This window comes from Triturus cristatus, chromosome 6 (assembly GCF_964204655.1).
Source record: "Triturus cristatus chromosome 6, aTriCri1.1, whole genome shotgun sequence".
NCBI lineage: Eukaryota > Metazoa > Chordata > Amphibia > Caudata > Salamandridae > Triturus > Triturus cristatus.
In genome coordinates this window covers 83,714,989-83,787,077 of record NC_140589.1, presented here as the reverse complement: position 1 = coordinate 83,787,077, position 72,089 = coordinate 83,714,989, and positions in this window count along the sequence as shown.

Genomic DNA, 72,089 nt, shown 5'->3' with positions numbered 1-72,089 from the left:
AGCAAAGCGGAGGGGAATATAAGTAGTATTTTCAGAATACAGTTTACTCACAGTAGTTTGCAAGCACATCATATATATATATTATCAAGCGCCTTCCTCCGACTCCGAGGACCACTCCCTACCTATGTTAATGTATTTTCGATTGTGTCAGCCAGCCTGCAAAGGGTGGCCTATCTGTTGATTACACAATCAATGAAAACAAAGTACCTTATGCAGTAGCGGTCGGTGGTGGGAGTGGTGACGTGGGGAGGGGCAGGGTAGGGGGGGTAGTAAACTATGTATTACGGCCAAATACAGGTAAGTAAACAAACATAAATAAAACGAATTTCATTGTGCGCACTGCACCGCCAAATGTGATGCAGTGCGTGCAACAAAATGTGTTTTATTTATTTATATGTATTGTTTACTTATCTGTAATTGTCCGTAATCCATAGTTTACTACCCCCCACCCTCACCCTCCCCACGTCACCGCCCGTCAGCACTCCCACCACCGACCGCTACTGATCTGATGTCGTGTTCCCATCTATAATATAAGCAATGATCATTGGATCAGATAAATAATCTGCCTTTTTGTAGTACCCAGGGCAGGGTGAAAGTGAAATTGAGCAACTGCCCTCATGTAACAGAGAGAGTATGGCCAGTGCCACCCGTAATACAAAAATATGAGCTTCCCCACCCGCAGACAGTAGTAGTAAATAAAACTAACGTGAGTCCGCATCATGTGACTCGTATCTGTTTCTTTTGGGTGCAAGCTTAGCTGACTGAGCTGGCATGCCGGCTACAACAAGGTTATGTAATTTCGCTAAACTAGAGATAAGAACAAGACGACTGGTGTGTACTGGAGTCCATAGTGCTAGTATAATGCCTGAAACTCCCACAAATGTTAGAGTCTGAGGAAGTAGGAGGATAGATACTTACCACAAATGTTATTTACTGTGCTAGCTAGTGATTCTGTGCCACTATGTGTTGAATGAATTTTGTGTTACTGTTTTGCTAAGAGTATTGGTTACAACAATGTTCTTTTTCTTTCTTGATATAGATCCTCCTTCCTAACCAAAACCCACGAGGAAGGAGTTGGCAGCCAGGGCCCGGTGCCGTAAACTGGAGGCCATTTGTGAGGAATACCGGCGGCTGGTGGCTAGGCGGAGGAGGAGGAGGAGGCAGCTGCAGCCTCCTCAAATGCCCCAGGCCCCAGCCAGGCTCCGCCTCTAGTTTTACAGTGTCGTGGTCAGGCAGCTGCCCGCTGCCGTGCTCAAATATCAAGCACTGCTGGCCCCCACCCTGGATGTAACTGCAGGGCATTTCGCGGCCAGATGCTCCTCCGGATGGCACGCTTAGGGGAGCACCTAGAGGAGCGGGTGAAGATCCTGGTAGATAAACATCTGAAAGCCAGCTGAATTTAGGACCTTGTTGAATTACCCCTTTTTTAATTCCTTTTGTTGGTGGGTGGGTTTTGGGCGTTGGGGTTTCTGGACATTTGGGACTTTTGGACATTGGTTGGGGTTAGGGAGAGGGGTGGGTCAGGTCAGAGTGTGATAGTTTATTTTTGTTACGGTAATAAATTATATATTTACTTAAACATACGATGTTAATGTTTTGTGGGTGGGTTACTGTTTTACGAATTTACGTCACATGGTTGGTTTCCTTGCTGCTGCAGGCCCGCAGCCAGTGTTTGATTTAAAAGATCTGCAGATTTTGTAACACACAAACAGATAGATGCGGTACCCCTCACTGAGTTATTTTATTGGTTCAACTAGTACTGTCAGTCTCTCCTCCTAGTCCATTATACCTCCCACCAAACTTATCTTACCTGTGATTGATGATGATTAAGGTCGGCACAGCGATGGCTGCATGGTTTCCCAAGTGAATCGAGAATATGCCATGGTTGTGGTGGTAGTAGTAGACACTGGCACTAGCATTGGAAAAAGAAAAAAAAAGAGACAGTCACTTTCCTGAGAGAGACTGTGGGAGGAGTAGTGGAACGAAGTAAAGTACAACATGGGTGGGCAAGCAGAAGAAGATCCTTGCCCTGCCTTGAAATTGAATTAGTGTTGCTTTCACCACATCTGCCCCAGCAAGCGTGTGATCAATTGTTGGTGTACATTTAATGTAGTCACATCACACCTCAATATAAATCACACAGCCCGGGGGAAGAGGGTTAGGGATTGATGAATGGATGGGAAGGGGGTTTGGAGAAAGGTTTGACAAAGAAAAACAGACAGTATGCATGGACACAACAAAAGTAAAACACAATCTTGGAAGACGACCATGATCCATTATCTAAGAAATCTTTAAAGGGAGAAAAAGGAAATGCATGCATGATGATGAAGAGAACTTGATGGTTAATGAGTTGTACTTACTAACTACTACTACACAATTAGATAATACAGGGCAGAAATTATTAATATGAAATTTGCCTTGCCTGTCTGCCCTCAGAGCGAACCAAATTACATGCTGTATCGGGCTTACTTTTAGTTTTAAAGCTAGCAAAGAAAATGAAAAAATAGTTGTAGGGATCAATTACCAAACAAACCACAACACACAGTCGTAATGATTGAAGAGAAAAAAGGAATCAAATAAATTAAAAGACGAATGATGAATGATACTAAAGTTACTGTATTATCCTGGTCCAATTGTGGAGTTGCATCATTCTTGTCATTCATCTTGGTCCTCTCTTCCATGGACACTCCGCACATCAATCTTGGGTACCACTGCCTGCCTGATGCGGATTGGTAAGGTAAGTGTGAGTTGTTTCTCCCACTATAGCACAGGGTAAAGGCCGGCCTGTAAGTGTAGATAGAAAAACAAAAGGGGTATTGAAAAATAACTGATTTAAAAAAAAATAAACTCAATTACGGTGGAGTGCCAGAAGAGAAGACAAGACTCTTGAGAGAACACTTTCAGACTGAGGTGGCTTGGATATATCGTGTCTACTCTACAGCATTAAGCTACAACAACAACAGGACAGGAGCCAGCACAGAACAGGCCCACCACGGCACCGGGCCGGCCTGGGACCCAACCTCCATTTACCTTAAATTTTGACAGAGCCAGACAAAAGGCATATACAGCAACCTAGCATTTTCCAAATCAAGTGACTAAATCAATGCGCCACTGTCAGTCATACCACTACACTCTAATCCACACCACTACATGGACATGTAGCCTAGGTCTGCTGTGGTTCTTGTTGAATTGTTGTGTTTACCTTTTATGCCAGTCCATGAAACGCAGTTATTCCATCAATTATCTCCGATCCAACTGACTGAATGTGTGCAAAGATAGTATGGTCATCATCATGACCGTGTGGTACGTGTTCTCCAACACCAACTCAGTCTGTAGTGACTCCGATTAAGTTTATATTCCATGTTACAAAATTGCAATGGATATTGGCCTGCACCTGCAGTAGTAGGAGTACAATGTGGTTATTAAACAACAAGGCAACATTGACTGTCACTTGAGTCACTTTTACTTTGTAGATAAACTAGTATATTTCGACTTTATGCACATTCACTCGTAGTCAGCAAGCATCCAATGCAATGCATGCCATCATTCATGAATCATTACCTGTCTTGCTCTTCTCTTTGGCTGTCAGATCAGATGCCTAGCCTTCTGACAGTGATGAATTTTGGCTCGGAAACAAAACGGAAGATAGCTGTAGTCACGTTTCACTTCTTATGGCGGGACTGTTAGAGGCAACATTTATTGTACTATTCTCCATCTCCATACAAAGTCTGGCTTGCTTGAAATGTATTTAGGGAGAGTAAGGAAGATGGAGCAGGACTCTGAGGAGTGGAGTGGACAGTTATGCACAGACGTGCAATAGGGAAATAAAAAGAGGAGACTGTGTGGATGGATATGTTGTGATTAGATTTAAACAAGAAAAACAGATACACACACAAATAAAGGAAGGAAGAACAATTTGAAAGCCTAGTTGTCATGCAAGAGTAGCTCATCCTCAAACCCTGGTGGTTCGGACAGAAGTAGGTCATGTAACCTACTACTTATGTCATTGAAGTCGCTCTCCTCTTCCTGCTGTGATTCACGTATTTTGTACTCCGGTGGTATAAAGTGCTGATTCATTTTGATCATGGTTAACCTCTCCACGCTTTTGGGCGAGAGACTGGTCCTTTTCACAGGAACAATGGCACCAACAGCACTGAAAACACGCTCAGAAGAGACACTTGCAACAGGGCAAGCCAGATACTTTATCGCCAGCCTGCTGAGCACTGGACATTGGCTTCTTTTCCCATACAATACATCAATTGGCTTTGCTCCATGAAGACCTCTGTTGTGTCATCCATATAGGCCTGGACCATCCGCTCAATGTTCAGGGGTGCTCCGATTTGCTTGGCCTCTTTTGCCTTTGTATCAGCAATGGACGTACAAAACCCTTTCCGTAGAAACTAATCACATGCCGTTTTTTTTAATGTGGCTGATGATCCTGTTGGTGCTGTTGTTGATGTTATTGCTGGTAGTGTTGGTGACTGCTGGGAGGCAAACGCACTGCTCTCAGGCTCTGAAGTAGAACTTGACTCTGGGTGCCCTGTAGTACTTGTTCTGGCCTGGGGTGGCGGGCCTCTAATTAAGAGCCGTTCGTTTTTGAAGTCAGTTGCTTCCTCAGCTATCAAAGTTTTGTACTTGGCAACATCCACTTCTGAAAAAGGAATTACTTCATTACTGTTCAGCAACCATTTGTAACGTGGATCCAAAATTGAGGCAGTAATGTAATGTCGATGTGACACAATGTTATTTTGAATCCTTGTATTTTCAGATAAGCGAACGGCTAAGGTGTCCGCCAAATAATATGCGTCTACTTTGTCATCCACACCTGCGTACATTTCAGACACCTCCTTCAACTCTTGCTCTAGCATGTACAACAATGGGATAGCTTGGCTCATAGTACAGTACTCACTGATGACTTCACGTGTGAAGACCTCAAAAGGAAGTAGCATCTCTGTCAGGCTTTTAACGAGGTCCTATTGGGCCATCTCAACGGTCATGCCTTTCACAGTAGGATCTCCTGACCTTTTCATGACATAAGCATTGAGTGGTATGTACTGCTCAAACAGACGCTCAAGCATGTAATAAGTTGAGTTCCAACGTGTTGGCACCTCCTGGATTAGTGCTTTGACTGGCACTTTATGCTCACATTGAATGACCCTCAGCTGCTTCCGGGCTTTAAAAGAATGGTTGAAATGTGTGCATATTCGTCTGCAGGTGGTCAGTAAGTTGCTGACTTTGCTTTCATTTTTCAGAAAGTCTTGAACAAACAATGTTAATGCAGTGTGCCAAACACGGGACCCTGAAATAGCCACCATCTTTCATGGCCCTAACTACATTACTGCCATTGTCTGTGGCAACAAAACCAATGTTAAGCCCTCTTGGTCGCAGCCATTCAAAAACCTTGCTGTTAAACTCATCCAAAATGTTTGCAGCAGTATGAGATTTCTCCATAGCAAACATGGCTACAGTTGCATGTTTGCGAGTGTCATTAAAAATCTCAGCAGTGTCAACACCTGCAGATATCTTATCTTTAACACCCGAAAAAGAGGCCCAGTGTGCAGTGATGCACATGTAATCAGTGGCTTGGCAACTGGTCCACATGTCTGTTGTCAGTTGGATACTCTGAACAGCACTCTGTTTTAAGGCTTTTCCAAGCAATTCCAGCACGTCGTGATGTAGTGCTGGAACAGAAACTCTGGTGAAATAGTAGCAGCTGGGAACCTTCCATTTTGGGCAGACAGTTGTCACAAATTCCAGAAAACCCACCCGTTCAACAAAAGAAAAAGGGAGAAGGTCCAGTGCTAACATTTTAGCCAGCTTCGCATTGTACAAACGTGCTATTGGGTGGTTGCGTTCGTACTGCCTGTGCGGCCTATTAAACATGCTAAGAATTAGGCCTGGGCGGTAAATTCCGTTCCGTTCGCGGAATTTGCGGAATTTGGGTAATTTCGCGTTCCGCGGAGAACGCGAAATTGCCCAAAAATCTGCGTTCCGCGACTTCGCGAAATTTTTTGCTTGTTCGCGTTCTCAATATGCATGTTCGTGAGATATTTCACCCCGAGCACGCAAACAGCGATCGCGAACAGGAAAAAAGTATCGCGAACAAGCAATTCCGCGTGTTCGCGGAATTTTTGCGTGTTCGCGGAGATTTTTTACCGTTTCGCGGAGATTTGCGTAACGCGATTACGCAAATTCCGCCCACCCCTACTAAGAATGGTAGGCTGCGTGGTATTCCTTCCTGTTATGCTCAACGTCGCACTTTTTTTAAATGCAGTACTCCTTGGTGTCTCAGGCTTACTCTTACTCTTGTGCCACTGAGATGTTGCTGAGGATGTGGGCGTTACCACTGCAGTGCTGGGGACAGGGCTACTTTGTGTACCACTACCACAGAGAATGTCTCCCTCTTCTTCTTCTTCCTGTTCCACCGTGAGCGGACCTTCTTCTACTCGTTTATCCCCACCAACAGCAATGGTTCCAGTTTTTATACGAGGAAGGTGCTCCTTCCAGTGGATTGCGTGGTGTTTATTCAGATGGGTCATATGGCCTACGGTACCATAGTTTGTACCAAGCTTACCACGACTAACAGAGGTATGACAAATGGAGCATATAGCAATGTTCTCCTCCTTTTCGCTAACCGTAAAGAAGTCCCACACTGGGGAGCTTAACTTTTGTCTCCTGCTGGAGGTTTCACTTCCAATGCCGGATGAACTGGAGGGTGTGCGTTGAATTTGACTCTGTGCAGTACCACTACCTACTTCTGCTGAGGTGGTGCTTGTGCTGGATGTAGGACACTGCCGGCCCTTTTCTAATGTAAATATGGAAGCTGGAGGTCGTGTTGGTATTACCTGTGTTGGAGGTATGCATGCTACATCCCTCGCAGCCATTTTGGATAGGGTAATAATGTTGGTCTCCATCTCCTCTGGGCCGGGAGTGATGTTCGTGATGACTGGCTCATCATCATCAGCATCCTGCTCTTCTACATCAACCTCCATAAGTGTTAGACTTTCTGGAACCTTCCTTTTCCCATGCCTGATCTTGGGACGTATCTCCCTCTCAGACTCAGTTTGTGGCTTCCAAGTGGCATCTAGATCATCAGAAGGGGGGCTTAGCGAAGAACTTTATAGACTAACCCTCCTTTGCCTTGCTGGGGATTTGGAAGACAATGGAACTTCTGAAGGAGTGGCTTCCTCTTCTTCCTCTTCATGAGGCTCAATTTCCTGAATTGCCCCTACTTGCGGTGGTTGTGGCTGTTGTTGTTGACCACTTATCTGCTGTGTTCCCTCCTGCATGGATTGTGTACTACTTTGAGATAGCGATAAGTTTAGTTCAGGCTCAGCATCACTGCTTTCCACCATTAGGCTGGCTACCTCTTCCACACTCATCTGCTTGGGCCTGGGTTGGTGGGTTGGGCCCACTGATGCGGAGGTGCTGCCCCCAGCTTGGACCCCGGACACCGCTGCTGCAGGCGTAATTTTTTTTGTCCCAAAAAAGGTTTTGGGCGGCACACCAGACTTAAGTGACACTTCCTTCTTCTTCTGTTCTTTCTTCTCAATGGCAACTTTCTTGGTACTGGAGGACCTGCTACCTGCTTTCTTTGGGAGCATCTTCTTCAGATGTCAGCAGCACTCAGTTGCACAAGTTGCAGAGATGGCTGGTCAGGTCACTCACATGTCACGTCGTGCACAGCAGCAGGACGTCAGTCTGGCACCACAACGGGCGATGATGAAACACCTCCTCCTCAGTCTTTTGTGCACCTAAAAGCAAAGAAGCCAGAAGTACATCAGTCAAAAGATAGTACAATCAAACTAATACATATAACTTCTTAGTGTGTGGTGGGTGGTCACAATTATTAAATTTTATTAAGTCAGTGAACAACAACAGTGTAGCCATTTATGAGACTTTGACAACAAGGCCAGGGCTCCTGGTGTACTACTGTACTGTGTACACTCAGGAAGAATAAGAATAGCAAAGAACAAAAACATAAGTGTAGTGTAGCCTGTTTGCCCTAAATAAAAATGTGTGCATCACATGGGATGGATGCAGCATCAGGGAGCAACAACAACGAACACATACACATAAAAAGGCATTTATTTACCACACCCAAAAAGTGAAATATACCCCAGGAAAAAAGTAAAACCCACATTTTGCAATTCAATCCAAATTCATCCATGCCATACATGATGTTGAAATTCAACAGACAACACAAAAACAGTTGTTTAACTTCCATGCACCCGTGATGATTGATGAGTAGTATGCCTGGGCCTACTGGCAGACTAGGCCACAAGCTTGGAGGCTTATGGAAAAAGCCCAATGGCTGGTCCCACATAATGGCCGCCATCACATGGCCAGGCCACTCACAAAAACAAGAAAAGGTCAGGAATACAAGACAGACAATGCAGGCCTATGGCAAAAGCACAATGCCTGGCTTCACAAAATGGCCGCCACCCACATGGTCAGGCCACCCACCACAATAATAACAAGAAAGTGAATACAAAGGACAGGAATAGGAAGTTGGAGTCTCTGTGGAACTTACTTTCTCTTTTAAAAATGCTTTAAAAAAATAAAAGTGACTCCATGCTCCAAACTACAGCCAAATGCCAACCTGAGGAGTTTTTTTTGCAAAATGCACAAAATCATCATTTTCGAGAAGGTTTTATGTTGCTCGCGAGATATTGTTTGCCAGATTGCAAATTCTGCGTGTTTGGCATCGCAAACTGTACAAAAAGTCGTTATCGAGTGCGCGAATACGCATATTGAGAGCGCGAAAAAAACAAAAACTGTAAGTCCGCGTTGTCGCGCTGTGCAGAGTTGCCAAAAGTACGCGAGCTGAATTCCTAGGGTTACCTACTGGCTGAAAGCCCTATTTATTTAATACACATCCAAAAACTGCAATTCCACCCCAAAAACCACCTGTTGAAATTCAATCCAAAGCCATCCATGCCATACATGATGTTGAAATTCAACAGACAACACAAAAACAGTTGTTTAACTTTCATGCACCCGTGATGATTGATGAGTAGTACCCCTGGGCCTACTGACAGACTAGGCCACAAGCTTGGAGGCCTATGGAAAAAGCACAGTGGCTGGTCCCACAAAATGGCCGCCATCACATGGCCAGGCCACTCACAAAAACAAGAAAAGGTCAGGAATACAAGGCAGACAATGCAGGCCTATGGCAAAAGCACAATGCCTGGCTTCACAAAATGTCCGCCACCCACATGGTCAGGCCACCCACCACAATAATAACAAGAAAGTGAATACAAAGGACAGGAACAGGAAGTTGGAGTCTCTGTGGAACTTACTTCCTCTTTTAAAAAAAAAAAAAAAAAAAAAAGTGACTCCATGCTCCTAACTACAGCCAAATGACAACCTGAGGAGTTTTTTTAGCAAAATGTACAAAATCATCATTTTCGAGAAGGTTTTATGTTGCTCGCGAGATATTGTTTGCCAGGTTGCAAATTCTGCGTGTTCGGCATCGCAAATTGTACAAAAGTAGTTATCGTGTGCGCGAACACGCATATTGAGAGCGCGAAGAAAAAAAAACCTGTAAGTCCGCGTTATCGCACTGTGCAGAGGGCAACTGGTCCACATGTCTGTTGTCAGTTGGATACTCTGAACAGCACTCTGTTTTAAGGCTTTTCCAAGCAATTCCAGCACGTCGTGATGTAGTGCTGGAACAGAAACTCTGGTGAAATAGTAGCAGCTGGGAACCTTCCATTTTGGGCAGACAGTTGTCACAAATTCCAGAAAACCCACCCGTTCAACAAAAGAAAAAGGGAGAAGGTCCAGTGCTAACATTTTAGCCAGCTTCGCATTGTACAAACGTGCTATTGGGTGGTTGCGTTCGTACTGCCTGTGCGGCCTATTAAACATGCTAAGAATTAGGCCTGGGCGGTAAATTCCGTTCCGTTCGCGGAATTTGCGGAATTTGGGTAATTTCGCGTTCCGCGGAGAACGCGAAATTGCCCAAAAATCTGCGTTCCGCGACTTCGCGAAATTTTTTGCTTGTTCGCGTTCTCAATATGCATGTTCGCGAGATATTTCACCCCGAGCACGCAAACAGCGATCGCGAACAGGAAAAAAGTATCGCGAACAAGCAATTCCGCGTGTTCGCGGAATTTTTGCGTGTTCGCGGAGATTTTTTACCGTTTCGCGGAGATTTGCGTAACGCGATTACGCAAATTCCGCCCACCCCTACTAAGAATGGTAGGCTGCGTGGTATTCCTTCCTGTTATGCTCAACGTCGCACTTTTTTTAAATGCAGTACTCCTTGGTGTCTCAGGCTTACTCTTACTCTTGTGCCACTGAGATGTTGCTGAGGATGTGGGCGTTACCACTGCAGTGCTGGGGACAGGGCTACTTTGTGTACCACTACCACAGAGAATGTCTCCCTCTTCTTCTTCTTCCTGTTCCACCGTGAGCGGACCTTCTTCTACTCGTTTATCCCCACCAACAGCAATGGTTCCAGTTTTTATACGAGGAAGGTGCTCCTTCCAGTGGATTGCGTGGGTTTTATTCAGATGGGTCATATGGCCTACGGTACCATAGTTTGTACCAAGCTTACCACGACTAACAGAGGTATGACAAATGGAGCATATAGCAATGTTCTCCTCCTTTTCGCTAACCGTAAAGAAGTCCCACACTGGGGAGCTTAACTTTTGTCTCCTGCTGGAGGTTTCACTTCCAATGCCGGATGAACTGGAGGGTGTGCGTTGAATTTGACTCTGTGCAGTACCACTACCTACTTCTGCTGAGGTGGTGCTTGTGCTGGATGTAGGACACTGCCGGCCCTTTTCTAATGTAAATATGGAAGCTGGAGGTCGTGTTGGTATTACCTGTGTTGGAGGTATGCATGCTACATCCCTCGCAGCCATTTTGGATAGGGTAATAATGTTGGTCTCCACCTCCTCTGGGCCGGGAGTGATGTTCGTGATGACTGGCTCATCATCATCAGCATCCTGCTCTTCTACATCAACCTCCATAAGTGTTAGACTTTCTGGAACCTTCCTTTTCCCATGCCTGATCTTGGGACGTATCTCCCTCTCAGACTCAGTTTGTGGCTTCCAAGTGGCATCTAGATCATCAGAAGGGGGGCTTAGCGAAGAACTTTATAGACTAACCCTCCTTTGCCTTGCTGGGGATTTGGAAGACAATGGAACTTCTGAAGGAGTGGCTTCCTCTTCTTCCTCTTCATGAGGCTCAATTTCCTGAATTGCCCCTACTTGCGGTGGTTGTGGCTGTTGTTGTTGACCACTTATCTGCTGTGTTCCCTCCTGCATGGATTGTGTACTACTTTGAGATAGCGATAAGTTTAGTTCAGGCTCAGCATCACTGCTTTCCACCATTAGGCTGGCTACCTCTTCCACACTCATCTGCTTGGGCCTGGGTTGGTGGGTTGGGCCCACTGATGCGGAGGTGCTGCCCCCAGCTTGGACCCCGGACACCGCTGCTGCAGGCGTAATTTTTTTTGTCCCAAAAAAGGTTTTGGGCGGCACACCAGACTTAAGTGACACTTCCTTCTTCTTCTGTTCTTCTTCTCAATGGCAACTTTCTTGGTACTGGAGGACCTGCTACCTGCTTTCTTTGGGAGCATCTTCTTCAGATGTCAGCAGCACTCAGTTGCACAAGTTGCAGAGATGGCTGGTCAGGTCACTCACATGTCACGTCGTGCACAGCAGCAGGACGTCAGTCTGGCACCACAACGGGCGATGATGAAACACCTCCTCCTCAGTCTTTTGTGCACCTAAAAGCAAAGAAGCCAGAAGTACATCAGTCAAAAGATAGTACAATCAAACTAATACATATAACTTCTTAGTGTGTGGTGGGTGGTCACAATTATTAAATTTTATTAAGTCAGTGAACAACAACAGTGTAGCCATTTATGAGACTTTGACAACAAGGCCAGGGCTCCTGGTGTACTACTGTACTGTGTACACTCAGGAAGAATAAGAATAGCAAAGAACAAAAACATAAGTGTAGTGTAGCCTGTTTGCCCTAAATAAAAATGTGTGCATCACATGGGATGGATGCAGCATCAGGGAGCAACAACAACGAACACATACACATAAAAAGGCATTTATTTACCACACCCAAAAAGTGAAATATACCCCAGGAAAAAAGTAAAACCCACATTTTGCAATTCAATCCAAATTCATCCATGCCATACATGATGTTGAAATTCAACAGACAACACAAAAACAGTTGTTTAACTTCCATGCACCCGTGATGATTGATGAGTAGTATGCCTGGGCCTACTGGCAGACTAGGCCACAAGCTTGGAGGCTTATGGAAAAATCCCAATGGCTGGTCCCACATAATGGCCGCCATCACATGGCCAGGCCACTCACAAAAACAAGAAAAGGTCAGGAATACAAGACAGACAATGCAGGCCTATGGCAAAAGCACAATGCCTGGCTTCACAAAATGGCCGCCACCCACATGGTCAGGCCACCCACCACAATAATAACAAGAAAGTGAATACAAAGGACAGGAATAGGAAGTTGGAGTCTCTGTGGAACTTACTTTCTCTTTTAAAAATGCTTTAAAAAAATAAAAGTGACTCCATGCTCCAAACTACAGCCAAATGCCAACCTGAGGAGTTTTTTTTGCAAAATGCACAAAATCATCATTTTCGAGAAGGTTTTATGTTGCTCGCGAGATATTGTTTGCCAGATTGCAAATTCTGCGTGTTTGGCATCGCAAACTGTACAAAAAGTCGTTATCGAGTGCGCGAATACGCATATTGAGAGCGCGAAAAAAACAAAAACTGTAAGTCCGCGTTGTCGCGCTGTGCAGAGTTGCCAAAAGTACGCGAGCTGAATTCCTAGGGTTACCTACTGGCTGAAAGCCCTATTTATTTAATACACATCCAAAAACTGCAATTCCACCCCAAAAACCACCTGTTGAAATTCAATCCAAAGCCATCCATGCCATACATGATGTTGAAATTCAACAGACAACACAAAAACAGTTGTTTAACTTTCATGCACCCGTGATGATTGATGAGTAGTACCCCTGGGCCTACTGACAGACTAGGCCACAAGCTTGGAGGCCTATGGAAAAAGCACAGTGGCTGGTCCCACAAAATGGCCGCCATCACATGGCCAGGCCACTCACAAAAACAAGAAAAGGTCAGGAATACAAGGCAGACAATGCAGGCCTATGGCAAAAGCACAATGCCTGGCTTCACAAAATGTCCGCCACCCACATGGTCAGGCCACCCACCACAATAATAACAAGAAAGTGAATACAAAGGACAGGAACAGGAAGTTGGAGTCTCTGTGGAACTTACTTCCTCTTTTAAAAAAAAAAAAAAAAAAAAAGTGACTCCATGCTCCTAACTACAGCCAAATGACAACCTGAGGAGTTTTTTTAGCAAAATGTACAAAATCATCATTTTCGAGAAGGTTTTATGTTGCTCGCGAGATATTGTTTGCCAGGTTGCAAATTCTGCGTGTTCGGCATCGCAAATTGTACAAAAGTAGTTATCGTGTGCGCGAACACGCATATTGAGAGCGCGAAGAAAGAAAAACCTGTAAGTCCGCGTTGTCGCACTGTGCAGAGGGCAACTGGTCCACATGTCTGTTGTCAGTTGGATACTCTGAACAGCACTCTGTTTTAAGGCTTTTCCAAGCAATTCCAGCACGTCGTGATGTAGTGCTGGAACAGAAACTCTGGTGAAATAGTAGCAGCTGGGAACCTTCCATTTTGGGCAGACAGTTGTCACAAATTCCAGAAAACCCACCCGTTCAACAAAAGAAAAAGGGAGAAGGTCCAGTGCTAACATTTTAGCCAGCTTCGCATTGTACAAACGTGCTATTGGGTGGTTGCGTTCGTACTGCCTGTGCGGCCTATTAAACATGCTAAGAAATTTGGTAGGCTGCGTGGTATTCCTTCCTGTTATGCTCAACGTCGCACTTTTTTTAAATGCAGTACTCCTTGGTGTCTCAGGCTTACTCTTACTCTTGTGCCACTGAGATGTTGCTGAGGATGTGGGCGTTACCACTGCAGTGCTGGGGACAGGGCTACTTTGTGTACCACTACCACAGAGAATGTCTCCCTCTTCTTCTTCTTCCTGTTCCACCGTGAGCGGACCTTCTTCTACTCGTTTATCCCCACCAACAGCAATGGTTCCAGTTTTTATACGAGGAAGGTGCTCCTTCCAGTGGATTGCGTGGGTTTTATTCAGATGGGTCATATGGCCTACGGTACCATAGTTTGTACCAAGCTTACCACGACTAACAGAGGTATGACAAATGGAGCATATAGCAATGTTCTCCTCCTTTTCGCTAACCGTAAAGAAGTCCCACACTGGGGAGCTTAACTTTTGTCTCCTGCTGGAGGTTTCACTTCCAATGCCGGATGAACTGGAGGGTGTGCGTTGAATTTGACTCTGTGCAGTACCACTACCTACTTCTGCTGAGGTGGTGCTTGTGCTGGATGTAGGACACTGCCGGCCCTTTTCTAATGTAAATATGGAAGCTGGAGGTCGTGTTGGTATTACCTGTGTTGGAGGTATGCATGCTACATCCCTCGCAGCCATTTTGGATAGGGTAATAATGTTGGTCTCCATCTCCTCTGGGCCGGGAGTGATGTTCGTGATGACTGGCTCATCATCATCAGCATCCTGCTCTTCTACATCAACCTCCATAAGTGTTAGACTTTCTGGAACCTTCCTTTTCCCATGCCTGATCTTGGGACGTATCTCCCTCTCAGACTCAGTTTGTGGCTTCCAAGTGGCATCTAGATCATCAGAAGGGGGGCTTAGCGAAGAACTTTATAGACTAACCCTCCTTTGCCTTGCTGGGGATTTGGAAGACAATGGAACTTCTGAAGGAGTGGCTTCCTCTTCTTCCTCTTCATGAGGCTCAATTTCCTGAATTGCCCCTACTTGCGGTGGTTGTGGCTGTTGTTGTTGACCACTTATCTGCTGTGTTCCCTCCTGCATGGATTGTGTACTACTTTGAGATAGCGATAAGTTTAGTTCAGGCTCAGCATCACTGCTTTCCACCATTAGGCTGGCTACCTCTTCCACACTCATCTGCTTGGGCGTGGGTTGGTGGGTTGGGCCCACTGATGCGGAGGTGCTGCCCCCAGCTTGGACCCCGGACACCGCTGCTGCAGGCGTAATTTTTTTTGTCCCAAAAAAGGTTTTGGGCGGCACACCAGACTTAAGTGACACTTCCTTCTTCTTCTGTTCTTTCTTCTCAATGGCAACTTTCTTGGTACTGGAGGACCTGCTACCTGCTTTCTTTGGGAGCATCTTCTTCAGATGTCAGCAGCACTCAGTTGCACAAGTTGCAGAGATGGCTGGTCAGGTCACTCACATGTCACGTCGTGCACAGCAGCAGGACGTCAGTCTGGCACCACAACGGGCGATGATGAAACACCTCCTCCTCAGTCTTTTGTGCACCTAAAAGCAAAGAAGCCAGAAGTACATCAGTCAAAAGATAGTACAATCAAACTAATACATATAACTTCTTAGTGTGTGGTGGGTGGTCACAATTATTAAATTTTATTAAGTCAGTGAACAACAACAGTGTAGCCATTTATGAGACTTTGACAACAAGGCCAGGGCTCCTGGTGTACTACTGTACTGTGTACACTCAGGAAGAATAAGAATAGCAAAGAACAAAAACATAAGTGTAGTGTAGCCTGTTTGCCCTAAATAAAAATGTGTGCATCACATGGGATGGATGCAGCATCAGGGAGCAACAACAACGAACACATACACATAAAAAGGCATTTATTTACCACACCCAAAAAGTGAAATATACCCCAGGAAAAAAGTAAAACCCACATTTTGCAATTCAATCCAAATTCATCCATGCCATACATGATGTTGAAATTCAACAGACAACACAAAAACAGTTGTTTAACTTCCATGCACCCGTGATGATTGATGAGTAGTATGCCTGGGCCTACTGGCAGACTAGGCCACAAGCTTGGAGGCTTATGGAAAAAGCCCAATGGCTGGTCCCACATAATGGCCGCCATCACATGGCCAGGCCACTCACAAAAACAAGAAAAGGTCAGGAATACAAGACAGACAATGCAGGCCTATGGCAAAAGCACAATGCCTGGCTTCACAAAATGGCCGCCACCCACATGGTCAGGCCACCCACCACAATAATAACAAGAAAGTGAATACAAAGGACAGGAATAGGAAGTTGGAGTCTCTGTGGAACTTACTTTCTCTTTTAAAAATGCTTTAAAAAAATAAAAGTGACTCCATGCTCCAAACTACAGCCAAATGCCAACCTGAGGAGTTTTTTTTGCAAAATGCACAAAATCATCATTTTCGAGAAGGTTTTATGTTGCTCGCGAGATATTGTTTGCCAGATTGCAAATTCTGCGTGTTTGGCATCGCAAACTGTACAAAAAGTCGTTATCGAGTGCGCGAATACGCATATTGAGAGGGCGAAAAAAACAAAAACTGTAAGTCCGCGTTGTCGCGCTGTGCAGAGTTGCCAAAAGTACGCGAGCTGAATTCCTAGGGTTACCTACTGGCTGAAAGCCCTATTTATTTAATACACATCCAAAAACTGCAATTCCACCCCAAAAACCACCTGTTGAAATTCAATCCAAAGCCATCCATGCCATACATGATGTTGAAATTCAACAGACAACACAAAAACAGTTGTTTAACTTTCATGCACCCGTGATGATTGATGAGTAGTACCCCTGGGCCTACTGACAGACTAGGCCACAAGCTTGGAGGCCTATGGAAAAAGCACAGTGGCTGGTCCCACAAAATGGCCGCCATCACATGGCCAGGCCACTCACAAAAACAAGAAAAGGTCAGGAATACAAGGCAGACAATGCAGGCCTATGGCAAAAGCACAATGCCTGGCTTCACAAAATGTCCGCCACCCACATGGTCAGGCCACCCACCACAATAATAACAAGAAAGTGAATACAAAGGACAGGAACAGGAAGTTGGAGTCTCTGTGGAACTTACTTCCTCTTTTAAAAAAAAAAAAAAAAAAAAAGTGACTCCATGCTCCTAACTACAGCCAAATGACAACCTGAGGAGTTTTTTTAGCAAAATGTACAAAATCATCATTTTCGAGAAGGTTTTATGTTGCTCGCGAGATATTGTTTGCCAGGTTGCAAATTCTGCGTGTTCGGCATCGCAAATTGTACAAAAGTAGTTATCGTGTGCGCGAACACGCATATTGAGAGCGCGAAGAAAAAAAAACCTGTAAGTCCGCGTTGTCGCACTGTGCAGAGGGCAACTGGTCCACATGTCTGTTGTCAGTTGGATACTCTGAACAGCACTCTGTTTTAAGGCTTTTCCAAGCAATTCCAGCACGTCGTGATGTAGTGCTGGAACAGAAACTCTGGTGAAATAGTAGCAGCTGGGAACCTTCCATTTTGGGCAGACAGTTGTCACAAATTCCAGAAAACCCACCCGTTCAACAAAAGAAAAAGGGAGAAGGTCCAGTGCTAACATTTTAGCCAGCTTCGCATTGTACAAACGTGCTATTGGGTGGTTGCGTTCGTACTGCCTGTGCGGCCTATTAAACATGCTAAGAATTAGGCCTGGGCGGTAAATTCCGTTCCGTTCGCGGAATTTGCGGAATTTGGGTAATTTCGCGTTCCGCGGAGAACGCGAAATTGCCCAAAAATCTGCGTTCCGCGACTTTGCGAAATTTTTTGCTTGTTCGCGTTCTCAATATGCATGTTCGCGAGATATTTCACCCCGAGCACGCAAACAGCGATCGCGAACAGGAAAAAAGTATCGCGAACAAGCAATTCCGCGTGTTCGCGGAATTTTTGCGTGTTCGCGGAGATTTTTTACCGTTTCGCGGAGATTTGCGTAACGCGATTACGCAAATTCCGCCCACCCCTACTAAGAATGGTAGGCTGCGTGGTATTCCTTCCTGTTATGCTCAACGTCGCACTTTTTTTAAATGCAGTACTCCTTGGTGTCTCAGGCTTACTCTTACTCTTGTGCCACTGAGATGTTGCTGAGGATGTGGGCGTTACCACTGCAGTGCTGGGGACAGGGCTACTTTGTGTACCACTACCACAGAGAATGTCTCCCTCTTCTTCTTCTTCCTGTTCCACCGTGAGCGGACCTTCTTCTACTCGTTTATCCCCACCAACAGCAATGGTTCCAGTTTTTATACGAGGAAGGTGCTCCTTCCAGTGGATTGCGTGGGTTTTATTCAGATGGGTCATATGGCCTACGGTACCATAGTTTGTACCAAGCTTACCACGACTAACAGAGGTATGACAAATGGAGCATATAGCAATGTTCTCCTCCTTTTCGCTAACCGTAAAGAAGTCCCACACTGGGGAGCTTAACTTTTGTCTCCTGCTGGAGGTTTCACTTCCAATGCCGGATGAACTGGAGGGTGTGCGTTGAATTTGACTCTGTGCAGTACCACTACCTACTTCTGCTGAGGTGGTGCTTGTGCTGGATGTAGGACACTGCCGGCCCTTTTCTAATGTAAATATGGAAGCTGGAGGTCGTGTTGGTGTTACCTGTGTTGGAGGTATGCATGCTACATCCCTCGCAGCCATTTTGGATAGGGTAATAATGTTGGTCTCCATCTCCTCTGGGCCGGGAGTGATGTTCGTGATGACTGGCTCATCATCATCAGCATCCTGCTCTTCTACATCAACCTCCATAAGTGTTAGACTTTCTGGAACCTTCCTTTTCCCATGCCTGATCTTGGGACGTATCTCCCTCTCAGACTCAGTTTGTGGCTTCCAAGTGGCATCTAGATCATCAGAAGGGGGGCTTAGCGAAGAACTTTATAGACTAACCCTCCTTTGCCTTGCTGGGGATTTGGAAGACAATGGAACTTCTGAAGGAGTGGCTTCCTCTTCTTCCTCTTCATGAGGCTCAATTTCCTGAATTGCCCCTACTTGCGGTGGTTGTGGCTGTTGTTGTTGACCACTTATCTGCTGTGTTCCCTCCTGCATGGATTGTGTACTACTTTGAGATAGCGATAAGTTTAGTTCAGGCTCAGCATCACTGCTTTCCACCATTAGGCTGGCTACCTCTTCCACACTCATCTGCTTGGGCCTGGGTTGGTGGGTTGGGCCCACTGATGCGGAGGTGCTGCCCCCAGCTTGGACCCCGGACACCGCTGCTGCAGGCGTAATTTTTTTTGTCCCAAAAAAGGTTTTGGGCGGCACACCAGACTTAAGTGACACTTCCTTCTTCTTCTGTTCTTTCTTCTCAATGGCAACTTTCTTGGTACTGGAGGACCTGCTACCTGCTTTCTTTGGGAGCATCTTCTTCAGATGTCAGCAGCACTCAGTTGCACAAGTTGCAGAGATGGCTGGTCAGGTCACTCACATGTCACGTCGTGCACAGCAGCAGGACGTCAGTCTGGCACCACAACGGGCGATGATGAAACACCTCCTCCTCAGTCTTTTGTGCACCTAAAAGCAAAGAAGCCAGAAGTACATCAGTCAAAAGATAGTACAATCAAACTAATACATATAACTTCTTAGTGTGTGGTGGGTGGTCACAATTATTAAATTTTATTAAGTCAGTGAACAACAACAGTGTAGCCATTTATGAGACTTTGACAACAAGGCCAGGGCTCCTGGTGTACTACTGTACTGTGTACACTCAGGAAGAATAAGAATAGCAAAGAACAAAAACATAAGTGTAGTGTAGCCTGTTTGCCCTAAATAAAAATGTGTGCATCACATGGGATGGATGCAGCATCAGGGAGCAACAACAACGAACACATACACATAAAAAGGCATTTATTTACCACACCCAAAAAGTGAAATATACCCCAGGAAAAAAGTAAAACCCACATTTTGCAATTCAATCCAAATTCATCCATGCCATACATGATGTTGAAATTCAACAGACAACACAAAAACAGTTGTTTAACTTCCATGCACCCGTGATGATTGATGAGTAGTATGCCTGGGCCTACTGGCAGACTAGGCCACAAGCTTGGAGGCTTATGGAAAAAGCCCAATGGCTGGTCCCACATAATGGCCGCCATCACATGGCCAGGCCACTCACAAAAACAAGAAAAGGTCAGGAATACAAGACAGACAATGCAGGCCTATGGCAAAAGCACAATGCCTGGCTTCACAAAATGGCCGCCACCCACATGGTCAGGCCACCCACCACAATAATAACAAGAAAGTGAATACAAAGGACAGGAATAGGAAGTTGGAGTCTCTGTGGAACTTACTTTCTCTTTTAAAAATGCTTTAAAAAAATAAAAGTGACTCCATGCTCCAAACTACAGCCAAATGCCAACCTGAGGAGTTTTTTTTGCAAAATGCACAAAATCATCATTTTCGAGAAGGTTTTATGTTGCTCGCGAGATATTGTTTGCCAGATTGCAAATTCTGCGTGTTTGGCATCGCAAACTGTACAAAAAGTCGTTATCGAGTGCGCGAATACGCATATTGAGAGGGCGAAAAAAACAAAAACTGTAAGTCCGCGTTGTCGCGCTGTGCAGAGTTGCCAAAAGTACGCGAGCTGAATTCCTAGGGTTACCTACTGGCTGAAAGCCCTATTTATTTAATACACATCCAAAAACTGCAATTCCACCCCAAAAACCACCTGTTGAAATTCAATCCAAAGCCATCCATGCCATACATGATGTTGAAATTCAACAGACAACACAAAAACAGTTGTTTAACTTTTATGCACCCGTGATGATTGATGAGTAGTACCCCTGGGCCTACTGACAGACTAGGCCACAAGCTTGGAGGCCTATGGAAAAAGCACAGTGGCTGGTCCCACAAAATGGCCGCCATCACATGGCCAGGCCACTCACAAAAACAAGAAAAGGTCAGGAATACAAGGCAGACAATGCAGGCCTATGGCAAAAGCACAATGCCTGGCTTCACAAAATGTCCGCCACCCACATGGTCAGGCCACCCACCACAATAATAACAAGAAAGTGAATACAAAGGACAGGAACAGGAAGTTGGAGTCTCTGTGGAACTTACTTCCTCTTTAAAAAAAAAAAAAAAAAAAAAAAGTGACTCCATGCTCCTAACTACAGCCAAATGACAACCTGAGGAGTTTTTTTAGCAAAATGTACAAAATCATCATTTTCGAGAAGGTTTTATGTTGCTCGCGAGATATTGTTTGCCAGGTTGCAAATTCTGCGTGTTCGGCATCGCAAATTGTACAAAAGTAGTTATCGTGTGCGCGAACACGCATATTGAGAGCGCGAAGAAAAAAAAACCTGTAAGTCCGCGTTGTCGCACTGTGCAGAGTTGCCAAAAGTAGGCGAGCTGAACTCCTAGGGTTACCTACTGGCTGAAAAGCCCTATTTCATTAACACACACCCAAAAACTGAAATTCCACTTCAAAAACCACATTTTGCAATTCAATCCAATGCCATCCATGGTGTTAAAATTCAACAGACAACACAAACAGTTTTTATGCACCCATGATTTGATGATGACTACCTCTGGGCCTACGGGCAGACTAGAGCGGTACAAAAGGGGGTGGTGATGGACGGAGCATCAGAACCAATCAAACACTCACACCCAGTTAACAGACCTGGGTTTGATCCATCACCATTCTTTAGCCCACTCTGCCACCCCAGTTCAGACATGGCCATATGCAAATCAGGCTGACCCTGTGCCTCATGGGAACAGTCCAGCCCAAACTGCCAAGCCATGCCTTCCCTGGACCGGAAACAAGCTTCCTAGGACCGGTTTCTGGCATTTCAGCCGTCTTCAGCCAGGCTTGCTTGAATCCAGTGGCAAAGTGAGCAAGGGACTCACATCTGAGCATACCCTGCCAACTTATGGCGAACAAAGCGGTACAAAAGGGGGTGGTGATGGACGGAGCATCAGAACCAATCAAACACTCACACCCAGTCAACAGATCTGGGTTTGATCCATCACCATTCTTTAGCCCACTCTGCCACCCCAGTTCAGACATGGCCATATGCAAATCAGTCTGACCCTGTGCCTCATGGGAACAGTCCAGCCCGAACTGCCAAGCCATGCCTTCCCTGGACCGGAAACAAGCTTCCTAGGACCGGTTTCTGGCATTTCAGCCGTCTTCAGCCAGGCTTGCTTGAATCCAGTGGCAAAGTGAGCAAGGGACTCACGTCTGAGCATACCCTGCCAACTTATGGCGAACAAAGCGGTACAAAAGGGGGTGGTGATGGACGGAGCATCGGAACCAATCAAACACTCACACCCAGTCAACAGATCTGGGTTTGATCCATCACCATTCTTTAGCCCACTCTGCCACCCCAGTTCAGACATGGCCATATGCAAATCAGTCTGACCCTGTGCCTCATGGGAACAGTCCAGCCCGAACTGCCAAGCCATGCCTTCCCTGGACCGGAAACAAGCTTCCTAGGACCGGTTTCTGGCATTTCAGCCGTCTTCAGCCAGGCTTGCTTGAATTCTAATTTCTAATTTAAAACATTTATAAAGCGCAGCGTGCACCGAACGGTTTCTTGGCGCTAGTGGAGGGTATTGGCAACAGAGGCAAAGTAGGATCCTGTGGTAGAGCAGGGGGGGGAGGTTACACAGGGAAGGCCTGTTTAAAAAGAAACGTTTTTAGTTCCTTGCGGAAAGACACATAATGGGTAGCCGCCCGGAGATGGTCAGGGAGGGGGTTCCAGAGAGTGGGGGCCAAGGTAGAGAAGTTGGTCCCTCCCCACTTTTTACGTCTGAAACGTGGGATTTGAAGGAGGGACTTGGAAGAAGAGCGAAGCTCTCTGGTGGGAACGTATTCTTTTAATAATGAAGAAATAAAGGCGGGGGCAGTGCCTTGACGGGCCTGGAAAACCGTGCAGGCGGTTTTAAAAAGGGAGCGTTCCTTGACAGGAAGCCAGTGGAGCTCCCTGAGAAGGGGTGTGGAGTGGTGGTAGCGTGGGAGACCAAAGACCAACCGAGCAGCCTGGTTTTGGACCATCTGGAGCCTCCTCAGGCTGTATGCTGGTATGCCGTTGTAGAGGGCGTTGGCGTAGCACAGCCGTGATATTACCAATGCGGCCATGATCATTTTGAGTGCCTGGGGGGAAAAGAAGCGAGAGACAGTGCGGATAATTCGGAGGGTGAGGAAGCAGGAGGAGACTACAGAGCTGATTTGAGAGTGGAGGGTGAGCTGATTGTTCATTTTGACTCCCAATGTTTTGACCGTGATAGAAGGAATAGGGGCGGGACCAAGGGAGGAGGGCCAGAAGAGAGAGTTCCAGGGACTGGAAGAACCCCCGGTGAGAACCAACTCGGTTTTATCCGGGTTCAACTTGAGATGGTTGTGGTTCATCCAGTCCCTGATGAATGTCATGGTGGACTGGAAGCTAGAGACAGAGAAGGGAGAGGAGGATAAGTCAAAGATGAGCTGGAGGTCATCCGCGTAATTGTGCACGGTAACCTCCAGCTGCTGAAGAGCGAAAATGAGGGGAGAGATATAGAGATTGAATAGTAAGGGAGACAGAGAGGAGCCCTGGGGAACACCACAAGTGACGGGGAGTGGGGTGGTTGTGAAGTCTCCCAGCCGGACCGCCTGGTTACGGTCCCTCAGGAAGGAGGAAAGCCACACCAGGGCTGATCCCTCAATTCCAGCCGCCTTGACACGGGACAGTAAGATGGTGTGGTCCACCGTGTCAAATGCGGCGGAGAGATCGAGGAGTACCAGCGCCTGGTGTTTGTTATGATCCATACCCTTCCTGAGGTTGTCAAGGACTGATACCACGACTGATTCAGTCGAGTGCCTGGGTCGGAAGCCAGCCTGGCGGGAAGCCAGTCCCCCATTGGCCTCTACGTGGGCGCTGAATACAGCGGTGACATGGCGCTCCAGCACCTTGCCCAGATAGGGCAGCAGGTAAATGGGGCGGTAATTGGCTGAGATGGACGGATCAGCGCCAGGCTTCTTTAAGATGGGCACTATGGTAGCTGATTTGAGCGCAGGGGTCACTACTCCCTGCGCTAGAGAGCTATTGAGGAAAGTGATGGGGGGTTCAGGGCAAGAGGAGTAAATTTGTTGCAGGATTCGCGCCGGACAGATGTCTGCCGGGGAACCAGACTTAACTTTGGGGAGTATCTCCAGAAATACCTCCTCAGTGAGGGGAGGGATGGAGGTAAGATGATTTTGGACAGTAGGAGGAGAGGGATCAACAAAGGCAGACGAGGGGGGGGGGATGTTGGCCTTGATGGTAGCGATCTTGTCGAGAAAGTAAGTGTTGATTTGGTTGCATAGAGGCTGGGATGGGGGGATTTGGGGTGAAGCTCTGTCGGAATAGGCCAGGTCATTCACTATACCGAAGATTTCCCTGGGTTTATTCTCAGCTGACAATATTTTTGATGAAAAATAGGAGGTTTTGGCGGCAAGGATTGCAGTCTTGTATTCGGCAAGTGATGTAAGATAGAGGATTTTGAATGAGGGGCAGTAATTTTTTCTCCAGTGCCTCTCTGCCTGTCGAACAGACAGTTTTAGCTCTTTTAGGTGGTCATTGAACCACCTGTTCGACTCCTTGGGTCGCCGGACGGAAATGCGACGCAGGGGAGCCACTGAGTCACAACCTCTAGCCAACCAAGCATTAATAGTGTTGGCTTGAGAGTCTGACGGAAGACCAGAGAGGGTCGGAGTAGAGTTCCGAAGGTGAGAGGTCAGTGTGGGAAAATCAACTCTGTTCCAATTCCACGCCCAGGTATTTTTGGCGTGTAGGACTTTGGATACCGGGTTGAGAGAGATGGAGAAAGAAATAAGGGCATGATCGGACCAAAGACAAGGAGGGACCGTCACCGGGGAAACTGGAAGGTTGAGGGACCAAACCTGGTCAAGTATGTGACCGTGAGAGTGAGTGGGGACAGAGATGTGTGACACAAAATTCAGAGATAGAAGAGACTCCGTGAATTCTTTCGAGGCAGTGCACTCAGAAGGGTCCGAGGGCCAGTAATTGAAATCCCCTAACACCAAGACTGAAGCGTAGTTAACCACCATATTGGCCAGCATGTCTTGAAATGCCGGCAAAAACAGAGGGGAAGACTGGGGAGGGCGGTACATTAGAAGACAAGTAATGGGGGGGGAGAAGACGAGGGAGCGGACTGTAAGGAATTCGGTGGAGGGAATGGGGGGAAAGGGAAGGGTTTGAAAATTCAATTCCGACCGGGCGATTAACGCCACACCACCGCCAACCCTACCCGCCGGGCGGTCGGCGCGTAAGGCAACGTAGGGAGGGGGAGGGTAGCCAAGAGAATGGGGAGGGAGGAATCACAGAACCAGGTTTCGGTCAAGAGCAGTAAGTCAGGCTTCTCAGAATCGAGCAGGACAAAGAGCTCATGATGGTGCTTGACCGCTGACCTGGTGTTGAGTAAGAGAACAGATAATGATGGAGTAGAAGGAAGGGGGTCAGTCGGGGAAGGGCATTGTGGCGGAGAGGCGGGCAGGGAGGACGGCGATGTAGGAATGGGAGAAGGGACAAGCCCTAGTGAGACAATGTGCCTGCGCACGGATTCTGAGAGTGGCCAGTGACCTTGGAGGGTGGTAAGCTCTTCAGAAGAGTATGAGATAAAATTGGCATGGAGTCGTGCCCCTAGCCCCGTCCGGCCGCGGACGGGCGCAGACGGGCTTGCCTTAGGCACGCCTTCGGCGCGTAAACGGCGCGCCCGCTGCGCACGTCCGCTGCGCGTTCTGTAGATGCACATTTGAAATAGGGGGCCTCAAGGGCGGAAAGAGGGCGTGGCCAGGAGGTGGGCGTGGCCAACGGCGAGGGACGCTGGTGCAAGGGGTCACGTGAGCGCTAGATCCGCTCCGTGATGCCCAAAGTGCAAAGTGCTTGATAAGGTGTCTAAATAAGGTTTAAAATCACATAAAATCAAATAAGCTCACAAACAGCGTCTACTCCCGGCTTTTCGCCTCAGAAGAAAAATCCAGTGGCAAAGTGAGCAAGGGACTCACGTCTGAGCATACCCTGCCAACTTATGGCGAACAAAGCGGTACAAAAGGGGGTGGTGATGGACGGAGCATCAGAACCAATCAAACACTCACACCCAGTCAACAGATCTGGGTTTGATCCATCACCATTCTTTAGCCCACTCTGCCACCCCAGTTCAGACATGGCCATATGCAAATCAGTCTGACCCTGTGCCTCATGGGAACAGTCCAGCCCGAACTGCCAAGCCATGCCTTCCCTGGACCGGAAACAAGCTTCCTAGGACCGGTTTCTGGTATTTCATCCGTCTTCAGTCAGGCTTGCTTGAATCCAGTGGCAAAGTGAGCAAGGGACTCACGTCTGAGCATACACTGCCAACTTATGGCAAACAAAGCGGTACAAAAGGGGGTGGTGATGGACGGAGCATCAGAACCAATCAAACACTCACACCCAGTCAACAGATCTGGGTTTGATCCATCACCATTCTTTAGCCCACTCTGCCACCCCAGTTCAGACATGGCCATATGCAAATCAGTCTGACCCTGTGCCGGTGATGGATTAAACCCAGATCTGTTGACTGGGTGTGAGTGTTTGATTGGTTCTGATGCTTCGTCCATCACCACCCCCTTTTGTACCGCTTTGTTCGCCATAAGTTGGCAGGGTATGCTCAGACGTGAGTCCCTTGCTCACTTTGCCACTGGATTCAAGCAAGCCTGGCTGAAGACGGCTGAAATGCCAGAAACCGGTCTTAGGAAGCTTGTTTCCGGTCCAGGAAAGGCATGGCTTGGCAGTTCGGGCTGGACTGTTCCCATGAGGCACAGGGTCAGACTGATTTGCATATGGCCATGTCTGAACTGGGGTGGCAGAGTGGGCTAAAGAACGGTGATGGATCAAACCCAGATCTGTTGACTGGGTGTGAGTGTTTGATTGGTTCTGATGCTCCCTCCATTACCACCCCCTTTTGTACCGCTTTGTTCGCCATAAGTTGGCAGGGTATGCTCAGACGTGAGTCCCTTGCTCACTTTGCCAATGGATTCAAGCAAGCCTGGCTGAAGACGGCTGAAATGCCAGAAATCGGTCCTAGGAAGCTTGTTTCCGGTCCAGGGAAGGCATGGCTTGGCAGTTCGGGCTGGACTGTTCCCATGAGGCACAGGGTCAGACTGATTTGCATATGGCCATGTCTGAACTGGGGTGGCAGAGTGGGCTAAAGAACGGTGATGGATCAAACCCAGATCTGTTGACTGGGTGTGAGTGTTTGATTGGTTCTGATGCTCTGTCCATCACCACCCCCTTTTGTACCTACGGGCAGACTAGGACACAAGCTTGGAACTGAATGGCAAAAGCAAGCACACTGCCTGGATAGCTCCACAAAATGGCCGCTAGCCACCCATAACAACAAGAAATGGAAGACAGACAATGTAAGCCTATGCCAAAAGCACTCTGCCTGTCTTCACAAAATGGCCGCCACACACATGGCCAGGCCACAACAACAAGCATAAGCCAAGGGGAACAAATAAAATACATGCAGGCCTATATGGAAAAAGAAGCACACTACTAAACTACCACCACAAAATTGCCACAAGCCACATGGGCACTCACAGTCACAACAGGCCATGAAAAACAATGAACTGAAGCAGGTCTATATATGACCAGACAAAGGAGACCTGCTAAACAACACAGCTTCAATACAAAAATGAAAATCAACAGGGCTACGAAAGGATTGGAAAGTTACACATCAATCACACACACACATCCAACAAAGGTATTTAACACACACACCCAAACAGTGAAATACACCACATTTAGCAATTCAATCCTATGCCATCCATGCCCTACATGATGTTTAAATTCAACAGACACCACAGAAACATGGACCCATGGGTACCTCTGGGCCTACTGGCTGACATTTCAAAGAAAAACAACAAGGCCCCTATTGAAAGTACACGCCACCCACAACAATAATTTTTAAAAACAATGAAAATCCCAGAAAAATGTAGGTACAAACAAGCCCCAATGAAACAAACATGTACACCAATTCTCCAACTTACTTGTAAAATTAAATCTCAAATCAAAAAGTCCTCAAATAAATCCAATCCAATGATATGATGCAGCAAACAGACACAAAACGTGATCCTTCCAGCTCCAAATCCAAATGAAAGTGAACAGCACATGGACAAAGCACTGGGAGGAGCCTGCTGGACAGGAACAGGAAGTTGGAGACTCAGGGGCACTTCCTTCCTCTTGAAAAAAAGAGTTAAAAAAAAACAAAAAGGACTCCTTGCACAAAAGACTGCAGCCAAATCACAATCTGAGGAGTTTTTCTGAGCAAAATGATTATTTTCGAGAAGGTTTTATGATGCTCGAGAGATATTCTTCACCAGATTGTAGTTTTTGCATGTTCGGGATCGCGATCTTACCAAGACAGCCGCCGGAAGTCAGCTCGCGCGTCCGAATGACGTGTTCGCTTTTGCACACTCTCGCGGGATCGGGCAGCCATATTAAAAATCTTGTGGCGCACACGAACGGATAGAAAATCGAGTCGGCGAACGCAGAATCACGGTAAAACGTTACCGCGCGTGCGAGAACGCATATTGAGCGCGCGAGGAAGCAAAACAACTACGCTACGCAGTAGATTGCATAGTATTCCGCAACTTCGTGCTCTACGCGAATCGCGAAGTTACCAAAAATTCGCGAGCAGAGCGTAGTTCACCGCCCAGGCTTAATGGCGATGCACATGTAACTAGGTGCTGTGCATGATTGTGCCCTTACTTTCTTCTACTTGTGAATTGGTGTGCCATACATTGGTAGCTGTGACAGTTTCCTTAGCTTACCTGTGTGCACACTGTGCTTGGCAATGGGGTAGATATGCCTCTTTGTGCAATGAGAGGGCTGGTGTTGTCATATGGCACCATTTAATTTGTGAAAAATAGGTGGGTGCACGTACTGGCTACTTACCTGTAAGTTTGTTTGGTGTACTGCAATGGCTTCCAACTGCTCCTGGGTGGGGGAGTGCTCCATCCTGCTCAGGTCAGGGACAGAGGGGATGTTGGGAGTAGTAGTGCAGGCCTCCCAGCCACAAACACCCTCACTGTGAAGATGGCTACCTGCCTGTAAGTTTGTTTGGTGTACTGCAATGGCTTCCAATTGCTCCTGGTGGGGGGGTGCTCCATCCTGCTCAGGTGTGGGACAGAGGGGATGTTGGGAGTAGTGGTGCAGGCCCCCCACCTCCAGACACCCTCCCAGGGAAGATGGCTACCTACCTGTGAGTTTGATGTGGGTTGTGTAATGGCTGACACATGCTTCTGGGTGGGGTGGGGGAGGGATCCATCTTGCTAGGCTGTGGGACAGGGGACATGGTGGGAGTAGTGGTGTAGGCACCCCTCCACCAGACACCCTCCCAGGGAAGATGGTTGCCTACCTGTGAGTTTTATGTGGGTTGTGTAATGGCTGATACATGCTTCTGGGTGGGGTGGGGGGAGGGATCCATCTTGCTGATGCAGTGGGCCAGGGGGCCTGGTGGGAGTTGTAGTGCTGTCTGCCTGTACACATGCCCCCATGGTTATGTTGGTAGCTATGTTTGGGGTGAATGGGAGTGGGTGAATGTTGGATCTGTGAGCCATGTTTTTGAGTGTGTGGTGCAGATGGATGGTATGTGTCCTAGGTGGTGTAGCTTTGCAGTTGTGCAAGCAAGTACATAGCAGAGTGGCGGTAGTCATTTGTTTGTACTTACCAGCCTCCACTCCCCCAGCTACTCCTGTGAGACTCTCTGGATGCAGTATGGCAAGCACCTTCTCCTCCCATTGTGTGAATGGTTTTTGTGGAATGGGAGGGCCACCGCCAGTCCTCTGAGCCAGCTCACGGTTCTTGCTCCTCCTCTCCTTGACCACCCTCTTCAGATCCTGCCAACGCTTCATCATCTCCTTTTTTGATCTTGGGGTGGTCCCTACTGCATTGACCCTTTGGACTATCCTTGCCCACATTTGTGTCCTTGTGGCTAATGGTGTCTTTTGGACCAGGGTACCAATAAGCTGTGGATCCACTCTGACTATCTCATCTACCATGACCTTCAACTCACTCTCAGGGAATTTGTGCATTTTTTGTGTGGCCATGGTGTGTGGTGTGCAAAGTGGTTGTGGGTGCAAGAGTGTGAGTGGTGGTTGTGGTTGTGCTGTGTATGGTGTGTGTTGTGCAGGGGTTAGTTGTGCTGGTGTGGAGATGGTGGTGGTGCTGTGTGTGGTGTGGCTAGTGATGTTGTGTCCTTTGCCTCTCCTGTCAGCTGGGGTATGTGTCTCTCCTGGAGTACTGCAAGGGATTGTGGTCAGGGAAGGGGCTGGTTTTATACTCAGCTATGTGGGTGTGTCCAATTGGGGTGTTGCTGGCAGGTGTGTTGTCCTGGGATTTGTATTTTTCCTTTTGCCGTGTGGTTGTGTCATTGGGGTGTGTTTTGTGTATTTGGGGGACATGGCTAGTTTTCTGTGTGAACTTTTTGGCCTTCTTCTGGGGTTTTGGCTTCGTCCGCCATATTTTTTACGGATCATCCGCCGCGGTGGCTGTGCTTCAGCTCTTCCACTGGCTCTTCCATTCATCCCATTGTGCAACCGCAGCGGTCGGAGACAGCGGTACGTATCGTGGGACCGTCGGGGTTATCCTAATTTCCGGTGCGGTGTCTCCGCTATACTTGCGGCGGGTTGGGGTTTTTCCGCCACGATTCCAACCGCCGCTGACAGATTTTGGCCGTCTCTGCCCGCCGCTGTTGGATTTTTCGGGCGGTTGATCCTAATTTGGCCGCCGGTTTTCCCACGGGCCCAGCGGACGGTTGTTTTTCGCTTCCATGGCGGTCGGGTGCTTTTCTGCCCGCCATCCTAATGGACCTCTTAGACTCTAGTAAAAATAGTAAACACTCCAGCCAGCACCCACACAACCTTCTTTAAAACCAACACACCACGCAATGGAGGGAATTAGCCCCCAACCATTGTAAGATGGAACTTAATGCTGGCTGCACTAAACCCTGTATGAGGGCATTTCAAGCATCATACATCACTGCACTAAATGCTGTCAAAGGGCAATCCATGCAACAGACCATGGCACTAACCCCGTCAAAAGACACTCCACGCATTCCACACCTTTGCACTCATCCCCGTTATTGGGCATTCTTTGAACTTCAACACCGACACCACTAATAGCATCATACCCTGCCCTCAGCCCTGCATAGGGCGATCCATCCACTTCCAAACCCACTCAACAAATGGGACCATGCACTGCACCCTGCCTTGTCACATGACATGTTCTGAACTTCACCACACTCAACTACTGGGACCATACACTGCGAACATCCCTGCCTTAGGACCTTCAATGAATTTCATCTTCCGTACCACCTGCGGGCCATACACTGCACTCATCCCTGTCATAGGCATTCCGTGGATTTTATCCTGTACCACTAATGGGGCCATACACTGCCCTCATCCCTGTCATAGTGCATTCCGTGCATTTCATCCAATAACAATAGTGGGGCCATGCACTGCATTCATCCCTGAATTAGATATTCTACAAAATACACCTTTGCACTCACCATGTTCTAGCGACCTCTGTGCATTCCACTCTTGTGCACTCACCCTGTTCTAGCACACTCCATGCATTCCACTCCTGTGCACTCAGAAACGTTTTAAGGCATGGGCAAAGTGGACTCTGGCCCAGGGCCCCAGCCTTTCAGGGGCCCCCCTGATAGACCCAGCTCTGTTCTGCAGAGTCTTGCCCTGATGTCCTTGAATAACTCTTAAACAGATTGTTTTAAATACCGTTTTCCTTTCATCACTTTTTAATGTGGGTGATGTGTGAGTCAAGTTCAGACATTTTGCCAAGAAACGTTGTGTTAACGGTTCACGCAACATCCATAAAAATATTCCTTATGGTCAAAACAGGATCTCACCTATGAGAAATGGGAGGGCATAACCAAGGTTATTTGCAGTAATACTGAACTACTGCTGTGTTAGAATATTGAAAACACACCTCGCTTTCCCTGAATATTAGATGTACAAAACATTTAAAATTTGGAGGAGTGTGCCTTTGCTCTTCAGTGACCTGGCTAAAGAGGGCATAAAGAGGTGAAATGGTATCATACATTAAGAGCTGTTCTGAACAGGGGCTCTGAAAATATGTTTGGCCCAGGGCCCCCAAAATCCTTAAGATGTCCCTGTGTGCACTCACCCTGATCAAACAGACTCCATGCATTCCACTCCCGTGCACTCACCCTGTTCTAGGACACTCCATGCATTCCACTCCTGTGCACTCACACTGTTCTAGTTCACTCCATGCATTCCACTCCTATGCACTCACCCTGAGGAAATTCGATTTTCGATCTCGATCGTATTTGAGACGCCATTTTGTGTACCACCGCCATTTTGTGTTGCCCTCACTCAGGCAGCACGGCGAACAAGGTCTTTTCTGCTTTTCCTGTAGTATCGTGTCAAAACAGCCTTCTGCCTCTGTTTACGAACTGGTGTCAAGGACTGGCCGAGTACACTAATCCCTGTCTGGTTTGACTAATCCCTGTCTCATCTATCTGTTGGTTCACACTATTCTCTTCTGACTTTATCTTATCTACTGGCCTTCGCTGTTCTCTGCTCGTATTCTCTCGTTTCACAACTGTCCTCCAAAGCACACAAGTGTATCTCGCCACCTGCGAGTCATTTGCAGACACGTTAATGAATTAACCTGTGGGGAGGGGTGACAAATACAGTTTGAGGAGAGGCTTCTTCGGGTTACTCGATACCTTGTTTTAAAATTCTTTCTATTGGCTATGTTTTGTTTTTGACCTTTTCTTATTGGCTCTTTATGTATGTATTGGGTGTGTTTCTGGTTAATCTATATGTTATCTATGCACTATAAAAGATTGTGCGCCACGGAGTGAAGTGGCAGTCTACTGAGAACATACTGTGTGTATTTCTAGGACAACTGTACTAGCTGCAGCTAATACATCTGATCTTATACGCCTGACAGAGTGTCCAGTGTCTCTGTTAGTTAAAGCAGGTGAACCCAGGAGATTAAGGCGTACCCTGCGCCGCCAGGCCCATAAGGTTCTGGTTCTTCAAATGGCGCCCAACGTGGGGCGGTTTCAGGGGTAGTGGTTCTGCCTGAAGGTCGTGAGGAACCCCGCAAGAAAATTCTGGAGGAATCACGAACCACGTCAAGCGACCCCTGTATGTCGAAGTGGTCCGAAGGTCTTTTGCAGCGTGGTTACTCCTTCCTGACGGCTACTGACGACTGCTGCCCTGACTACCGCCCTGTCTTGGCCCTCTTTGTGGTGATGTATGGTAAGGCGAGACGATAGACGGGCCTCTGTTGGCGTAAGAAGACATCCTTAGTTAAGTATTTGGTGGGTAGCTCCCACAATTTTGTTTGGTCTTTGGTTCTTTGGGTCTTTGATTCGGCTATTGCAAAAGCCGAAGCCGAGGGGTGAGTACATTTGTGCTGTGTTAATTGATTTAACCCCCTTGATGTTTGTGAACAGTCCAGTGAAATAATGATGCCTGGTCTGACTAAGTTTGGAAAACTTTGTTGTTTTGGTTGCGATAGGGATTCCCGGCTGGAGGACTCTTGTCCAATTCCTTTGGTTGGAACTCCCACTTATGAGCTCTATTCTAAACATGGTGTTGGCCCCATTGCCTTTAACAAAGCATGGATCCGATACACGAAGAATGATGGTGTTTTAAAGTGGCCAGAAAATGGTAGTTTTGAGCCTGATATACTAGATAATTTGGAAGCAGTTTTATTTAAAAGAAAAGCCCGGCCGGCAATGTTTGACTCTTTCCGCCTTTGGCGTAAGGAAGCCAAACAGAGAGAAATTAAGCAAGCAAAACGAGATAGAAAAGCACATGGTATGACGATTATACAGGCTGCTCAACAATTTAAAAATAATGAAGCCGATAATGCGATGGAAATTTCAGAGAGACAGCATCGTATAGCGATAGATACATGCCATCCGGTGTTGCCTGCTTCCCCTCCCGATAAAAGAAAGGACTTAAAGGAAGATCCCTTGATGTCTCATTTATTAAGATTGCCTCCGCCCTATGCACAAGGTGCTAATGCACCCCCGTTCTTACAGCCTGTTCAGCCGCCAGTTGCGCCTCCGCCTGTTCCGGCTCTTCCGCATCTGCCCCTTCCAGTATTGCCCCCACTAGCTTTGCCTTCGACTTCTTTGCCCTCATCTCCTGAACTTCGATCTTCTTTACCTTCTGCAATTACTGTTTCCTCTTCTGTTAGTTCGCCTAATACCCTGTCCCCTATCCTTAAGTCCAATCCTCCGTCTGTGCGTAAACGACTCACAGACACTGTCTCTGGTCTTTTATCTCCTTTCTTTGAGGCTTTAAATGTGTCTCCGGCTTTTTCTCGAAGACAGTCTCGTAGTCAGTTCCCAGCTTTCGAAGAACGAGAAAGGTTGGACTCTCTCGCTCGTAATTGGATCGAGAGGGGTCCCCAAAATAGTGTGGCCGATATTATGTCCACCTTTTCACAATGGAATGCGCCCACGCAGAGATATGTTTTCAATGTTATGTGCGACACTCTTGTTAAAGAATGGGAGGATATGGATTTGGGTTCGGTTCCTCAGGGTCTGTTAGATGTTCAGGCTGATTTTGATAAAGGACTCATTGTGGGTTCTAAGGTTGAGGACGCTGTAAGGACACTTGTCACCTTTAGATCCTTATTTTCCTCGCAGACTTTTCTTGACTCCGATCCTTCGGTTAGGCTGATACTGAAAAATTACCCAATGAGAGAGGTTCCTCCAGTGTGGCGAGAAGCAGTTGCAGCAGCAGGTGTTAATCCAGCTATTTCTGCTCACTTCCAGCGTATATGGGTACATGTCCCCTGGAAGAGATCTGAAGTTTTAGCTCTTAAACAGACTCTACCGGATCCTCGTAAGAATCCTGCGGGTTATTATAAAGAATTGTCACAAACTGTTGATGCCTGTATCATGAATTTAGCCGATATTGATATGTTGATGGGAAACGTAGTCCCACAAGCGTTATGGGCTAGGATTCGTAGTGAGGATCACGCTCAAGAATTGGGTGGTACATGGAATGCTATAACTGCCGCGGATACGGCTCAAGTGGGTGGTGCTAAGCCTGATGCTTTGATTTCAGAACTACCTGGTAGGATTATTACATTAATGAAAACGATGATGCCTGCCTTGAGAGTTAATTGGGATAAACTAGCTGCATGTAAACAGAAGAAAGATGAGAGCGTCTCCGATTTCTTCACTCGTTTCGAGGAGACGTTTATTGATCACAGTGGTCAAGATATGACTACAGAGGGTGGACAGCAATTATTTGTAGACAAATTTGTATTTAATTTGCTTCCCGAGCTGTCACACAAGTTGAAAGACTCCGAGAGTTCATGGGCTGTTTCTTCTTCTACCCAGATATTGGCTACTGCCCAATATTACGAGAACAGGGACAAAGAGGAAAAAGAGAAGCAAGAGAAAAAGACTAAAGAATTGAAAACTAAGGTTCTTTTGCAACAAGCTTATCCTCCTTGTTATGCTCAGCCTCAACAGCCTTCGCAGTTTCAGAGAATATATCAAAAGCCTGAGCCGTATATTCCGCGACCTTTGTTAGGTCCTAATCAATGTGCCTATTGTAGGGAGGAAGGTCATTTTAAGAATAGTTGCCCGGTTTTGTTACAGCGCATTGGAGCACTATATGCTCCACGAGGTCGTTGTGGCCTCCAGTCAGCAAACAGAGGTAGAGGTCGAGGTGTGTTGACTCAAGAACAGCGATCCCTTCCTCCTTCAAATTCCATGAACTACTTTGATCAGCAAAACGTTCGGTCTACACAGTATTACAATGATGATCATTATGTTGAAGGCGAGAATGAAAGCCTTCACGCTAACTAGGACAGCCATAGACAAAGTGAGGGAGTTGTAGCGATTCCAGTAGATCAGAATGGACCTTATGTTAATGTCAATACAATGGGTGTTTCAGAGCCATTTCTTTTAGATACTGGTGCGATGAGGAGTTCTATCATTCATTTTAAACTCCCTGGGGCACCTTTGTCTGGCTTAACGAATGTATCTGTAGGATTTTCTGGCGCCCCAGTTCGTAATACGGTCTCTTGCCCTTTGCCTATTTCAATTGGCCCTTGTGATTTAGAGGCTCCGCTTCTCTTGACGAATGGTTGCGGCGAGAATCTGTTGGGCTTGGACTTATTGAAAAGAATGCATGCTACAATATATTGTTCTCCTTCTGGTGTACATCTTACTTTAGGACAGAAATTGACTTCTCCAATGTATTTGTCTAAAGATAAATTTCCACATGAATTGCTCTCTCTTCCTGCAACGCTTTGGGCTACGGGTCCAAATGATGTTGGTTGTCTGGAGATCCCACCTTATGTTGTTACTCTCTCAAGCCCAATGCTGAATTACCACGTGTTCCCCAGTACAGAATTTCCAATGAAGGTGAAAGAGCGCTTTTGGATATCATACATGATTTGATTCAGAAGGGTGTGGTTCAGGAAACATATGCAATAGCCCTATTCTTCCTGTTCTTAAACGTATTGATCCTTCCCAACCTCCTGTTTATCGCTTTGTAATTGATCTTCGGGAGGTAAACAAAGTAGTTGTACCACAGTTTCCTGTTGTCCCAGATATCACTGCTCTGTTGACAATGATACCTGCCACAGTGGCTTGGTTTTCCGTTATTGATTTGAAAAATGCTTTCTTCAGTATTCCCATTGCCGAAGAGAGTAGGGATATTTTTGGCTTCTCTCTTGGAGGCCGAAGCTTCCGGTTCAAGCGCGCACCCCAAGGCTATTGTGAGAGCCCCTCTATTTACAGTCAAGCTCTGAAATGTCAGCTTGACGCTTTTCCTTTGCCGTCTGGTGCTACTCTTATTCAGTACATGGACGATCTGTTAATCGCTGCTGATTGTCAGGATATATGTAAAAATGTGACTGTTGCATTGTTGCGTCACTTGTCCGATCTTAATCATAAGGTTTCACCTTCCAAGTTACAATATGTTCGCCGAGAGGTTACCTACTTGGGTCATCTCTTATCAAAGGAGGGAAGGCGATTAACCCCAGAACGTATTCAAGCAATTGCGCAAATGTCTGTGCCATCCACACAAAGAGAGGTGCGTGCCTTTCTAGGCATTACTTCTTATTGCAGGCAGTGGATTCCGAACTTTTCTTTTCTGGCCAAACCTCTGTTGGCACTCACTTTGAAAGATACACCTCAGCCCCTTCCGTGGACTGACGAATGTCAGAGGAGTTTTACTGACTTACGTGCTGCTCTGTGTTCTGCTCCTGTATTGGGTACTCCTGATTACAGTAAGCCATTCATGCTCTATGTCCATGAGAGAGAGGGTTGTGCGTTGTCAGTCTTAACGCACCGATTTGGAGATAAACAGCGACCATGTGCCTATTTTTCAGCTACATTAGATCCAGTAGCTAAGGCATTGCCTAGTTGTCTTAAAGCGACAGCAGCAGCAGCAATTTCTATTCGTCAGTCGGCTGGAGTGGTGCTAGATAATACTCTCATTGTTATGGTACCACATGCAGTGGATACCTTGCTAAATAGGATGAAAACGCAGCATCTTACTAGTGCTCGTTTGTCTGGATATGAGCTGACGCTCTTGGCTAGTCATGTGTTCATCAAATGATGTAACACTTTCAATCCAGCTACCTTGTTGCCTCTTCCAGAAACAAAAGGTGTTCAAGAACAACATGATTGTTTTCTCCGTACTGAGGAAGAGACAAAAGGTAGAATTGACTTGACAGATACGCCACTAGTAGATCCGGATGGAATCCTATGGGTGGATGGTTCTTGTTTTAAGCTTCCTAGTGGAGAGACAACTTCAGCCTATGCTGTTACTACCTTGAATACAGTCGTGGAAACAGCACGCATCAGACATAATTCAGCTCAGGCAGCTGAATTGATAGCTTTGACCAGAGCGTGTGTGTTATCAAAGGGCAAGCGAGTAAATGTATATACCGACAGCCAGTACGCGTTTGGTGTGGCGTTCAATTTTGGGCGTCTGTGGAAAGAAAGGGGATTCCTTACCTCTCACGGCACTAAGATACAGCATGGACAGTTAGTGACTGACCTTCTTGAGTCACTTGCTTTGCCTACCCAGATAGCAATTGTGAAGTGTAGTGCGCGCAAAAAGATTACTGACGATGTTGGTCGCGGGAAAGCTTTTGCGGATGAGGTAGCAAAAAGGACAGCCAGAGATTCTACGAGTCGCGTGTATGTTGCGGGCCCTGCGAATTGGGTCAGAGAAAGAGGGATGTATGAAGACACAGTAGAAAGTGTGAAATTGATTCAAGAAGAGGCTACAGAGAAAGAGTTGAGTAAGTGGAGAGAAAGTACAGGAATGTTAGATGAGATGGGATGTTGGGTAGAATTGTCAGAGCACCAGAGTTGGCTGTTACCAGATGCCTATGTACTGCCTGTAGTTACTATGGCGCATGGTCCAGCCCACCTAAGTGCAAAAGGAATATGCAAGCTTCTGGCTCCAGTGTGGCAAAATGAAGGAATCCCGAAGTGTGCAGATAATGTAGTGAAATATTGCATTATTTGCTTGATGAAATATCCGGGAAAGGGAACCCCAACTCCGGCAAGTCACTTTGCTCTGCCGACCTATCCATTTGAGGTGTTGCAAATCGATTACATTCATATGGAACGATGCAACAACCTCAAATATGTTCTAGTGGTAGTATGCGCCTTTTCTAGATGGATAGAGGCTTACCCCCTGAAAGACAACACTGCTTTATCTACTGCCAAAGTTCTACTAAAATAATTTTTCCCTAGATTTGGTTTGCCGCGCATTGTCTGGAGTGACAATGGGAGCGAATTTGTGGGCCAAGTCATGCAAAAGGTTTGTGCAGGTCTTGGTATTAAGCAAAAGTTCCATGCGGCAAACCATCCACAGTCAGCGGGTCTAGTAGAATGCTATAATGGTACTCTAAAACTCAAGCTTGCTAAGGTACAAGCCAGTACAGGTCTTAATTGGCCCGATGCTTTACCTTTGGCTCTCCTATCCACCAGAACAGCTGTGCACTCTCGTTTGGGACTTAGCCCATACGAGATTGTCTTTGGACGCCCAGCTAATATATGGGGAGTCCCTCGCCCTAGGAAATATTCTGACATACCATACCCAATGTTGATTGATTATTTGCACGACCTTACAACTAAATTGCGTGTTCTCCATCAACAGGTTCAGAACACTTTGCCAGAGGCCTCCACAGACCCAGGTCGTTCCATCCAGCCAGGTGACTGGGTTTGTGTAAAGAATTTCCAAAGGACGAAGAATTTGGAGCCTCGTTGGAGGAAACCTCGGCAGGCTCTCCTGACCACGCGCACAGCAGTAGAGGTCGAAGGAAAGAAGAACTGGATTCACGGCGTGCATCGTAAGAAGGTGCCTTTGCCTTTGCCCTTTGATCAGTGGGTCCGTAAGGGTATAAGTGACTCAGAAAGCGAAAAGGTTCCTCGATTTATACCTTTTAGTGATGCACGCCTAAATGGAACATTATCGGAGAAAGAGGACGATGACATTCTCCAGAAAGCTGTACCACCACATCTCCGCTTAAATACCACGAATCCACGAACATTGTTTCAGGATCAGACTGTACCTGATAAAGACAATTACAATTTAAGACCAAGACTAAATAAGAAAACTTGAGATTCTCTCTTCCATGTAGTTTCTATCCCGGTTGCAGGGTCACAGTAGGAGTCGTGGTTGTGACCTGAGTAGTGGCAATAGGCCTGCAGGACTTGTAGTGTCATGGGACGGCAGATAATCATAGGCAAGTGATTAAGGAAGATTGCCGTGAGCATCCACTTAGAAGATGGAGACTACATTAGGAGAAAGAGAGAAAAAAGACAAAATGAGAGAAAAGTATTATAAATTAATGTACAGTCGTTGTGGTGTAACGTTATGTGTTTTTATATTATTGTTTATTTTATTGGCATGTATAGGTTGGATTGTCCATGCTATGCAGCAAAAAGTTGTCCCTGCTTCTATCTCTTTGTCTTCCTATTCTACTGTCTCTCCACATCTATTTTATACGCTTCCCCAACATGAGCTCATTAGAAGAACCGAATATTACAATAATTCATTTGTCCAGTTATTACACCAGCACCAATTAGTAATTAATACAACCGACTGTTGGGTGTGTGGACTTATGCCTCATACCACAAATAAAGGGATGCCATATTTAGTCCTTCCGTTCTCCTATGAAGGTTCCGCTTGGGCTTATTTTGTAATATTCTCTAACGCATATCAGAGTCGATTTAGACGACCTGTCAGTTCATACATTGGTGGACCAGATTTTAGTCATGGTTCGTTGATAAACGGAATGGTAGCTATGGCTAAAATCATGGAGAATAGTAAAATTTCTGTTGATGAAAGGAAAGCATATACTGATTGGAACGTCACTCACTACATCACTAGCCTTAGTGATAAGGTTAGACAGGGAAAGTCTCCACCAATATGGACTGTTCCTCATCAAGGCAATTTCTGTTTACAAATAAATGGCCAGACTGCTGACACCGAACAAAGAAAAGGCTTTTGTTCCCACACGTACATCCACTTATCTCAGAACTCACCACCGCTAGTACCATCTCAGGGCACATATTTTATCTGCCACGATAGAGCCTATACGTGGTTGCCGACTCGTTTCTCTGGAACATGTTATGTAGCCTTCCTTCTTCCCCCTACATACACTGCTTCTTCCAATCATAATAGAAACAGATATGGCAGAGGAATTATTGATTCCAAATACACAGCAGGACAAGAGGGAGGAGATTTCCTCAAAGGATTTATTCCTTTTTGGGGTCCAATGGCCAACAGCAGAAATATAAGACAACTAGTTTGTGTTGTAGAAACTACTATAGATATCACTGTAGGAGCTTTGAGTAATATCACAGCAGAACTACAGGCGGATCGTCTTATGACATTACAGAACCGAGTTGCCTTAGACGTTGTTCTTGCGGACCGTGGTGGAGTCTGTAAATTGATCAGATCTAGTTGCTGTATTTATATACCTGACGATGCTCCGACAGTATACCAAGCCATCTCTAAATTACATATAATCTCCGAATCGATTCATCAAGACGAAGGAGATTGGTCGTTATTGGGATGGATTTGGGGACTACTGTCCAAATGGGGATGGAGGGTATTAACATTCCTTGGAATGGTGTTAGCCATCATTTTCTCTTGTTGTCTCTGTATGCACTGTGGCCCCACCATCTGCGGTCTTTGTGCTACTGTATGCATCCCAAGACCTAAGTCACAGAGGACAGAGAACATTCAAATGATGTTGCAGCAACAGCTCGATGACCTCATGGCCATCGACATCGACTCAGATTAACGTGAGTCTGTGTATTTTGCCTGAGTTCTGGCAAAAGGAGGGTCTGAGGAAATTCGATTTTCGATCTCGATCGTATTTGAGACGCCATTTTGTGTACCACTTAGGCCTGTGCAAAATTTCCATTCCGTTCGCGGAATTTGCGATAATTTGGCATTTCCGCGCTCCGCGGAGAGCGCGGAAATGTCAAAATTTCCGCATTGCGCAGCTTTGCAATAATTAGGTTCTTGCTCGCGCTGTAAAATAATACATTCTCGCGCGCGCGCAATCGCCTTACCTGAATCCCCGCGTTCGCCGACAAGTTTTCCCGATCCGGTCGCGTTCTCCATGAGATGTTGTATTGTTTTAGCCATTTGCGCTGTCTCGCGACAGTTCGCGTCCGCAGTGACGTCATGCGTCGCGCGATCACGTCTTTTTTCTCGCGTTCATGCACCGTGAGACAACTGAAAACAAGATGGCCGCGCCCGCGAGCAACCGCAGGGGTAAGTTAGCGACCCGCAACCATGCAAAAAATATCGCGAACGGGCGGGAAAAAAACTTCCGCATCTTCGCGATATTTCCGCTTGTTTGCGGAGATTTTTAACATTTTCGCGATAATTTGCGAAAGTCGCTTTCGCAAATTCCGCCCACCCCTAGTACCACCGCCATTTTGTGTTGCCCTCACTCAGGCAGCATGGCGAACAAGGTCTTTTATGCTTTTCCTGTAGTATCTTGTCAAAACAGCCATCTGCCTCTGTTTACGAACTGGTGTCAGGGACTGGCCGAGTACACTAATCCCTGTCTGGTATGACTAATCCCTGTCTCATCTATCTGTTGGTTCACACTATTATCTTCTGACTTTATCTTATCTACTGGCCTTCGCTGTTCTCTGCTCGTATTCTCTCGTTTCACAACTGTCCTCCAAAGCACACAAGTGTATCTCGCCACCTGCGAGTCAGTTGCAGACACGTTAATGAATTAACCTGTGGGGAGGGGTGACAAACACAGTTGGAGGAGAGGCTTCTTCGGGTTACTCGATACCTTGTTATAAAATTCTTTCTATTGGCTATGTTTTGTTTTTGACCTTTTCTTATTGGCTCTTTATGTATGTATTGGGTGTGTTTCTGGTTAATCTATATGTTATCTATGCACTATAAAAGATTGTGCGCCACGGAGTGAAGTGGCAGTCTCCTGAGAACATACCGTGTGTACTTCTAGGACAACTGTACTAGCTGCAGCTAATAAATCTGATCTTATACGCCTGACAGAGTGTCCTGTGTCTCTGTTATGATGCACGCCTAAATGGAACATTATCGGAGAAAGAGGACGATGACATTCTCCAGAAAGCTGTACCACCACATCTCCGCTTAAATACCACGAATCCACGAACATTGTTTCAGGATCAGACTGTACCTGATAAAGACAATTACAATTTAAGACCAAGACTAAATAAGAAAACTTGAGATTCTCTCTTCCATGTAGTTTCTATCCCGGTTGCAGGGTCACGGTAGGAGTCTTGGTTGTGACCTGAGTAGTGGCAATAGGCCTGCAGGACTTGTAGTGTCATAGGACGGCAGATAATCATAGCCAAGTGATTAAAGAAGATTGCCGTGAGCATCCACTTAGAAGATGGAGACTACATTGGGAGAAAGAGAGAAAAAAGACAAAATGAGAGAAAAGTATTATAAATTAATGTACAGTCGTTGTGGTGTAACGTTATGTGTTTTTATATTATTGTGTATTTTATTGGCATGTATAGGTTGGATTGTTCATGCTATGCAGCAAAAAGTTGTCCCTGCTTCTATCTCTTTGTCTTCTTATTCTACTGTCTTTCCACATCTATTTTATACGCTTCCCCACTCACCCTGTTCTAAGGTACTTCATGCATTCCACTCCTGTGCACTCAGCCTATTCTAGCGCACTCCAAGCATTCCATTCCTGTGCACTCACCCTGTTCTAAGGTACTCCATGCATTCCACTCCTGTGCACTCACCCTGTTCTAGCGCACTCCAAGCATTCCATTTCTGTGCACTCACCCTGTTCTAGCGCATTCCTTTGCACTCGCTCTGTCTTAGGGAGTTGCGAACAACATACCACGTAAATGACCCTGTCCTGGGACTTAAGTGCACTCGCCCTGTCACAAGGCGCTCTAAGCATTGAACACCTTCGCACTCACCCTGTCCTAGTCTGTTATTACTCTGCTGCCCTCAACACTCTTATACGATAACACGTGTACTTCCAACTCCCACACATTTTGCAGGAGCATCTATGTGGCAGTCACCCCTCTCATGAGACATTCCGTGCAAGCTTCACAACAGCACACTTTCATCTAAGCTGCACATTTCCAGCCACCGAGTGGGCCACCATATGTTGAGATGTGAGGTTGAGGTTGAAGCATGCAAGCTTCCTAGAGATGTCATCCCACACCCCAGGTATGAGGTGGTCTTGGGAGGAAGAAGGACTCTTGCTGTGTCATCGGTGGTGGGCTTTGAAGGCGTCTCCTTGAGCAGCCCTGCTGCATGCTCACGGTAGATGAGTGATTTCGGCTGTGGCCAGGGCAGATGTATGACAGGTGGTGATTGCATATCTCAGGCAGGGCCAGTTACATACATCACGTTACATATTCACGATTTGCGACATTTGATTGCGGGGCAAACAGCGACACACTCTTGACATCAGTGTTTGCCCCACGGTGATTGCGAGTTTTTTTTAACAGGGTGTGCCCTCCTTCTCTCCCCTCCTTCCCCCCTTGTGTTGCCAAGAGTTGACAGTAATGGTTATAATGAGCATGGCCAAGGGCTATTATGCAAGAGATGCATAATGGCTGCTGTCCCCCTGTTTAGGAGAGATGGGGCTGGAGGACGCTCCTTCTGCGTTCGTGCTCCTAAGCTGTGGAACTCCCTTCCCGCACATATCAGAAACATCCAAAATCATTCTCTCTTCCGCAGAGCCATCACAGCCGCGGCCCGTGCAGGTAAGAGCGGTGAGGCGGTGGCAGGGCCAGACTGGCCGTAGCAGGCACCGGGCAATTCCCCGGTGCGCCGCACGGGTGGGGGCCGGTTTTGGGCCCCTGGGGGCCGTTTTTGTTACAGGGCCGTTTTTGCAGCATAGCTGCAAAATCGGCCCTGTAACAAAATCGGCCAAAATCCGGCCCTGGCAAAGAGCTCGGCGGCACCCCCAAGCCTCGGGGGGCCGGCCGAGCACTTTGCCCGGGCTGGTTTTGGTTCCCAGTCCGGCCCTGGGCGGTGGAGCTGGGTGGGGTGGAGCCCACCGCTCTTACCTGCACCAGCCCCTCCTGCCATCAAAACTCACCTCTTCCCTTCATAACTGCTTTGTGTGTGTTTTCTGGTTTGCCTATGACAGTTGCATTATAGTGCTGGGATGCCCGTTGCTGGGGCAGCTGCGCGCTCTATAAAACCCTATAACATATCATAACATGCCATAATAAGAAATTGGTATTGGACCGCTGAGGCACATTCAAAAACACAAGAAGTGGATGGTATGGAGATTCCATACACATTCCATAAGATAAGAAGGGGTGGATAGCATACACACTGGATAACATATTAAAAAGAAGTGGATAATAAACACCTTCAACAACAGAAGACGCGGATAATATATGCAATCCATAACATAAGTGGATGGTATACACATTCCATAACAAGAAGCGGATAGCATACACATTCAATAACATAACAACGGTCACTTGAAGTCTTGTGCGAATTAGAGGGGTCTCGCATTTTGCCCTCTCTGCCTGGCCGTGAGCGCATCCCCCCAGTGTCTAGCGCTGCACGTTAGGGTTCTGGGAGCTAGACTGTGCCAGACAAGACTGCCGGCTGCGGAATGAGTGACTGTGCGGCGCGCATTAATAGGGAACCCTTCCAAGGCTGCCTTTGCAAGTCATGTTTCAGCCTGCAGAGAAAAACACTCCCAGCAGAAACCAAGGGAAGAAAGTCGTGCCTCTGCATGGGAACATTTAAATATCAGCGAGGGGGAGGGGCGGGGAGCCGGCCCGGCGCGGCTCACACGCCCTTTGCACACCCGGGACACTCCCTTCCCATTGACTCGGCCTCTCCATCCTCCAGGACGCAGATTGGACGGGCCTCGGTTCAATTCAATGCTGCTTTAAACGGATGACTGGCAGGCTCGCCGTGTAAGCCTTACAGCAGAGACATTTCAAGGCATGGTCAAGGCGGGCAATTACACTGACCCCCCCCCCCCCCCTCCCTCTGCCAAAGCCCTCCCTGGGAAAGTGAACTTTCTCTCTATTTGAACTCTGTGTTGTATTTCTCTTTCTAAACCTCTCGCCACCTCTGTCTTTCTATTCAGTGCCATTTTAAGGATCTGTGGGGGCAGGGGCAAGACATACTTCAATTGTCTTTGTGTGACCCTGGTAACATTTTAGCATGTAATTTCGTATTGTTGAAATCATGCTGCTTGTATAAGCAGAAAGGGGTTTTTCATATTCAATCTTTTTCTGTACGGGGGCCCTAAATTATGCCCAGGGCCCTCAAAATTCTTAAGATGACACTGTCTTACAGTTTTTAAACTACTGGAGTGTAAGACTTTGGTTACTGCCCTCTCAGAGTCACACGTAAGCATCAGGGCAGAGAGGAGACACCCGAACAGGGAGACACTGGGACATTGAGACACACAATGGTGATCCCCTTGCACTCTACGGGAAGCATTTTCCTTGTTTGAAGGGTGGAGATGTGTCTAAAAAGAGTGACACCCTCAAAGTGAGGGTGACTTGAGAGATATGTGTGTGAGACACTAATAGTGGGAGACACGTGGCAACTGGAAGCCACCTGTGGGAGACACAGACACTGTGAGACACTCATGGAAGACACTGGTGGAAAGCAATGACATACACGGGTGGGGGTTCGACTCGTACGTACACGGGTGTACATACACGGGTGGGGGGTTCGACTCGTACGTACACGGGTGTACATACACGGGTGGGGGTTCGACTTGTACGTACAAGGGTGTACATACACGGGTGGGGGTTCGACTCGTACGTACACGGGTGTACATACACGGGTGGGGAGTCCGACTCGTACGTACACGGGTGTACATACACGGGTGGGGGTTCGACTCATACGTACACGGGTGTACATACACGGGTGGGGGTTCGACTTGTACGTACAAGGGTGTACATACACGGGTGGGGGTTCGACTCGTACGTACACGGGTGTACATACACGGGTGGGGGTTCGACTCGTACGTACACGGGTGTACATACACGGGTGGGGAGTCCGACTCGTACGTACACGGGTGTACATACACGGGTGGGGGTTCGACTCATACGTACACGGGTGTACATACACGGGTGGGGAGTTTGACTCGTACGTACACGGGTGTACATACACGGGTGGGGGTTCGACTCGTACGTACACTGGTGTACATACACGGGTGGGGGTTCGACTCGTACGTACACGGGTGTACATACACGGGTGGGGGTTCGACTCGTATGTACACGGGTGTACATACACGGGGGGTTCGGCGCGTACTCACGGGTGCTGGGGGGGTGGTTCGGCACGTACATACGGGGGCTGGGGGGGGTGTTCGGCGCGTATGTGGGCACATGTCTCCATGGTTGCTATGGGAGTTCAGTGCGGACGGTGTTTTTTCCATACGGTTGTGACATCGGACGCACAGGATGGATCGTACTTGTGCGGTCGGACTTCACTTTTCACGTTTGTACGGTAAATCGTCCGGGGACGTGTCGGACACATTTTCCGACCCGAGGACATGTGGGGAATTATTCCCAATGCGATTCGTATGGACTTTTTCCCATGCGAATCGTACTTGGCAGTTTGTACGGCACTTGTACGATTCGTACGGTAAAAAGACCGGATACGAGTCGTACGGGGAACATTTTTCCAGGATCCTAATCGGCACCTAAGTATTGCCGTTCATAAATTGCTTGCTTCGTGTTATAACAAAAAGATTTCTTTTTGTTCTCTGCAAACTGGCAAACACTGCACATTGTGCATTTATAAAAGCCTTTTGGTTTTTCGGGCAGCCACATATTAGTGTTTACGGGGCTTTTGGTGACCGAGGGACTTAGTATATTTCTTAAAGTTCTACCTCTTTTATACACTATTTGTGGTTTATTCGACACATACGCATCTAGGTCATGGTCCAATTTTAACAATTGCCAGTGCTGGTTTAGTGTTCTAAACACCTGTTGACTCTGTGAGTTGTATTTAGTGATGAACGCAATCCTATCATCCTTTTTCTTTCTTTTTTCTCCACCCTTACGTTTCAGTAATTCTGATCTCTTCGTCTTGGCAATTCTACGAGATTTCTCTAATAGAGATTGATCATAGCCCCTAATGGCGAAACGCTCTTTTAGTGCAATCATTTCCTGTTTGAAGCAATTCTCAGTGCTACAATTACGTCTAAGTCTGGTCATCTCTCCAAATGGAATTGCACCAATCTGCGAAGCTGGATGGGCGCTACCCGCATGTAATACAGAGTTGCACGAGATGTCCTTTCTGAATAGCCTACTCTCCAATTTCCCATTGTCCACAAACAGAGTAACATCGAGAAAATCTACCCTTTTGTTGCTATTGGTAGATGTAAAACTGAAATTGCATTGATTAGAATTAATGTATTGTATGAAGGCGGTTAGTGATGATTCATTCCCTCCCCATATCATGAAGATATCGTCGATGAATCGACACCAATAAATGATATGATTCGTCAACTCAGGTGAACATTGTCTCCATATATGATGTTCCTCGAAAAAACCCATTTAGATATTCGCGAACGATAGTGAAAATTTAGCACCCATCGCCACTCCTGCATGTTGCTTATACCAGATATCATTATGTTTGAAAAAATTGTTGTTTAATGTGAAGCATGTAAGCTCCAACAACATCTGCGTATGATCATACAAAGTAGCATCGCGCTTAGAGAGAAAATGTGTCAAAGCCTCCATTCCCTTATCAATAGGGATGCTGATATAAAGAGCGCAAACATCTAGGGTTACTAGGGTAAACTCCTCCATCCATACCAAATCTTCCAATTTATTCAAGAGATCCTTGGTGTCGTCTATAAATGATGGCAAATTGCGTACTATAGGCTGTAAAGATAAATCAATGTACTCAGAAATGTGTTCTATTGTTCCCCCTATCCCAGATATGATTGGTCTGCCTGGGGGAGCAGTGGTGCTTTTGTGAATCTTAGGCAGCGTATAAATATAGGCTGCTATTGGATTTGGATTGAACAAATACTTTAGTTCCAGATCGGAAAGTAGGCCAGCACTATGCCAATACCACAATAACCTCTCAAAGTGTGGGTTCACATCCTGTGTTGGATTGAGCAAAATAGGTGTATACGATTTTCTATCCGCCAATTGGCGTTCTATTTATGCAGTGATTATGCCACCTTCAGTCCTTATTATGAATCACCCCGTAAAAATAAGGGGTTAGAGACTGGACCTGGGATCACAGACCCGCCAACTTCAAAAGGCGTTTCACTGTGAGAGCGGGGCTGGACCCTGGGGGGCAGAGCTTCATGCCGAGAGTGCGCTGAGAGGCACTTCTGCACCCTCCCGCTCCCTCCGCCCTACCCTGCCAAATTCTCCTCCACCCCAAAGTAAACAAAAGCTTTTCAGTCTGCCCACCAAAGTCTGGGGGGTTCACTAGGGCACAAGTCCTAAAACAAGAAGTGGGGGCGACTGACCAAGTCAGGCAGTATGCAAGTGACATTATGACGCATGCTATCACAGCACATGACGTCACGACGCGTGACATTCCACGTGGCATCACAGGAAGGGACCGCACTGGAAGTGATGCTCTGATATATTGCCTGTTATAACATATGCCAACTGAAAATGCAATAAAATATGTTTTTTTAAATAAGGTTGTCTCCTGCAAAGCATTTCGTGTAACATGCAGATCACAGATTTGTATTTTATGTAGATAGGTAAGTGGATTACTGCTATGAACACAGAGATCCTTTTGTTACTCGCAGTTAATAAATTGTAATCCTTTTGGTAGACTCCTACACCTTGTAACCCTGACTGCCTCGCGGTGGGGTCCGGTGATGGGGCGCAAGTGGGGGGGATTTCGACGGACGATGACGAGGGGAAATTAATTATTTAATTAATTTTCCCTCATCATCGTCCGTCGAAATCCCCCCCACAGGTCCCCACCGCCCTTACCTGCAGGGGCTGCTGTCTCATGTAACCCATCTTGTACATTAATTTACACAATTACATGATTTATTTGGAATGGAAAATGTGTATGTTATGTAAAGCGCTCTAACACTCTGCATTGGGATGAGTAGCGCTATAAAAGAAATAAAAAAGTGCTATTTAAATTGTTATTTATGTAAATACTGAGACAGACCAACCCATCTGACATTCTTACAGTGCCTGCACTTATGTACAACAAAGTAAAAAGCAGGCATCTCTTCAGCACCTGTGAAGAGGTAACAAGCTGTGTGCTTTTGTTTTCTCCCTCGTGTATTTGCATTCGTGAGTTTCCAGGATGCCTCCAGTCCTACACTGATCAAAAGGAGGCTTAATGGCCCCTTAACGTCTGTCTTCATCATTGCCCAGCTGGAGGTGGAAAAAAGCCCCCTGCCTGCCTGCCCGCCTGCATGCTGCTGCTGGGAATGGAAAGCAGGCAACGTGCAGGAGCTGATGAACGTGTCCCAGTGTTTCAAAATTACACTGGGACAAGTTCAACATATTACTGTGCGGCCCAACCTTTTAGCAGGGGGGACGGCGTCCACCCTGTGAAAAGAGTGGGTGGACGCCGTGTACCCGCGTGTACGCCCAACTCGTGCCCTGGGGTTCGCATCCCTTAATGAACATAGGCTGCTCCGAGCCTTCTAGGACGTGCTAAAAATCCACACTTTGCAGCGGTTTCCAGCTCACCTTGCCAGCCGTGTGAAATTGGCTCCTTATCGGGTGACCGTGTGAAGAGAGCTGATATCGTGTGACACACAGTAGCACCGTGTGAGTTGCTGGGTCTGGCATCAACAATACAGTATGGTATCGCCAACGCATTGTTGTGTAATTACAAGTTATGGACCTGTTACACCATGTTTCATCTACATCTCTCCTCCCTAACGCGTCTCGATCTCGCTTGATCTGATTCAGCGTTGGACTGGCCTACAGCATAAATGCCAATATTTTGAAACTGGAAAGTAGGATATTTTGAGAATATGAAAATTTGTGAAAATATCAGGGGAATGAATTTCCCCCATTGATTATATAGAAGCAGAGGCACTTATAGGGGGAGACTACGAAAGAAAACCATTTTTGGCCCAAAAAATCAGGAGTCTTCTGCGTGAGTCAGGTCTGTTGGTATCAATCAATCAATCATAACATTTATAGAGCGCACTACATACCCGTGAGGGTCTCAAGGCGCTGGGGGGGGGGGAGGGGGAGGTGCTATGTATGTATTCCATAGGGCAATCTCGCAGTGCCAGAGGGCCAGCTTTACCGGTCAGTAAGTGAGCCAGTTTTGTGGCTGTATGTGGGCCGGTTTTTGTTCCTGTCTAGGGGGGGTGTTGTAAACATCTGTAAAGACTAGAAGGCAGTAGCAAGCATTACTGTGCAGGAGAATGTTATCACATTGTTTGCAGCAGTGGTGGAATCGTAATGTGCAGCAGGGGTGGGGTAGGTATGTCTTCACGCACCACACTCTTTCACACGTGGGTACATATACCGACACACACCCATTCAAAGCCTGCACAAACAAACATTCATGCATACACACACACAAAAAAAATAAGTACTGAGCCACAGCAGTGATCTAAGGTGACAGGAGAGAAGCCTCTGTTGTTTCCTGGTGGAATAAAAGATCCTGCCGCCTCCTCTCATTGGCTGACCTTGTCATGGGTCAGCCAATGACAGGAGGATCTTCCTCACCTCGTAACAATGTGGCATGGGGTCCATTAAAGTTGCTGACCCCACCCAACTCTATGACAAGCGTCACATAAGTACACTTATCCGCGGGCTCTTCAGGGCTTGAAACTGAAGCGTCCATGCGCGGGTCTCTCAGTGATGCTCCCCTCGTCATGAGGGGGAGGCGCACAGAAGACTGCCACGCGGAGGAGACACGCCCTCTGGCTGTGGAATCTTCACCCAGGCAAATCTCAGCTCCAGCAGCCAGGCCCGTGTATTTAGCACATGTACAACGCCTGGCTCCCTGACCAGACCATGAAGTGTCTGTCAGGCTGACCTTTGCTCAGCCTGACAGACACTCTTTCGGCGTCTGAAAAAGGTGTAAGAGCGGGGCTCCTCCGCCCTTAACAATGGGCCGCGGCTCGCATGCAGTGGATAGACCAATCGCATCTCGTGGGTAGAAGAGCAGGGAAGTGTCAATTTCATTATATTTTTTATAGGGAAGGAACAGTCAGAATGTCACTGTCACATCTCTCGCCTCCTTTGCCTGCAGAACACAAAATGATCTGCTTTCTGCTCCCTTCGGAGACAGCATGTCTTAAAAAGCTCGGATTTGTTCAATATACAAAAGTCGGCCACTTTCTTTACACCGCCCAGTTTATGGGCGGGTTTATTTTGGTGCCTGGGCCTACTTTTTGCCCTGGTCCGACCCAGCCGATTCCCTCTCTTTTCTCAGTGTCCCTTTCCCTCGGTTTTCTCTCTCTCATCTGTGTCCCGGCTCTCTCTTGTTTACACTCTCTTGTCTCTTCCTCTCTCTCCCTCTGTCTCTCTAGCAGTTATATCTGCACTCTCATCTTTCTGTTCCTCACTCCCTCACATTTTCTGTTCCCTCTCTCTTCTTTCTCTCTGTCACTTCTTTCATGCTCTCTAGTCTCTCACACTGTCTTTCTACCTACTCTTCCCCCATACTTTTTCTTCCTCTCTTTCTGTTCTTTCCCCCCTGGTTCTCTCCTGCTCTTTCTATCTTTGCTCTTCCTCTTTCATCCTCTTCTGATTCTCCTCTCTCTTGTCTTTTATTCTCCATCCCTTTTTTATCACACGCTTACTCTCTTTTCTCGCTCAGTTCTCTCTTTCTACCGTCTTAGTTCGTTATCTCTTACCGTCTCTCTAGATTTTGTGCAGCCCTTTCTTTTACTCCTCTCTAGTTCTGCCTTGCTCTTTCTTACGCTGGGTCTTTCTCTTCGCCCCTCTCTGTGTATTCTCTCTGCTCTTTTCCTCGTTTGCCGGACTTCTCTTCTCTCATCTTTATCTGCTCTCTCCCTTTTTTTCCTCCTTCCCCTCTCTTCCCCTAGTCCTCCACACCACTCCCTCCCCCACTTTGGGCGCCTCCTCCCCCCTGTGAATCTAAAGCGATGACTGTAACTGATGTAACAGCACACAGTTATTACAAGGCAAAGGGGCGGGCTTCTCCGGGAGGTGTGTTGGGGCATCAGCCAATCAGGAGGCGGAAAGATCATCACACTTGTTCAGGCTCAAGGAGAGCTGTCTCGCAGAGAGCACGTGAGCCTGGCAGCGTGTTCCCACCGCCCACCCCACGGTGGTTTGTTACACTGTGAGACTGGGAAGGAGGAGAGCTGGAAAGAAGAATTTTTAAAAAAAAAAAAAACCTGGCAGGCAGCGAGAAAGGCTTGTACGGTCCTTGCAACTGTTTTAAAGCAGCCTTCAGCAGCTGCGTGGAACTTTCCTGTCCTTTCCTTGCCTCTGTGGCCTTCAGCAAGCCCTGACATTTATATGCCCTTATTATCTTTGAAAAAAACCACAGAGCTAATCTCTTTTTTTGCCTGCCTGATACGTTTCCATGCTGGATTAATGTTCTGCAATTACTAGTTCTAGCGAAGAAAAACATGATTGTACAATATTCTCAGCGCCTGCACTGGTCCTCATTTCAACTTTATGTTTTTTATAACACAAAAATTAATCTGTACCGCAGTCACTAACTTCTAAAATAATAAAAAGGTCACCAGCCGACTTCATGTCTTCAGAAGGGGCACAATGCTGCCTGCCCTGCTGGGCTTGTCTTTGTCAAGGCAATGTGTGCAAGTGTGTTATTTCAGTTACATCACCTGAAGTGTGACTTCAATAGATGTAACTGAATTCTGATGCATTGTGGGAGTTGTATTATGGGGACGACAAACCCCAAAATGCATGAGACCATGAAAAAAAAAATCAAAACTGCAGCTCTAATCCTATCTTGTTGACATGGAATTCTCTGGTATTCAAGACAACAATTTCCTAGAATGCATTGATATGTTAACTCAAACCAGAGACCTGGAAAGGTTGTGTCCTGATGTCATGGAGACATTTGCTCACAGTATCCTTCCACTCAAAACCTAAAAACCCTCCGCTTCATACACAAAAAGTACAAGAAACACATTTTAGAATCTGCAGCATCCTTATTGGATCTGAAATCAAGCCTGCAAAAAAAGTCCTCCAGAAAGCAAATTAAAATATATATAAATATCTAATCCGCAGACATCTCCTGACATTTCAATTAGCAAATACCCTGCAATAAATTCTCCATGTTCTAAAAAAATAAGGACAATAGTACATTCTCTTGGGCCAGAAACCTTGGACTCACACCACAAAAGCAGTAGGGTAGACAACCGCAGGGACATGGAGATCCTTCAATAAAATATATCCAGCCTTCTAATTCCGTCCCCAAAAATATTCTGAAAGATTTAAGGCTTTCGCTCACACTTTGCACAATGAGTGTGATAAACTCCTCAATTCGAAATGGAATATCCCCAACTGTCTCAAAACAGGATAGGTTATCCCTCTTCCTAAAAAAACCTGGCACAGATCGCGAAGACCTTAATAGCTAGCACCCGTTTCCCATCCAGCCCCACCCCCCCATGTTAAAGTCCTGGAAAGTTGTGTTTCAAAAGAGATAAAAACCTACATAGAAGATAGAACCTATTAGACGATCAACAATTGATGTTTAGAACTGGCTGCAGTATGGAAACAGCCATGCGTCAAATACTGGATGATACACGACGTTTCGTAGATAAAAGTGAATCTTGTTTTGTACTCCCTGAAGTGTCTGCTGCCTTCAACACCGTCAACTACGCACCACTAATTCAAATCCTGGAAAAAATCTAGAGAACCGCATGCAGCGAATAAAACTGCATTCTCCCTGTCTCTGACCCTGTTCCTCTACAACAAGAATTCCCTCAAGTTTCCATTCTTTCGCCGAAGCACTTTAACCTTTAATGGAACCCTTGATGCCCTTGTGAATGGATCCAACGTCTTTACCCTTACACCAACAACACTCAGCTATACCTGAAAGTGTCACCTGGGGACGACAAAACAGGTTTTGCCCTTACTTGAAGAAAGCCCAAGTCATGGGTAGATCTCTGCCACCTGTGGAATCGCCCTGCTAGCGGCATTCCCAGAATCCATATGACCAACTCCAAGGGCGACCCTCAGTGCATGGCTGCTATCAGGCACATCAAATCACTCCCATCCAGATCAATATAAAATGGCTCCCCATTCAGGCCAGATGTTTTCTCAAGCTCGCCCGCAGTGTACACAAGACCTCACATGGCAGCACAGATAACTGTCTGTCCCAGAAACCTGTCATCTCCAGCAGCCCCATATTATTTAGAAGTCTCAAACCTCTATTCTTCAACTATACTTCCTCTACTCTGAATCAGTCCTTCTGTGGGATTACCCCAAAGTTTGGACTCCATTGCTCCTTCCTTAAGAACGACCTCTCATCCATCACCTTAAAAAAAGAAATGAAAGAATTCCTCTTCCAAAGACATTTTGAGATATAGCAACACAACCTCCAATAGGAAGTCTCACTGAGGATGAATACTTTCAAACCACTTCCCCCAACACTCCAAACTTAGGGGCAGATTTACAAGCCCCTTGTTACATCTTTAGGACATCGTTGCGTCACTTCTGTGACGCAGCGGCGTCGTAAACAATGCGCCACTATGCGACATATTTACAACGTGACGCATCTAGGGAGATGCTTCACGTTGTAAAGCCCTGCGCTACATTCTACCTGCGTCAGGTATAATGTATGCACGGTGGTCATTCCGTCGAAAGGAAGCCTCGTAAAAGTGACGCAGTGAAATCTACAAGATTTCACTGATTGACTTTTACAACCCCGCTGCGTCAAAACCTTACGCCTGCTTCTAGCAGGCGTAAGGAGTGACGCAGCACAGCAAGTGTAGGCCGCTCCTGAGCAGTGCGAGAGTTGGGTCCCGCTTGCGACACGACTCCAGCACTGCGTCACCTTTGCGCCGATGATGCGTCACGCATCTGTCTATCCTTGCGCCACGGTGCGCCGCATTCTAAATGCGGCGCATCTTTGGTGGCGCAAGGGTTTATTTACGTTACACAAAAAAAAATTGTTATATTAACCTCTAGTATGGGAAGCACTCTTCCACCCTGAAGGGTTGATAATGTGCTACATAAAACTGTAAATAAATAAATAAACACTGTTTTTACTGAAAAGCCTGGGATTGGAAGATTGGTACCCAGCTGACATAACTCTATCCAGAGTTGCTTTTCCCCCACTTGCAAACCAGTCCCACACGGAAAGGGGTCACAAAAAGAAGCAGCCATAGTTGTGTCACATTAGCCCATCGCGGTCTGTTAGAAGCCCCTGAGCCTGCAGCTCACCAGAAAAATGCCAGAGTGGTGTAGTAATGTGGTTCCTTTAATGTGATAGGATGTGAACTTTTGCTGTGTTCTTTTTTTTGTCCTGGAGAGACTGAGATTCCACTTATGTAAGTTGGAGCTTGACTGGGTGGGGAAGATCACATCTCTCCAGGCTGTACGAATAAACGTATTCAGCAGTCAGAGGTGCTATCCATAATTACTTGCAACATTTTGGCGATGAGGATGGGATGGATCAGGATGGGATCACGTATCTCCAGGCTGTGCGAATAAACGTATTCAACAGTCAGAGGTGCTATCCATAATTACTTGCAACATTTTGGCGGCGAGGATGGGATGGATCAGGGTGGGATCACGTCTCTCCAGGCTGTACGAATAAACGTATTCAGCAGTCAGAGGTGCTATCCATAATTACTTGCAACATTTTGGCGACGAGGATGGGATGGATCAGGATGGGATCACGTATCTCCAGGCTGTGCAAATAAATGTATTCAACAGGCAGAGGTGCTGTTCATAATTACTTGCAACATTTTGGCGACGAGGATGGGATCACGTATCTCCAGGCTGTGCAAATAAATGTATTCAACAGGCAGAGGTGCTGTCCATAATTACTTGCAACATTTTGGCGACGAGTTTTTGGGATTGATCAGGATGGGATCATTTCTCTTCAGGCTGTGCAAATAAATGTATTTAACAGTAAGAGGTGCTGTCCATAATTACTTGCAACAAATGGCCACTGCAGCCCTGAAGCAAGGGGCCAGTTGTTCTTGGCTGTTGAAAGTTCAGCCATTTCTACTGCATGGCAATGTCCTGAACTGGAACTGTCAAGACCGAACTGGTGGTGGCGCTGTCCAAATTAAGGGAGATTACCTCACAGAATATTGGCAAGTATTTACTGCTAAAATAAAGACTGGAAAAAGGAAAAAATGTAAGGACTGCATTTACCACAATGCTCTGGGCCTCACACTAGGCACACATCTTTGATATACTCTAGTTTGCTCTATCTGAGCGCTACCACAATCTCTGCTTATGGTGTGGTTCCTGTTTCTTTGATCAGTGTCCAGAGCAACTAGTCCAGGTTATCATGGAAATCCACAGGTGGTTACTTCGAGTTTAGTGGCATAACATTAGCCCCCGTAGCCCTTGTAGTACGGGGGGGGGCTCACCCTGAGCTCCAGAGAGCCCCCTCGGACACTGTGCAAGGGCTGCGGATTCCTGCCCTGAGGGATACTGACTGGGTCCGGTAGGGGTGGGCCCTCCATGTACTTTGCAGAGGGGCCTCCTCATGTTTCGTTACACCACTCTTTGAGTAACATCACAACTTGTCCGGACTCTGCTTCACAGACTTTTAGACACACTAGGCTTCGGCAGGCAAACAATCCCTGCGTTTTAAAAGTTGCCGTAGATGGTCGTCTTGTTCCTGATGATTGAGTCAGGGAGACCAAAGGCTACCCTGGGAGCGATCGTCAGGCATTCAGATGAAGAGAGAAGCCCTTGCCTGATTTTGTATCTTTTTATTGCAGCTTGGACAGACACCACTTGCCACCACACAACTTGATGCAGAGCCATGAGAGCTCTGAATACCAGGCTGAGGCTTTGGTGGATTCCTTTCAGCCACCTTTGCTCTCTGATGATGATAGACTCATGTGTAGAACATTTAGCGGTATGTATGTATGTATGTATGTATGTATGTATACCCAGATTGGTTTGTTTGCCAGGTTAGCGGAGTCTTGTTGTTGAGGGCTTTATATAGATGCAGCTGGTCTTGAAAATGATCCAGGCTGGAAAGTGGAGGCAGTGTAGGTCTTTTAACGTGATGCTGATGTGGTCAAATGTCTTCACGTCCTTGCTAAGCCACGCTGTTGCATCTTGGGATACCCTTTAGGAGTACAAGGATGGTGTCAGGGACTCTGCTGAGCAGGGTATTGCTTCTCTTTAGGTGGGAGAGGACAGAGGCCTGTATGATTGTTCCTAAGTCATCTTCCTTGACATATGACTTCACTTTCTTCAAAAAGGAGAGTTGGAACCAAGATGCACAGGTCTTTCTGGTGAAGTGTTGCTTAAATTAAAGGTTTGCAGAGATTTTGCATGATCTGTAAGCTTTGGGGGGTGTGAAGCCTGGTAGGTTGGTGCAGTCGCAGCAGCTGCCCATTCTACATGTTGGAGCAGTGCAGGGACAGCGCGGGGTAAAATAAATAAAAAAATAAATATATGCTTACCTTTTTCTCCTGCGCCGCGCCACTCATCTTTCCCAGCACTGCAGTTCCCCTGATCACAGACTCCCAGCTCACCATACAGTCCCAGCGCTTCTCTCGTGCTATCACTCCCTGCATGAGAGCAGCACGGGGATTGGGCGGAGCGGGCACGTTTCACGCTCCAGCAGGGACTGGGAGCCTGTGCTCTTGAGTTCTGCAGGTATTTCCAAGGAGTAGCCTGGAGATATCCAAGAGCGCATGTCAGTTTAGCCGGCTGTCCATGGCCGGCCAAACCGACACGCTCACTTTCACTGCCCACTACTCCTTCTCCCCCTGCTGGTGACGCTGCGGCTTGGGCTTTTCCTGATACTTTTGTTGGGAACTACGGGCTCCATGTTGATTCTGGGTCTTTTGGTTCTGCTGTTATCAGTGCTGTGACAGATTCTGAAAAGAGGGAAGGGAGCACACTGCCTAGCAAAAGAGCACATATTTAGCCCAAATGCATTGGGGTAAATGCAATGCATGATCAATCTATCTCACTTTGTCCTCAGTATTCACCATTGTTGGAGCAGACAGTGCTGTGCATGTCTAGACATGTGTTTCCGGACATTTGTCCTTCAGTAGACAGTGATGCTTTACATTTGGGGCTGCTGGCAATGCTGCTCACAGTCTGACAGGTTTCTGCGACAGATTCTCTGCTGCTCCTGTTTTTGCTCAATTTGGTAACCCACAGAGCAGGGTGCTATGAAAGTAAAAAGTAGGAAATGTATTTTATGTTTTACCTGTCCTAGTAGTGACAAACAGCAAAATGCGTCTTTCACTGCTTGAGGTCTACTCTACTCATAGGCTAGCAATGGGAATTCCTTAACATCCCTTTAAGTTGTAATTCCTGATCAGAAAGGAGTAGCTTTTTCATGTTAAATATCTTTGGAACGGTAATGATAATGATTAGAAATGCCACATTTCTCTGCTCTTACTGCACTGTGTGCATTCCAGCCTGTCTTTAATACACGTCTGGGCTAGGTGACAGTTCCCTTTATGCATTTCTCCTAGACAGCCACAGACACAGGAAGGCCTGGGTGTCATTTAGCACCCAACTGCATTTATCTGCATTCCGATGGGTCTTCCTGCACGGATGGGAGGAAGGGGCTCACCCTGACACGTCAACTGGGTAGTGGCCAGACCCCACAGAAAAGGTCCTTTACATCATGTCTCTGGCAGGTTCTGCAAGTAGAGCCAGGGAGTTTGAACTGATCAAGCTGAAAAGCTATACAGTGGCTCAGTTTAAATGCTTCTGCGAGGAGATGGGGGTACCTGCCCCATTACTCACCAAGAAGGTGGTGTTCCAAATGGTCCTGAGGGCCTGTGCAAAGTCCCACTTCCAAGAGAATGATGCATTGGAGGAGCCTGAGATAGGCTCTTCTGAGGAGCTACCTGCAGTAGATGAGGAGGAAACCCCTGGATTTCAGCCTCCTGGGAGAACAGGAAGTAGTGTATCCTTCCAAGGACTATCCCCAGAGGAGCTGAGGAAGAGGAAGGAGGAGAGGGAATTCAAGCTGCAGATAGGGAAGTTAAAGATACAGGCTATGGAGAGAAAGGCATAGGCTGAAAGGGCCTTAGCAGAGAAGAAACTTTTGTTGTCTCATGAACTTAGACTAAAGGACCTGGAGATCAAGTCCAGGCAGTCTTATTCCAGTAGTGATGGTTGGAGCACACATACAGTACCTGAAGGATAGAATAATTGTCATATACCCAAGGACTTGGTGCCCAGTTATGTGGTGAGAGATGACATTGATGAAGTGTTTATCTGCTTCATAAGTTGCACTAAGGGTACACAGGGTTCCTGAAGAGCACTGGGGGGGGGGGGGGGGGGGTGGAAACACACGCCTACACTAGGGAGGGACACACTTCTAACTTTAGAGGTTGAGAATCAAACACAGAACACACCATGAAATCCATCTTACTTGACAAAATTGGGCTGACTCCCAAAAGGTACAGTCAAAGATTCAGGACAGCCAGAATCTCACCAACCAGTCGTGGGTAGATTTTGTGGATTACTCCAGTAAGGCACTGAATGGCAGGGTGTGGGGCAAACAGTAAATTATTTTGTTGGGTTGTACAATTTAATAATGAGAGAGCACATGCTCAGAATTTGCTTTACAGAATTGCGCCAGCACCTAGTTCACAGTAAGCAAACTGATCCCAGAAAGTTTGCTGAGGAGGCGGACTTCTGGGGTAGCTCTCCTGGACTGCTGGACTGGCCCATATGAAGTCAAGGAGCTGAAGGAGAAGGCCATCTACAAGGTGGACCTCCAGACCCCTAGAAACCCCTGAGGGTGCTCCATGTCAACAGGCTAAAGCCTCACTTTGGGAGGTCTGTAGTGAGCATGCTTCCTTGTGACAGATGAGGGGGTGGAAGAGGAGATCACCAGCTAGTACCCTTCCCCCTTAACATCACTAGGGAAATAGGGAAATAATTGTATTTGGCAAAATTAAAGCGATTTTGGTCTAGATTACATGCCAAAATCTGGGAAAATACTTTATCAGATTCAACAGTAACAACAGAAGATGGAGTTGATGAGTGACACAAAATCTTTGAGAGCTGACCTAGAGGCTCTCTGGATGCCCTGATCCATATGAAAATGACAGGATCAGGCCACCCTGCAAACCTCTCCCCTTGGTACTTCACAAACCTTAGTGAATTAAAGAGAGAAGCAAAAAAAACTGAAAGACAGTGGCGAAAAGGGTATCATGGGTCAAGTAAGGCATCATACCCAAGAGCAACAAAAAATATCAGTACGCCATCAGAGAAGCAAGGATAACATACGTTAGCAATAAAATAGAAAAAGCCCCTAATACTTCAGAGGACCTGTTCAAATTGATTGATAGTTTTCTGAAACCAGCAAAAAACTAATAATGGACCCACACCCTTAGTCAAGTGGTGTAACACACTGGCTGAATTCTTTTTAGGAAAGGTGAATAACATCCTACAAGCCCTTCCTACAAACACTAACACCGACAAACATACTATCAGCACATTCGGTGCTTCAGCTAGTCATCCACTTACAGCCTACCCCAAACTACACACTGATAAAACTCGGGCGATCCCCAACACAATCAAATCAGTATCTTCTCTGGATACTGCTCCTCTTCACATCCTAAGAAAAGAAGGGAACATAATAATAGTTGAACTAACAAATCTACTCAACTACTCACTAGAAAGGAGCATGGTTCCTCGAGCATCTATCATGCGGTAGTAAACCCTCATGAAAAGGCCTACCGCCAGTCCATTGATGGTGGAAAACTACCGCCCCATACCACTCCTCTCTTGGGTAGGTAAGGCTCTAGAAAAATATATGAACAAACTACTCTCCACTCACCTGGAAACTCATTTGATTCTGTATCCTACCCAAACGAGGTTCAGAACAGGTGATAGCACTGAAGCAACCCTTTTAGTGGCAACTGAATAACTAAGATCAATCCTGGACCAAGGCTGCTCAGCAGCACTGATCCTGCTGGACCCGAGTGCCGCCTTCGACACGGTATCCCACCCAGTCCTCATTCAGAAAATAAAGGAAGCAGGAATAAATGGAAATGTCCTATAATGGCTAACCGATAATCTAAAACTGAGAAGCTTCCAAGTCCAGATGGGACCCTGTTTATCTACAACCTTTGCATTAAACTGTGGCGTACCCCATGGATCCTAGTTGAGTCTCACCCGTTTTGATCTTTATGTATGCCCTCTGGCACAAATTGTGCAAACATATGCCAATGTGCATGTCTCGTTTGCAGGCAACACTGAGATTGTTGTCTCTCTCTCTACAGACATTAAGAACTCCTAGCAGCAGCTAAATGCTTGTCTCAAGCATGTTACTAGCTGGATGACAGCAGGCTAAAACTGAATGGAGACAAAACAGAGGTGCTGGTGATAGGAAACAACCCCTCCCATTGGAATGAACTTAGCTGGTCGAATGAGCTAGGGTTGCTCTCAGCACCTGCTCTATCAGTGAAGAGTTTAGGTTTCTGGATTGATGAACGGCTCACTATGAAAATCCAGGCTATAAATTGGCAGCATGCTGCTTCGGACTTCTTCGCGCCTTAAGAAAGTTGTTGAGCTGGCTTCCTATCAACCTGTGCAGAATAGTAGTTCAGGGCCTCATCAACTCGCGCTTGAACTACGGAAACTCCCTTTTCTTAGGCAGCCCTAAACATGTTACCAACCGAGTGCAAATAATACAGAATGCAACAGCACGCACGCTTCTCAGAATCCCCAAACACAACTCAGCTGACCCTGCTCTGGCCGCTCTTCACTGGCTGCCAGTGCAAAAAAGAATACAATTCAAGTCCCTCAGCCTGGCCCATCGAGCGATACGCAGAAATGGACCCCTGCCAATGCAACATCTCATCTCTCCCTACATCCCCAAATGAACCATACCTTTCAAGGGTCAAAACTTTCTTCTGATTCCTAGGATTAAGAAAGTAAGTAGAGGCGGAAGATCCTTTAGATTTCTAGCTCTGGAACGGGCTCCCTTCCCACATTAGACAGGAGAAATCAGAAATCTCCTTTAAGAAACTACTGAAAACCCATCTATTTTAGTGACTCATAGATATCCTTATCCAGAGCGAAGGTCTTTACCAGAGCCGGGAGGCTCACTGGGAAGCCATGTGCTACATAAATCCTGGGAAACAGAAATAGAAATAGAGCTCCACCTGAACTCCTCTCTGCACAACAATACAACGGGTCAGCGGAGAGTGTCAACGTCTCTGCAACACTGACCCCACAGCAACAAGGTGACTGTTACCAGTTGCTGTGAAAGTTTACCTCACTATTTTCCCCCACCCCTAGACACACACCTGTGTGTCCACGATGACGACATGGGAGATAGTACCGCTGTAAAGAACAAAATCTACAGGTTGTCAGACAGGGTAAGAGCCTTCATCAAGGTGGCAGTCTCCAATATGCAGGCCTTAGGAGAGACTGAGCCCTCTAACAATCCCTGTTCCGGCTCCGTGGTGTTGGTGCAAAGCCTGCACCACCAGGTGCCAAACCGGAGCTCCGGTTCTGTGTGAACTAGAGAGGACTCAACTCAGTCATCAGGACTGATGCACACACCCTCCCTAGAACTGACAAGCTCAGTGACAGACTGGGCGCTGCCAAATTCCTCAGTATTTTTGATTTAACATCGGGGTACTGGCAGATCGCCTTGACTGAGGCAGCAAAAGAGAGGTCAGCATTCTCAACCCAAGAGGGACATTACCAGTTCTGGGTGATGCCCCTTGGATTGAAGAATGCTCCTGCTACCTTCCAATGGTTTGTTAACAGGATCCTTGCGGGCAAGGAGGCTTTGTGCACTGTCTACTGAGACAATATCGTGCTAGGAGGAACACCTGCATCACCTAAGTGAGGTGCTTCAGGCCCTAGGAGCGGCTGCTGTTACTGTGAAGTGGTGGGCAGGGGGAGTGGTTAACACAAAAAAAGACAAATACAAAAAAACCTGCACTTACCTGCTCCAACGGCTGCCGCCTTCCTTCTGATCCTTGCGTCCATTTCACGAACCTGGTGCACACTGTGCAGGCTTCCAGCTCCTAATAGCATTCCCAGCATGTGAGCAGTGCTTGGATTGGTCTGAGCGCCTCGATTCAGCGCTTACACTTGGACTGGGAGCCTGTGGTGGTTTCTCCACCCAGCTGTACAACACAGTTAGGTGGAGAAAGGCTAAGTGCGCATGATGGTTTGGACGGCCCTCTGGGGCTGGCCAAACCATCATGCACATTTAGCAGTGCTCACCACCCCCACCTTTTCCCTGGTGCTGCAGCTGCAGCGTCACTGTGGCTGTCCCCGCCCCTCCCTCGTCTCGGCTGCCAGGACACAAAATAAAATTATAATAAAAACGTTTTATTATGATTTTATTTTTTCCTTGCCTCTTCTGGCTTTCAGTCGGGGGGCGATGCTCCTCCACCATAACGGAGGAGCCGCCACTGTCAGGCCCTGCAAACAGGCAGGCCTGACAATCAAGGCAAGCACATGGCAGGCGGGGCAGGGTTCCGTGGTGTATTTAGGCCACCTGATAGGTGGAGACCAGGTGCAGCCCCTCCAGGCCAAGATTGAAATCATCAGGGCCTGGGAACCACCTAAAACCCAAACTGAGGTGAGAGCCGTCCTAGGCCTCACTGACTATTACCGCAGATTGGTTAAGGGCTAGGGCACCATTGTTGCCCTTAACTGAGCTGACTTATAAGAAGCAGCCCAGATTAGTGAACTGAGCCAGGGCTTGTTAGAAAGCCTTTGATTCTCTCAAGGAATCCATGTGCATAGCACCTGTGCTCAGGACCCCTGATTTCTCCAATGAATTCATTGTGCAAATAGATGCTTCAGAGCAAGGCATAGGGGCAGTCTTAGCATAGCTGAATGAGTAAGGCCAAGACCAACCGGTGGCCTTCCTTAGCTGAAGGTTACTTCCACGGGAATAGAGGTGGAGTGCCAGTAAAAGAGAATCATATGCTTTGGTCTGGGCACTGAAGAAGCTGAGACCATACCTGTTTAGGACTCACTTCTGGGTTCAGACCACAGGCCCCTCAGATGGCTCATGCAGATGAGGGGTGAAAATCATAAACTCTTGAGGGGGTCCATCTCCCTACAGGGAGTGGACTTCACAGCGGAGCATTGCCGGGAATGACCACGCACATGCTGATGGTCTCTCCAGATTCTGCCGCCATAGTGAAGAGAGCTCCCAAGGGGTTGGGTAGGTCTCCCCCTTTCATCTGGGCAGGACACATGTTAGACCTGACAGTCTTAGGGTGGCCATCCCCCATCTTTTTGCCTACCTTTCTCCATTTTTCTGTTTTCGTTTTTGCTAGCTTTAGGACGCTGCACACTTTACCACTGCTAACCAGTGCTAAAGTTATTTGTGCTCTCTCCTCTAGGCAAGGTAGCATTGGCTCGTACCCAATTGGCATATCAAATTTACTTATAAGTCCCTAGTGAAGTGCTCTACATGTGCCCAGGGCCTATAACTTGAATGCTACTAGTGGGCCTGCAGCACTGATTGTGCCACCCAAATAAGTAGCCCTTAGCCATGTCCCAGGCCGTAATTGCAGGGACTATGTGTACAGTATATTGCCTCTTCAACTTGGCATTTAACACTACTTGCCAAGCCTCAAGCTCCTCATTTCCTACATATAAGTCACCCCTATGCAAGGCCCTTGGTAACCCAAAGGGCAGGGTGCTATGTAAATAAAAAGTAAGACATGTACTTATATGTTTTACCTGTCCTAGTAGTGACAAACTGCTATATTTGTTATTCACTGCTGTGAGGCTTACTCCTCTCATAGGCTAGCATTGTTATTTCCATAAAATACCTTTAAGCTGCCAGTCCTGAGCAAAAAGGAGTAGCTTTTTCATGTTAAATGTCTCTACTGGCATAGTCGGATTTAACATTACTAGTTTGGAAATGCCACTTTTAGAAAGTGGACATTTCTTTGCTTTACTGCCCTGTGTGCCTTACAGCTTAACTCCAATACATGTCTGGGCTATGTGATAGTTCTCTTTGTACATTCGTCCCAGACAGACACGGACACAAGAAGGTCTTGGTGTGATTTAGCACTCATCTGCATTCCGATGGGTCTTCCTGGGCAGATAGGAGGAAGGAGCTCACCCTGACACTTCGAAGCGTAGTGACCTGACCCCGCAGTAAGGACTGATTACCCCCCACTGTTAATCTTGAGTGAGGGTTGGGTTGAAAAGGATACTGGTGCACTTCAAAACCACTCTTTGAAGTTTCCCTACATCAAAGGCACATTTTTGGTATATGTATTGGGTCTCTGACCCCATCAAATCAGACACTCCCAGATCTTGAACTGAACCACTGTAAGTGGACTGCTGTGGCGCTCAAAGGACTCACCTGGACGGCTTTTCCGGAAAGGCTGTTTTCCTTCTTGTTGCCCTGCTGCCTGCTGCTCCCTGGCTCTGCTGGAAGGAGAGCTGGACTCTGCTTTCCCTCCAAATTAATCTCCATGGGTGTATTAGCTTGCCTTCTGTTTCTGAAGTCTCAGGGACACAAAAGACTTCCTGCAGTTCTGCTGGTGCTACTGGATTCTGCCTTCTGTGAGTTCTACCTTTTTATTTTTTTAAATATTTTTAATGAGTTTGCTGTGGAATAAAGCATTTAATTGAGTATCACCTCTAACAAAAGTGCTACTTTGGTATTCCATATATACAGTTGGTTCAGTATATAAATGTGGTACAGAAACAGTGTTTCTCCCCATTTTGGAGGTCAAATGCGGCGGGGGCCCCAGGTCTGTATATATACATCATCCGTAACATTATAATTGGAACTGTTCATCTCTCTCTCCTTCCATGACTACATTCATGACACTCATGGCGTGTTACAGATACATATGAATGCCATTTGGCTCTAGCAGCTGAGGTATTTTCTGGGTGGCATTTTGGTGATGGGGAGCAATAAAAAGCAACATGATCTACGACTGAGAAAGGTCTTACAAACTTACAAAGGCATTGTTTGCTTGCAGCATTTTCAAAATGTAAATTTTTAGTTTGATCTTTTAATTCAGGCATGAAGTCAGCAAGGAGGTAATTAAACCAAAAAAGAGTTGCTGAGTGTGACTTGAAATGCACCAATGCTCTCTAGTAAATACTTACAATTCTTCTTAGCACTGGTATAATGCAAAATTTCCTAGCTAACGTGCAGGAAAGTTTCAATTCTATTAAGGACGCGGAGGCGAGGATTAGGATATTCTCTCTCCAATTTATTAGCTCCAGCAGCCTTACAAAGTACTACAATCCATGTGAAAAACTACATTTCCCATGAACATAGGGAAAATTAATACAGAAAAAGTTCAACAGAGGCAGTCAATTCTTCGCGAGGACGTCCCATAACTTCACCCGTGGACGCTCTATCTTCCTCTTTCTTCGTGCGACCCCATCCAGGCAGTCTGTGGTTACTCTTACTTGCCAGCATCCGATCTTAAGGCAAGAAAACACGTAGGTAAGTCCAATAGACATAGAACCCTATGCAACAATCATGATCAACTTGACATGTCCAAAAGGCAAGAAAACAACAATGGAATGACCAACATTCTATTGACAAGAAGTATTACTGTAAACAGTTACTCTGGGCGGGTGCGGATGAAAACCCGGGTGGGCTAATCCTCGCCTTAATAGAATTGAAACTTTCCTGCACATTAGCTAGGAAATTTTGCATTCTACGGCAGGACCGGAGGCTTCAGATCAGGCTAGTTTAAAGCTTATCCACCACCAAAGATCCCAGGGACACCACTGGTTTAAAGTAAAATCTTTTGAAGGTGGAATCCGAAGACCAATCTGCGGCATTCATGATATCCTCCAGCCGCACTCCCAGGGAAAATGCCTTGGATGCCATTGCACACCTCACCGAATGAGCTCCAAATCGGGAAGTATCTATTCCTGCTTCCTGCATCACCCAGCGGACCCATCTGGCAATCGTGGGGGAGGAAACCGCCCTGTGTGGTTTAGTAAGAGCAATAAACAATTGTTGAACGCCCTGTGGACATATATCTACTGTTGCCACTTCGTAGGCTTTGAGCGCTCTGACCACACACAATTTTGGGATGTCTGGGAAAGCAGGATAGGACACAGAACGTGAATTACACTTAGTTTGTCAAGAAATGTGAAAAGTAACACCTTCCGGAGTGAAGACCCGGCCCGTGAGATCTAGGGCCCTCACATCCGAAACCCTGCAACATGAAATCAAACATAGCAACATCGCGAGTTTAGCCGACATTTGCTTCCTTGACAAATACTTGTTGAATGGCCAGGATCGAAACAGGTTAAGAACCTTGTTCACATCCCATTACACCGAGTAACGTGGTTCTGGAGGCACTGATAACCTGATACCTCTCAGCAACTTACACACTAAAGTATGTTCGCCAACCGGGCGATTATCCAATGGAACATGGCCCGCCGAAATTGCTGCGTGAAAGGTGTTGGTTGACCTATAGGCCAGTACCTCTGTTGCCAGTGAGGCAAAAAAAATTAAGGATGTAGACAATGTCCGCCCCCATCGGATCCACCTGTTGTCACAGACACCAACTCCCCTACCTTGACCATGTGGACCGGTACCTCTTATTCGTGCTCTCGGCCTAGGACTTAGAGAGCAACATGGCAGCGTCCTCCAAAAGGCCTGGGACTTTTCAGCGTTGCCTGTAACCCGCCTGTAACCTGTGACTAGAAGATGGTGGGGATTCCCCTGAGGATCCTGGAGGAGATCGTGACCGAGGGGTAGAGGGATTGGAAAATCCCAGGAAAGTTCCATCAGAACCGGAAACCAGGCTTGCGACCTCCATATCGCTTGCTGTCTCCTCACCTGGGTTGATAACCTCATGATCATTGCAAAGGAGGGAAACGCATAACCCTGCTCCTTGCTCCAATCCTGTAGGAAAGCATCCATTGCCATCACCTCCGGATCCAGGTGCCAACTGAAGTAACGTTTCAGCAGGGCGTCCAGACGGGAGGCAAAGAGGTCCACCGTGAAGGGACCCCATCGAGAATGGATTTCTCTGAAAACACTGGGATGTAGTTGCCATAAGCTTGTGTCCTTCCAGTGACAAGAGCACCAGTCTGCCACTTGGTTGGATGAGCCCGGTAGATGCTCCGCTGACAGGAATATCTGGTTGGATAGGCAATACTCACAAAGTTCGCGGGCCAGATTTGACAATGCCTTGGACCGACTACCTTCTAGATGGTTGATGTAGCGCACCGCTGCCACATTGTCCATCTTGAATAGAACACAACTCTGGATCCTGTCCTTTGTCCAGCACTTTACTGCGAACGAGCCCGCCATCAACTTCAGACAATTGATGTGAAGGGCCTGCTCGGAAGAGGGCCATCTTACGCCGGTAGACACTTCACCGCAACGGGCACCCCAACCAGAACCACTGGTTTCTGACTCTATTACCAGATCTGGTTGCGAACCGAAAATTGCTCGGCCGTTCCAGGCCACCATATGCCAACCCACCATTGGAGTTCTGTCCTGGCCTCCTCTGTGAGGGGTACGACCCGAGAGTAAGTGAGGCCTGTGCGTAAGGGATAGGCTTTGAGGCGCTGAAGGGCCCTGTAGTGCAGGGGTCCCGGGAATATAGCTTGAATCGAAGACGATAGAAGGCCCACCACTCTGGCTACGTGGTGGAGGGAAATCGTGGGCTTGGCCAACGTACACTTCAGTTCGTGTCTTAGATAACTTCCGAGAGGGCAGAGACAAGGTAGCCGCAACCGAGTCTATCATGAAGCCCAGAAACTGCACCTTCTGGGAAGGGTTCAGGTCTGACTTGGTCTTGTTGATGACAAAACCCAGAGACTCCAGGAGGGACATGCTGGGAGCATTGACTCATGATGAGAATGTCGTCCAGATAAATTATCAACCGTACGCCTTCCGACCTGAGGCGCTCCACAACAGGCTTCATCACCTTGGTGAAACACCACGGAGCGGAAGACAGCCCGAAAGGAAGGGAGGCGAACTCGAAAATCTGAGAGCCCCACTGGAACTGCAGGAAGCGTATATGAGGGGGAAAAACAGGGATCGTAAGGTAAGCGTCCTTGAGATCCAGGTGGACCATCCAGTCTTGTGCCTGCAGCAGATCCCTCAGGAGATAAATACCCTCCATTTTGAAATAGAGGTAACTGAGCCACCGTTGAACTCTCGAAGGTTTAGTATGGAGCGGTAGCCCCCGTCCTGTTTCTCCACCAAGAAGATGTTGCTGAAAAAACCTCGGGAGTGTAGGGTGGAGGTGGTAATTGGCCCTTTCCGCAACAACTCTGAGATCTCTCTGTCGATAAGTTCCCTCTACTCCCGAGTGAAAGTTATGGGATTGGGGCGAAGGGACTGAGTAGGTAGGTCGTCATACTCTATTTGAAACCCTCAGACAGTTTGCAAAACCCAAGCGTCGGAGGTAAGCGAAGACCAATTGTGAAGAAAATACTGTAGTCTGCCTTTCAACTTCACCTCCCCCAGACTCTGGACTCTTACCGCGTTGGTTGTTGTAGGAACCATCTCCGCGTCCTCTGCCACCCCTGCGACGGGGAAAATTCCTGGTCGGGTAGAAGTTCCCAAATTTCTCCGGGTCCTGGTACTGCCCTCTATGGGACCCGCCCTGCTTGAAGGAGGCTCTGTTGCAAGGGCGGCCGGCCGAGCGCCCCCTGCCACGATCGACTGCGCCAAAAACACGCGGGGTGAAGATCCGTTTAATCGACGTTTGGGCTTTGTCCAGAGAATTTAGGGTATTAACAAATTTACCTAATTTCTTCACGAAGGGATCTCCAAAGAGATTGCCCTCTGCAATTGGACCCGCTTCAGATGTGGCCAACTCCCCTAACTTAGGATCTATTTTTATAAGTAGGGATCTGCGACGCTCTGTCGAGATTGCCACATTGGCATTTCCCACGAAAATGATTGCCCTTTGCGCCCAACTAGAGAGGGTGTCTGGGGAAATCAGAGTGTCCGAAGCCTTGGCATCTTCGGCCATATCTAAAATTTTCGCCATGGGCCCTGCTGTGTCCAAGAGCTTATCTTGGCACACTCTCCACGAGCGATCGATGCCCTTCTTGGGATCGCGGATGAATTTTGCCAAAAAGGTGGACATCTTAGGATTCACTTTGGGTGTAACTGCTAACCCTGGGCGGACAACTACGCTACGCTCGCGAAGTTTGCATAGATTGTGCTACTTCGCGTTACGCGAATTGCACATAGCACAGTGCAAAATCTCGTAACGTAGCTGGCATTTTTTGCTTGCCTGCGGTCCTTAACGTCAAGTTGGCAACCGCGAGCGAGCAAAATGAGATCCCGGCGAGACTTTTTCCCCGTTCGCGATCAACAATATCAAGTTGGCGATCTCGAGTGTGGGAAATAAACCTCCAGGCGAGATTCTCAATGCGGGGAGGTCAGGTTTCTCATTGCGAGTGTTCGCTTATGCTCGCCACCGCTCGCGATGAGAAACTACCAGTCCGTTTTGAGAAAGTTGCCGCTCGAGTAAAAATCTACTCGAGCGGCAGAAAACAACAGCTCGCACTGTGCAAGATGCCGTTTTCAATGATTGCACAGTGCGGACAAACATCCGGCACTGTGCAATCATCGCGAACAGTGCACTACGCAGTTCGCGTAGTGCTACGCGTATCTCGTGTAGTGCCAAGTGCACTTCGCGTAGCTACGCGTAGAGCTACTATGCAAACTACTCCCAGGGTAAGTAACTGCTACCTTACCCTCCAGGGTAGGTCTCGGGCACTCTGCGCGCAGACAACTCCTTACCTCCTGATCTAAGGGTTTGCACAGTCTGGCTGCCATGTAGGCTGCCACCTTAGGGGCGGGAACCCACTGCGAGGAGCGCGGGTGTAATAGATCATCTGGGTTAAGCATGTCTGTAATCAACAAGAAGAGGTCTACTATACCTGTGTAATTTTACAAAACGCAATAAAGTCAATTTCTAAGGTGAACCACTCTTGCTGGACCAAACATGCAAATATGCAAATAGTGACACAAATCAAGTTATCACATTTTTATTATTTTGATTATTTTCAAAGTGATTAGAAACAAATCATGGATATATGAATCATATGTTAACAAAACATTCAACTGGCATAGGACATTGAAATCCTATAGGTCAATGAATCCCATGGTCAATCTAAGACACAAATCATTCAAACATTCTCACTCTCACTAGACTCATACAAACAATGAAAACACACTAAGCATACATCCTAAAATCTGGAAAGTAATAATTCAGAGGCCCAAAGTGACTGGCATATTTGATTTTTGTCCCTCTCAATAATGAAAATGAGTATCCTATTAATAATAATTGATGACCAAAAACAAACAATTGTCCTTCGATTTGATATATATAAAGATAAGGCACAGAACTCTAATAGGTCTATAAAATTAACATTAATATGATATCACACTAAGGAACAAATTAATTCCAAACGCCGACGCGCGTTTCGGTGTGACACCCCCTTTCCTGGGGTAACACCTTCTTCAGGGCGTGAAATTATCCGTGTCTGATGTCCATGGGGCCGCAGGGTGATGGAAGATCATCCATCCGCTAGAGGGATCGTAAATTTGGTTAATTGACTATTGGCAAGAAAGCAGTTCTGATCAGACAATG